Below are 56,232 nucleotides of genomic sequence, written 5' to 3'. Positions count from 1 at the left end.
CTTCTTCCTGAGTTAAGCATTATTTGAAAGGTCCATTGTGTAGGATTTAGTGGCTCTGGCCAATGCATCCGCAATCTGCAACCTCACTAAAGGTTAACTACCCGAACCAAACCACCACCCCTCACCTCGTCCCTCCCTGTCCAAGTGCACAGAGGAAACCACGGTGGCCACCACGAGGATTCATGCTCCGTTGCTTTTTGTTGTGTTAAATTGTAAGAATGATCTTCGATTTGTCACAAACACAAATGGCATTTTCTCTTCTCTCTTCTTCTTGCACTTCACGCACCACCAAATTCAATCTGCCACTTCCAACGTAAAAATGCTAAATGCGCTTGTCCGTTCTGGGCTAATGTAGAAACATGGTAATGCCGCATGGCAGAGAATTGTTCTGCTCTGTAATCAGATATAAAAGGCTCATTCTAAGCTAATGAAACAAAGATTCTCTATTTAAGGTGATTTTATACACTACTGAAAACTTAATGATGAATGTTATATTCCATTTTTGCCAGTAGATCCTCCTAAATCCAACGCACTGCACGTTTAAGTGTAGAGCAAGAATAATACCAGAAAAAGACCTAAATACGTGTCTGCATTCCTGCATTTCAGTGCTTTAATGTTCCACAAAAACAGTCCTCCTGCATCTTGAGAATATAAAGCTTTATATTATAGACTTAGTGAGCTTCCCTGCTACTCAAGGGCAAGATAAGAGCAGACATTCCCCAGTGCTGTTGTGCGTTTCTTTTTTCTTTTTTCCCTCCTTCTCCTCTGCAGCAGATGGTAAAGAGAAAATCACTTTCTGCTGGGGGCAGGAATGCATCAGGGTCAGGGTTTAAGCTTTAAGGTCCACTCTGAACCTGTCTGATTTGACGGAACTATTTTGCATACGCCGAGTCTAATCAAATATATGCGGAAGAAGAAGAAGAAGGCGGGATTTGCAAAGCAGCTTGATACAAAGATAGTGATTAGATTAGGGATTTTACAGAACAGCAGGCTGGAGCCACACAGTCCAGTCTGACAACAAACACACACGAGGATGTGCAGAAATAAACAGAGATTCACTGAAAGACTTTCAAGCCACACTGAGTGGAAAAACCTGGAGGAGATGAAGAAAGTGTTAATATTGAGATTCCAGAGGACTTCATTCTGTTTAAACTACAGACATTATTACCGCATAATGAGAGGCAATCAGCAGAAAAAGGGGAATTATATTGTCATACAATTAAAGGGACTAAGTCTGCACAGAAGCTTGACTATCTCTTCATCTTGTTTACCTGTTCATGCTCTGATTGAATTGATCTCAGAGGAATATGACAAATGATTGCACTCGAAAACGACAAATCCTTTACAGAATGAATGTCAATACTGGAAATAATGAGGGACTGAAATGTTCAAGCTATGTCAGCGGCAGCAAAACAAGAGCTGCTTTAGAAGAAGAATATGTTCCCCGCACAATCATACTGCAGCTAAAAACAAATGCAGCCACTAACACCACGCTGGCACTAAGATACACCTGATTTAAATACCTCATATGGTCTTATTCTTCTGAACGCACCAAACGATGAATCATTACCAGCTTATGCAGATGAACATGCTGGTTTCTAGGTCTTATGTGATCCATTTACATTTAGGGACTTTAGGGAAAAGACACCACAAACATGATTGGAGCAGCCCATTCAACACACAGCAGTGTTGCGTAACGTTTTAAAAACAATCAGTGAAACATGAATATTTAAAAGCTGTTCAGATAAAGATTTCCTTTACAGCTGGACAAAGTTCAGTTTTCAGGAAAAAGAAAGAAATTACTTTAAGGCCATTTGAGCCACGATATGAGCTACCCACACCTACAAGGAGGGCTTGTTTGGAATCCTTTTCTAAAATACCTCAAATGTACATGTGTGGGCGTATATATTTCTTACATGTTCCAGCCAAGCTGATGACTAGCCTTGGGACAAGATTGTGTGCAATGCCACAATGCCAAAGATGGTGATAGCTTGTTCGTTTCAACACAAATACATCCAACGTCTTACCCTTAATCCTATTCTTGAACACTGAGGAGGAATATTCTAAACTGATCACAGACTGGAGCATAACACGGTACATTCCCCTTCATTTCCCTGCATCCATCTTCCCGTGGACACCGCATCTGTTCCCATCAGCCCACCTTTTGAGAAGTGAACCCCATCCAGCGAGCCTGAATCCACAGGGAATCGGCTATGTGCCTCTGCAGAGTGAGTGAGCGAGCGAGTGGGAGTCAGTCAAAGCCCCTAGCACTTACAGGGAGAGGGTGGAGGGTTGAGGGTAGCAGTGAGGAGGTGGCTGCTGGGAGGCAAAGCTAATTCACTGTGACAGAAATCAGAGCTGTCAGGACCACCATGACCAAGCAGCATGGACAGTGTATATCCAGTCAAACCCACGGCCAAGGGGAAGGAGGGATGTTGGGGGCTCAGAGAGAAAGGAGAGGATGTACTGATTAAGGCACTTATAGAGAATGTCAGTGTGAGTGTGTGTGTGTGTGTGTGTGTGTGTGTGTGTGTGTGTGTGCGCAGGGCAGGGGGCAGGCAACATCTACCCACTCCAACCACTAAAATAGAACCGACATTGTAAGGAGGCTACGCAGGTAAGAAGAAACCTTCACAGTCAGACAGACTTTCAACACGGACGCTGACAAAATACATGGAGGGATGAAGAGGGATGGACAGGATTTGCAAAATTTACAAACTTACAAAAACAGGTGTATTTACAAAGATAAGCAAACTGACGCCCAGGCAGAGTTACACTTCTACATGAAAAAAAGAAAAAAGTACAGTAGGCATAGCTACATTTCAGTCCTCTGGGATTATTGGTGAAAGGTTACTGGATAACACATGTAAGATTCATGAGGAGAGCTCCTAGGTTCTACTAATCCGTCAGTAAGAGACACTAAAAGTTTACTGGAATAGAATATTAATAGATTATTGTGAGAAAACTGATATTGTTGAGAGGGGGAGAAGGAAAGAAAGAAAGAGAGCGGGAAGGGCAGCCACCAGCATCATTACTTAATGATGAGAGAGGGAGACACAAGGCTGGTCTCTAAATGACACAGAGAAGGAGGAGGGGATTGTGGGAGATTAAGTGAGCTCTGTGCTGTTTGCTACACTGCAAAGCACTGCAGGATGTTTGCTGAGCGGCACTCTCATATGGGACGAGGAGAATACCAGTAGGGGGACTTTAAAACTTGGCGGAGGAGAGAGGTGAAAACATTGTTCCTTGATCCTCGGGAGGAGGATCTGAGAAGGAGATAAGGATTAGACGGCAATGTTGCGGGTATTCATTGATGGGATACAACTTCGAGAACAAAAAGCACAGAAAAGTTGGCATCTTGCGTTGCCACTAAGCAGTTTACTTTGGATTTTTGTTTTGGATCTTTTTATTTCATTTTATTTTGCGGAGGGGAGAATGGGATTAACTCAGTGAGCCAAATAGCTCACTTGTCTTGAAGTGGTATGAATTTTTCCACTTTCTGCCTTTCAGGTTCACACAGACTTCCAAGTCAGTAGTGGAGAATCTGTTTAATAATGTTCAACTTCACATCACCTGATAACTAACTGAGAGGGAACATCTTTGTAAGGTGAAGTATCTCTCTCTATGTGTATGACTTTAAAACACTAAGCTCTCGTAATATGTTTATAGGCTTCCTATGTTTGTGGACTGTGATTTGGAGCCTTAGTGATTACTCAATTAATCATTTGAGGGAAATTAATGAACAACTATTTGGCAACACTTTTCGATCAGTTCTTAACCATTTTTCATTATTTGCAAGAAAGAAAAAGTCCAGATTTCTCATAAGTGAATAATTCCTGGCATCTTTCAGACAAAATGATGTGTTCAGGAAAATAATTGAAAAAAATAAATGAGAATTGGTATTAGATGCCCTGACGGATAAGCGGTATAGATAATGGATGTTATTAGATGCAACCCTACAATAATTTCTCCTCTAAAGAAATGTGCATTATGTGTGTATACATAGAAACATCTGTAAACAGTCTGAGGTGCATTTCAGCGTTAAAACCTGAAAACACTTGGGCAGGAGGGATTTGTGGCTACTCCCTTTTTCATCCTGTGCCATAGATACTGACAGTTTGTGTGTAGCATTAACCTTGTAGTCATATTATGTGTCTGTTGAGTGGTTCAAGGCAGCAGGTGGGCTGAAAAAGAATTGCTTTTTAATATATAATTTGATTCTTATCTGACCAGGGGAGAGCCGGTGGGATAAAAACCCTGAAGGACCCGACTTCCACAAACATGACCTCAGGACTGTATACGGGCCCTCTCCTGGTGCTGCTCTGTCTCCTCCATGCTTCTGAGGAGGCCTGCCCGTCCATTTGCCTCTGTGTATCTGACACGGTGAGCTGTAGCTCCAGTGGGCTGACTAAGCTCCCCGTGTCCCTGCCCTCCTTCTCTGTGACCCTCGACCTCAGCCACAACCATCTGTCCTGGCTGGGTGCGGCCAGCTTCAACAGGATGCCCAGACTGGAAAACCTCCGCCTGGCTCACAACCAGCTCAGCTCCCTGGGCTATGGGGTGTTTACCAACGCCTCAGGCCTCAGGAACCTTGACCTGTCCTCCAACAAGCTGCATATGGTGGAGCAACACTATTTCCAAGGGCTGTGGAGGCTGGAGGAGCTTCTTCTCTACAATAATAAGATCGCGCAGGTGGAGGCTGGCACACTGAGTGGCCTGAGCAGCTTAAAAAAGGCCTATTTCAGCCTCAACCAGATCACGCACTTCCCATTCTTCTCCATCCGAGACCACAGTCACCCTTTCCTGACCATGCTGGACCTCTCGTCCAACCGTATGACTCGTCTGCCATGGGAGGACGTGAAAGCTTTGCCCGGGTTGGTGCAACGGGGACTGTACCTCCACAACAACTCTCTCCTCTGTGACTGCTCCATGTACAGTGTGTTCTGGCACTGGGATCTGAGGGGTTACGACTCCCTGAAGGATTTCACGGATGAGCACATTTGCACCATCTATGGGGACCCACGAGCGCCCATCAGGTTCCTGCGACACAACCGCTTCTTCCATAACTGCACCGTGGAAAAAGCAGTCTCACAGCCTGTGACCGTGTTCCTCTCCAACGTTTTGGTCTCAGAGGGACAAAGAGTGCGCCTAGACTGCCAAACGTCCCTGAGTAGCACAGACCTCTCATTTACATGGCTCTCCCCAAGCAAGGGGTACATCAACCAGGCCAGCATAAATGACACACTAATTAGCCTGTTTCCTAATGGTACCTTGGAGATCCAAGCAGCCAAGGTCAATGACTCAGGTCTGTACGTGTGCACAGCCGTGGATATTAAACAGGCACTGAATGCCACCCGGGAGGTGAATGTGACAGTGGTGCTGCCTGCAGCAGAGACATTCAACACTGGCTACACAACGTTGCTGGGCTGTGTGGTAACAATGGTCTTCATCCTCATGTACCTCTACTTAACTCCATGTCGCTGCAGCTGCTGTAAACAGCCCAAACATCCAGTAATCCCCATTGCAACCTATGACCCCAGCACCCTAACCTCCGTTTTCTCCCAATCTTCGAGAGACCAGCCCAAAATTCAAGCTAACAAGCATGTAGCTTTCATGGAGCCAATGATGAGAGACGCTGGAACAGAATGGACACCAGAAAGTTGACACTGAACAGGGTTTTGTTTTGTTTTTTTCCCTTTTCCTTTCATTGAGATGGAAACAAAAGCCTCTGGACAAAACCAAACTCTTCACTCAGGAATTAGCGTGAAATGCAATCAGAAGTGAGTGTTAACGTTATAGAGGAAAAAAGAACACTGTGTCTCTTCCAGGTGCAGTTAAAAGGCCCCCTGAACTAAAAAACCAATATCTCCTGTTCCAGTTCTGCTCTTCTCTGTCATCCTGCCCAGTAGTCGAAATGAAAGTTTCAACTTTGGTTTATTATCCTCACTGTACTGACACTGCTAAATCACAGTAGAGCCATTATCAGCCCTAAAAATCAGCTAATAACTTCTCTGTGTACTCAGGTACAGCACTAGGGGGGAATATTTCTCACGGGATCAGAGAACGAATCTGCTCGTTTTTCACAGAAAGTGTTTAACAAGGATTAAAAGCCCCGGAAAAAATGCTGCAAGTTTATGGCTGCGAGGAACTGCAGGAAGTAAGTCCAGCCTGTGTATCTCAGTTGTGTTGAAGAGCTCCATATTTAGTGTGGCAGAGATAGGCGCTGGCACTGCAACAGCCAAATATAACTTTAAATATACAGCCCATATCTCCAATAATATGTAGCTTAAAATGAAGCTCCTAAAACTCTACCCGACTCCTGAAAACATCTGTTCCCTGTGTTAATAAAGGATTCGGCCCCTTTAGATCTGTTGCCTGCTCTGCTGATGTGGTTTTGGTTTTGAGGGCAATTTTTGAAAATCCATTACTATCACATAAAAAAAGAAAAAATGAGATACAAGAAAAGTGCAGAAGCCATAGCAAACATTTAAAAAAAAAAATAAAATACCTTATCTAGCAGAAAACAGAGGTGCATCCTGCAGTGATCTATCACACGTATACATATCTAATATAAACCTGTTGCATTAATCTGGCAGCGAAAAACAATTACTCTATCTGCGCTCTGCTTATCTGGCAAATAGTGAAGTACAGAAATCGGGAGTGTCAACAAACCAAAAACAAACAGCAATTGGACTGCTCTTCAAAGACAGCATCTCTTTGATCAAACACAGCACAGCACTTTGAACACCGCGGAATAAACACAACCACAAAATTTGAACTGAAGTGACAAATACTTCAACCAGCTCTGACGCAAAAACAAAAACCCCAGGGGGAGCATTGCTTTGTATAGCTTTGGTTTTTTTTTTTAATTCAGTGTAACATGCTTTGAATGACAGAATTACACGCCGCAGCACCGGAGAAGAAAGAAGATGTTGAAGAGGGACTTACATGCAGTTCCATGAAAGAACACGAGTCAGTGACATGAGAGACTAAAGGGAGCATATGGGTGGTGGGGGATGAAGGGATATTTAAAACCTGATGAGACAAACAGTAGCCTCGGAAGAAAGAAATCAATTTCTATAAGTCCGTGCATCCATAATGTTTTGAGATTGTAGTTTAATCTTAATGCAAACACAGGGAGGGACTAGGGATTGCATCAAGATTGAATAGGATTAGATGTAATCCGTCATATAATGTCAAAGACAAGTTGCCAGTAACGTCTCTCAAAGGAGCGCATGTTGTTAGAGGAGGCTGCTTTGATTGTTTCTAAATCCTTAATTAAAATTTGACTCCTTTCGAGGCCCGAGGAGACCGATATTGTTGTGCAACCTGAATGAAAAAGGCGCAGGCGAAAAAAGGGGGAAATCTAGAATCAAATGGGCAGCTGTGCACGAAACTGGGACAGACTCGCTCTTTAACAGCACCGAGTTTCATCGCTATTAAACTCTCAGGGATTAGGTAAAAATCTGCTAGACTGAACGAGGACTGCATTGCCACGCACCACTCCGTTTAATCGCACTACAACCGACTTGCCATATTCAGCAAAGTTGAAAATGTTGACTCGCAACATTCAAATTACTGAACAAAGATTGTGCAGCATGCCGCTGTGCGCCCTGGTGATGTAACATCTTGTATCAGACTCTGTCATGACCCGCTGTTCTTCAGAGGCACTGTACTGTGACGTTACATGGGGTCAGGTTTTAGGGGATTAACAGGAGGATAAAAACTAGGTGCTTTGTCAATTTTAGTGTTTTTAAATCCCTCTAATCTGGCTCCGCTCTCTGACATGGCATACACAGCTGGGTTAGGGATTTATTGTTTCTGATATGATTAGCAGACGAGTTAAAACATAGAGGACGCGATGTGAGCATTTCACTAAGGGCTTTCCGTTACACAGAGGGCCCGCAGGTGACCCTGGTTACGCAAGCGTGCTGCTGATTTAGGGAATCGACTTCAATGTAGGCAGCACGCCAGTGTTGGAACGAGTGAAGTTCGTATCCAGACGCCATTTGGTATCCAGCATTGTGTTTTAACCTCGTGACAGCAAGTACTTTACTGATAATGAGAGGCATTTGAAAAACACAGGGATATTAAAAGCACACCATGAATTAGATTTTTGCTCTATCAAATTGTCACATGTAATCCTGCCCATCTGACACGAAGGGGGATATGCTGAAATCAGGAGCATTACAATATTCCTCATTTCATTCGCTCTAACATTGATAACTTAATTGATAGTTCTAATAATTACACTTTAAAAGGACACCAGAATTGCCGGGCTGCACGGAAAGGTGCGAGTCTGATTGGCTCGGCCTGTCTGCAAATTATCCCGAACCACGGAAAGACCCCTTGATGCTTTAAAAGATGCCCTTCTCAAAAGCAAAACACTCCATCAGGCTTCAATTAAAGCACGCACTTCCCTTTCCAGATTAATTGTTTTCCCCAGTTCGGCTGGGCTCCGAGGGATTTGAAATCATCTTATTCAAGAATCTAATTACTGCGAATGGGGAGTTTTACTGTGAATAGCTCAAGTTGAATTGCTTTCACTAGCGGAGGGCTGCCTTGACTGTCAACAGGGGCTATTACTGAACTGTCAAAACAGTCATCAGGCAGGAGTGGAGGCATCCAGCTGTGGCAGATACGTACACATCTTTTTGACACGGCGACACCCACGTACACAAGCTCAGTGGAGGCCCAATGTCGCCATACCAGCTAAAACCCTTATTTCATACTAATTGGACACTTTGCTTGAAACATGTGCTTGAGAAACAAACACAGCACTCGTTCCAGAACAGTCCACCGACCGGCGATACTATATCGCAGATCTTTTTTAGGAGGTAGGCTGGTTGCTTCCTAAAAAAGACTAAAACAAATGTGGACTGCTTCGCACCAGACAACCGGCTGTTTATCATACCTCTGTTCTGGATACGAACGCAGGCCATGTTCTATGTTTTCAATGCGGCGCGAGGCAGCTGGATGTCCGGCTTGTCAAACAGGTTCCTGGTCTCATTCAGATCACTGTGGGGCACATTGCACATGAACGCCTCATTAATCAAATGCATCACTCTATCACATTGCATTACAAACAAACAAACAAAACAAAGAGCATATGCAGTCATACACCCTGATCTGAGCCATTCAGCATGCTGGAAGCAGTTCCTTGGCTTACTGTGTCTCTGGGGCCATTATGTGCTTCAGTGAGAAAGATTTAGCTGGATATTATTAGATTTGACAAGCACAATGACTCAAAGTATTTTAAGTTTCATATTGTTGCTCATGACCACTTTTCTGCAACATCCCTGTGTGTTTTTATTCATCCTCTGTGTTCAGCTTGTGTCATTTCTCCTACCAGCTTTATTGTATCATGTGGTAATGGTGCTTTCCTTGTTATTATCTGTCACACTTGTCCACTAAAAGGCAACAATGAACTCTGATGAAATATGGCTTTATTATTTCTATTTAAAAAAAGACCTTTGTTGTCAGAGACATTATAGTTACCCTATTTACAATGTCGTACAGTGCCAGTGACACTCAATAATGTGCTTTATGGTACTATTTTTTTTCCCGCCATGGAGCAGCATGGCTCCAGGGAGGCTGTGTTTGTTGGTCCACCTCTTTGATCCAGACTGAAATATTTCAACAACTAGACAGTGGATCACCATGACATTTTGAACAGACAATCGCAGTCCCCGGAGGGTGAAACAAACTGACTCTGGTGATCCTCTGACTTTTCCTTCAGCGCCACCAGCTGGTTGACATTTATGGCTTTTAGTAAAATATCCTGACAATTATTGGATGGAGTGGCACAAAATTTAAATTAATCTAGGCTAATCTTACCCCAGCACTACCATGGATTTGAGTGAATGTCTCTGTGAACTGTTGGAAGGAATGCCACGAAGTTTGGCGCAAACATTCGCGTTCCCCTTAAGATGAATTGTAATAACTTTGGCGATTCCTTCATTTCCTCTATTGCACCACCCACCGTCTTCAAGTCAAAATTGCAGTGTCCAACACTATATTTTTATAACCAAATACCTGCTAAACTAAAGGATATCATTTAAAATTTTACTTGAGTAAAAGCAGCTAAGTATCACCTGAATAATGTGGCTCAAGTATGAACACGAAAAGCACTGGATCTACAGATAAATGGCCCCTGTCAGTGTGACTGATGTATCATCTATGACCGATTATTTAATTCTGAGGCTTTACTGCTGCAGTTGGTCGATGTGTGTCTGGTTTTAACTACTTCAGATACCGTACAGTGTGGGTGTTTAGTCCAGCCACGGGATGATTAATGGGGTGGTGCAAAAAAAAAAAAAAAAAAAAAAAAAAAAACCAAAGAAAGTGACTTTCTGCTACATAACTCTACATTAATCAATGGGACTTTTCTGTATGTGTTTTTGTGAAATATTGGATAATTTGACCTCTTTGTTCCTTGAATAGTTATCTAAATGACACCACGTGAGAAATCTGAAACATGCTGAGGGTCAGATGCTGCTTTGAAAGGGGTCACGAACCAAAAACAAGCCAATGTAGTAGATTTTATAAGCTCATCGGGTTGTTTAATGTAAAAAAAAAAAAAAAATCTTTATCCAACAGTAACTGGTGGGCTGGCTGCGTCCTGTCAAATAAATGTAGTAGAGTGACGCTGACAATATAATGTGCCTCTGAAATGTACCATAGGTAGAATATAGCATAGGATGGAAATACTACTGTCAAAAGTGGCCTTAAATGCAGCACTTGAGTAAATGTAGTTAGTTAATAACTATTTTCCACCTCTGCTCTTTGCGATAAGCCTGACAATCAACACCCACCTCTGTGAAGCAGTATGGAGGCTTAACGTTACAAACTCTTTAAGCTCATTGTTATGGTTTCAAAGCCACAACTTGGATGTTTTTTCTCACTGTTCATCTTCAGCCTTGAGCGCGGGCGGCTGTTTGCTGATAAACCGACACAGCACCTGACTCACAAAGCACAGCTAGCAGCTAGCTAAAGGAGACTCAGCTAGTGGGGAGTTTAGCATTAGCAGCTACAGATATTTCCCTCTGGAGTCAGCGGAGAACAAAACACAGAGCTAAACAGACAGTTGGGCGCTGGACTTACATTAATCACACAGCAGCAGATGATTGTTTTGTCCTTGTCTGCAGGATATGCAGACAGCAAACTGAAAGCTAACAGGTTAGCTTCCTCAGCTACGCAGGTAATATGTCAACACAGCTTGTTTCTGCTGCCCCCAAGGGGCCAAAAGGTTCACACAGGTTTATTTTCAAGACCTTATTCTCAGTAGACGTTTTAACTTGTCAAAGCAGGAGAAGCAAAAGTGTAAATAATAACATTAAAATGTCCCTATTTGTTTATCCCTCATTCTACCGCTTGGGGTGAACTTTTTTGTCATATCTCTCAGGTGCTTTATTCTATCAGTCCAAACGTTTCATGACTTTGTCAATCATTTTGTTCCCAATGGCCTCTTTCTGTTTTAATGTGCTTTTTAACAACAGCAATTTATAGGTTCTCAGTCGAGAGCACCAAACTACCCCTATGCTGATTTAATAGATGGAACTTTATTGAGTTCATGTTTGCAATGGGTCCTAATTTAAAGTATCACACACTACCAGCAGGGTTAGGGGCACTCCACTGAAGTAAAAATAATAATGAAATGTTTACGTGTGCTTTCAGATGACATTTGCTACATAACTAATTATGTTTTCAGGACATATAGATTAACATTTTGCCATGATGGTTGTTTAATACCGTGATTTATTCTTGGGGTCCCCACAGAGCCCAGCTGGTAGTCCTTCTATGTTAAATATGTTGGTAGGATTAATGTCCCAGTAAGACGTAATACCAGAGCCCAGGAGCCGGCTCACCTAAATGGACCTCAGCCATCATCGATGTGATGTTTTCCTGCTCTAACAAGTCAAAATGTCCGCTGTGAAAAGGGTCTATTGTATAGATCCCTGCTATTTCTTAGACAGAGAGGAAATGATACTCCTCTCCTCTATATAATAAAGGATACACACAACACACACGAAAATGACTTCATTATAGGCTTTACAGCTCCTTTTGCCATCTGAATGTCAGTATATTATATATTCAGTTTCTTATTTTTTGTGATATTTTTCATATATTTATATTTATTTCCCACAGAGTTCAATCAGATATCTACAGTAATTGAATATGTGTCAACACCTCATAGGATCCTTTATGAACACAGCTCCCATGGGTGTATTTGTAGTGTAAATGTAACTGTATGGAGCAGGTGCTGGAAAAAAAAAAAACACTGCCTGTGTGATGGGTCTGTGCCGCAATTGATTTAAGGGGAGAAAAATGCTGTCACAGTTTGTAAACTTACCATGGTATTTCTCCTGCACCACTGGAATTGGGTTGTGGAGATATGGTGTGAGCCTGTTTTCCACTGACGGGAAGCAGCGCCCTCTGGTGTTTGTCTTCACCAAATACTGATGCTGAGTTAATGAAACAACACAACACACACACACACACACACACACTGAAGACATCAGCTCTCCTAATGATCCTTTCAGTGGTGGCAGAGTTGAGGGGCCAGTGGCACTCAGCATGGAGTCTCAAAAGGACTTTAAGTGCTGCATTTCCTCCAAACTGCTCTCCACACACAGCTTACCCTGCTGGAGAAAATAGGTCTAATTGATTTCTGCTGCAGTGCCTTGTGTCAGAACACAAGTCTGTGGCATGCAAAGCCTTCTTTTTATTATAGCAGTTAATGTAGTTTTCAAGAGAACAAACGCCATTCATTTCACAGGTAAGTCTGACCACATATGAGAATATTTTATCATTTTATCTGTGGTGTGTTTTTCATATTACGCACTTTATTTTAGTTTACAGCTATTTGAGGTTAAATTATCCATCTTCATGCCACAAATACAAATTGTGGGTAGCTGAATAAAACATGGAGTTTGAGTGAAAGACCAGTAAAACAGCAGAGATTTATATTTTTAATAGTTTGCTTGACACCGTCATCAAACTGGCCACACAAACAAGATTTGAAATGTTTTATTTTAATAGAATTTAGGACAACCAAATGTGTAAAATAAAAAAAGAAAACCAACAGCAAAAGTGAAATTTCATTCACTATTTTTTTTTTCTCCTTAAAAAAATATCAGCCTTTCCCCCTTGTTCACAAACCGTTTCAAAACTGGGACAAACAGAAATAACATGAGAAATTCCGAGAAGCTGGAAGGCCATTAACATTTGTTGGCAAATATAAATATAGTGGTTTGAACAGGGTCTCAAATAGTTCACATGGAAAGAGTGTACATACAGTTTACATGACAGTAGGACACTCGGCACTGCCTGTATCAATTTTTATTAATGTAGAAAACCAGGATCCTTATTTACTGATTTAAATCAATGTGTTTGACAAGGAAATATATACATTCAGCCAGCTCTAATAGTCTCTGGAATATGGCGTTTGTGTTGCCCCTTCCATGTTGATTGTCTATTCAGGGGCATAATTGTGAGCGTATGTGTAGTCCGAGTAGTAATCCTGCGCCCCGCCCCTGCCTGCTGGGTAACCCCAAGAGCAGGGTCCACCTACAATCCCGCCCCCCCGATCATGTCCTCGTCCTGGCCGAGGCCAAAGTCCTACTGGTGGGACTCCTCTCCCTCGATAGTTCCCTAAAGAGCCAGGACCCATGCCACCCCGCATAGGCCCATGGTCCATCTGTCCAGGGATGCCACCTATACTACCATAGCCCACACCACACATTGGATGTGGAGGCTGCTTCGGTCTGACTGCAGAGCCCCCCCTGGTGGCCACTGTGGAAATGCCCACAGATGGCCCAAGGTTGTCAATGCAATCCACCTGAGTCCTGCACCCCTTTCCCCCAGGGGTGTTTCCTCCTAGTGTTTCCCCACTTTTAGGGAGCCCGCTTGGGTCCAATGGGCCAGATGTGACCACACCCTGGCTGCTAGCAGTCTCACAGGTGCTGGTCCCTGCTGACCCCCACATACCTTCCCCAGGTCCACTGAGTGTCCTATCGTGTTGTGTGGGGGTCCCGCAAGTGTTTTTAGGAATGCCAGCCATGTAACCTGGCTGGGCTGAGTCACTGTGGTCTGTGTAGGGGAGGGAGGTGGTGTGCGGAGAGTTCCCAGCAGCCCCAGCTCCTCCAGTGTCCGAGCCATATGTGTGGCCCAGCATCATGAGGTGGGGGGGAGGGGGAGGTTTGACCTCCAAGGGGAGGGATGCCAGGTTGGCGAGAGGTCCTGCTGTGGGCATGACAGGTGGGGTTGGGACTGGGGCAGAGGCTGTGGCTGGGGGGCGGTATTCCTGTTCCTGGGTGCTGCTGCAGGGTGAGGCGGGATAAGCCGGGGAGGTCGCATAGCTAGATGAGCCAGTGTAGGATGACCACGAGGCTGAAGGGCACAGGAAGCTCTGGTGGGGATTTACAGGAAAACCTCCCGGCGACAAGCTGCCAATGTCTGAAGAGCCCATGCCCATCTGGTTGGTGGCTTTGAACTGAGAGATGGCCGTTTTAAGAGCGCTGTAGTCAGACAGCGTTGGAGTTCTCTCGGGGGTGGCCTGCTGGTCTGGCAGCGGAGGACGAAACTCATCCATGTCTGGTGGCGGCGGCTGTGGAGGCTTTCCCTTCTCAATTTCCTGGTTCTGCTCTGAGGGATCCGATATGGTGGATGGCTCACCATCATCAGAGTCTAAAGACATGTCCTCCTCCTCCACACACTCATCATTCACTACTGGGAGATTGGGAGAGAGCAGAAAGAAAATATTATCAAACACATGCGGCACAGATGCAGTAACGGCATCAAACCCTGCTGGGTAGTACAGATGACCGTTACCGCCAAGATAACTGCATAGAACAAAAGGCAATTTAGCAAAGCAATTGCATTACAGCAAAATGACATGAAATCCTCCGTTTTTATGTTTAGTCTTGCTGCTGATGCTACCCACCAGTGGAGGGCGGTGTGGGAAGCTCATTCTGATTAATGGAGCCAATCAGACTGTGGAAACTGGTCATAATGTCATCAATGCTCCCAATTACTATTCCATTTCTGGAGTACTGGAGGAACATCTCAAACGGCCTCTCTGTAAAAACACACAGCATGCAAAATTCAGTGAACATTTTAAATGTGGCCAAATCAATAGTAAATACCTTTCTATCATTATAATAGTTTATAAAATTCATTCAACTAGAGCGCATAAAGGAAAATGTAACTCACACTGACACAAAGTTATAGCCTTTTTGCTTGTGCTTGAAAACTGGCGAAATGACAGGTAAGGTAAGGTAACTGTGATAAAGTACCTGTGAGGAAGATAAGGTGCCGCTGCTGTGTGTGCTGAGCTTGGAGCTTGATCAGGCATTCCAGATCTGGGGCCTGGCGCGACTGGGTGTCACACTCGTGATAAGGGAGGAACTCCACGAGATGCTTCTTCTGATAGGCTGTAAGAAGGTTCAGCAGCCCCATGGCATTGGTGTTCAACCTTTAAGAGAAAAGCAAACTGCAGCAGTTATTCACAGGTCAAGTCTGGCTAAAAATGATAAAGATCATTTTGAATTGATCGGTATTTTGGGTAAGCTCCTACACTGAGATACAGACCTCCCCAGTTCTTTAAGCTTCTTCTGGGACTTGCAGTGCACCTTCCACTGCCAGGGGTGTTCGGGGGTGCTCTGTTCCTCCAAGAACTTCAGCAGCCCCTGCAAACGATCTGGACAAAACAAGCAAGACGAGCTCTGAAGTATCGTCTGACAGACATTTCCGTGAACTTGCACGGCTCCCACACGGAGAGGTTGAACTCACCCTGTGTGATGAGGTCAGGGTTGAGGACAAATTCATCAGACACCATGAAGCCTCCCGACACAAACAGCTCATTGTAAGTGTGGTTCTTCACGTCGTCAAGACTGTCGACTCCAGCAAAGCTCACTGAGGGCAACTTCTTCAAAGACACCAGAGCTGGGATCTGCACCGTGGGGTCAAGTGGAGTTTGTTCTTTTAATCACTTTTTCTCTTACAATACTGATCATATAAACAACTACATGTCACGTTTTCTTATATTATGTGCATCTAAATATGCAAATAAGCCTGTCAGTTAAGTAATAAGATAAAAAAAACAACAACCCTGCAGCACATGTGTACATTAAATTGGAATGCCATTATTTCCGTTTGGTCTGGATCAGCTGGTGCAGAGCCATCTGAACTGCTGATTGGAGGCGAGACTGTGACGGAGGTGAAGAGGATTACAGGTGGTGATCGTACCTTGTGCACATGTGCAGCGATGTCCTCATTCTGAATGATGATGAGGAGCTTATCTAAACTGCCGCTGTTTTCTAGAAACGTCTGTGGGCTGCACTCCCTGTTGCCAAGACTTTTCAAGTACTCCTTTTGTAACAGACAGGAGAGACGTAATTGTTAAGACAGACAGATGAATGTGTCCTCCTCTCTTACACATACAAGTACTGACTGCCTGACAGATACAGAGAGCGATGAGCACTGAGACGTGGAAAACATAGTGACAAAGAGGAGCTAGAGCAGCCTTTCACGTTCCCACATCAGATCTCCATTTTTCACTTGTGTGTGCCTGTGCAATTTTGTGCAGCAGAAAGCCGTGGAGGCTCTCTGACACCAATGGATGATTTAAATTAAGTGCAAAGATGACGAATACGAGAGAGAAAGCATGTAATATCACAATAATATACACAATATATATGGATGGATGGATAGATTTACAATGCATACAATAATAACAATGGGAAGACACAATTCAATGAAATAATTCACACAACATTTTTTTTAGGCAGTGATGTTAACAATAGAGTTACAGTTTAGGTAGTTTATCAGCTGAAATCATCATTCCAGCTTCTCAAATGTGGGGATTTTCTATTTAGATGTTCACTGATTATCCTGGGTGTTAATCTATTGATAGATAAAACAAGTTCAAGATGTCACATAAGGTTCTGGAAACTTGTGAGGGGCATTTTGCATTTCACCGACTAAGTGATTAATTATTAAAAAAAAAAAAAAAGAAAAAAAACAGATTGACTGACAACGTGAATCGCCATTGCTGCTCTAGTTTTAAGACGGCACTGGAACCTTATATTGTACCTTGATCTCCTTGCAGACAGTGCTCTCCTCCCCTTCTTCCCCAGAGTAGATGTAGAATTTCACTGTGTTCTTTGTTACATCCTTAAATATCTCCACAAGGCTACTGAAAACCTCAGGCTTCAGCTGACCGATGAGGCTGCCAGCCAGCAGGCCGGACCCACTCCCAGAAGCAGCGCCTGGGTTTTGGGAGTTGGACTCTGGAGATTCTGATGAGACTTGAGAGGGAGAATAAACGTCTCCCGCCAACTCTGTTGATGGGCCTTCTGTTTTAGTCTTAGTGGATGCCGTCTCTTTGACAGAGACCGTTTTACCACTCTGAGAGGAGGTGGTGCCCTTCGACAGGGAGGGCTCTGCTTTAGTTTTGGAAGTCTGCACGGGGGTGGGGGGCGGTGTTGTAAGATTAGATGTTGTCACTGGGGGAGGTGGAGATGTGACCTTGGAGGGAGCAGGTGGGGCTGGGATCAACTTGTCCATCTTCTCACACAGTGCTTTGACATGTCCCTGAATGGGGACAGGGGAGACGTAGGGTACAACAAAGTCTGAGAAGCAGCTGTTGGGCAGCCAGCAGTGGCGCGGAGGCAATCGCGGGGGTAGCTGCGACGTGTAGCAGATGTGGTGAGTCTGCATGATGTTTTTAATGTCAGAGGTAAGACAGTGAATTTCCTGGTTGAGTATGGTGTCCAGGCTGATGGAGGGCCTGAAGGTAACTTCTTCAACGATCGGTAACGAGGGCGGTGCAGCCGCCTTCTTTACTTCCACGGCGGCGGGCGTCTTCGACTCTGGGTAGCCGTCTGCCGCCGTCACCGCCTCCTCCTCCGGCTCAGGTTCGGGCTTTGGCTCGGGAAAAGGCTGCGCTTTGTCTGGGGGAAAGCAGAAAGGAAACTTAACACAGTGATGCCTTGTGAACCAGATCTATAGGCGCCTACAAGTTTTGTACAAGTTTGTACTGGCAGCTTTGAGGTACCTTCATTGGCGGGGTTCACCCAGGTGGAGTTGTCTGAGGTGTGAGCTTGCTCTGGCAGGGAGCCTGCACTTAGTGGACTACCAGGACTACAGTCCATGTCCTCCTTAACAGGAAAAAAGCAGTAGTTATTTTTAGGTCTTCAAACACATTCAAAGGATTATTAAGCATTCCTAAATAAGAACCCTGGAATCAGCTGTTTACAACTCACCTCTGTGTAGTTTGTTTGTGGTGCTGGCTCAGTTTGTTTCCTTAGATCCAGGTCAGGAACAGCAGGTTCCACCTTTGCTGAACCTGTCGATGGTTCACCGTGGTTCGACTGCACAGCCAGCGAACCCTGAGCCACGGCTTTGTTGAGAGTGGCCAGGAGGATCTTGAGAAGGCGCTGGGTCTCGCTGACTGCTGAGGTGTTAGTGTTGCCACGGGCCCTCAGGTCAGTGTTATAGATGCCCATGCTTTCCATTACTGCTGTCAGATTGTCGCTCTGCCCAACCTCATCTCCGATCTCATCGGCTTGGGCTCCTAGCAGCATACACACGATTAAATCAGAGGTATTTCCTAAATTTTAGATTTGAGCATTAGAATATCCTGAGGTCTTAAATAACTGAAGCCTTCATGCATATTGTACAGGGAATATAAAGGAGGACAAGTATTATTGCAAATGTGTCAACTTTTACAAGTTAAAATATTTGAGAATGACAAGACCTCAATTGCATGATTCAGGTTCTAGTGCTCTCAACTCTCAACAATTGTGACTGCAATTGCTGCACTGCAATACACACATTTGAACAACTATGGAGTAGGAACAAAAAGCCAATGCAATGCCGACCTAAGCCAACAATCTAGCTGCCTGTAATATAGCAACGATTTTATTTTCAATGCAATTGCTGCAAACTAATCAGAATGTGTTGTGAAATTAAATTACACCATTTACGTGGAGTCTCATGAACAGCTGCGGTCCTCCTCACCTCTACTGGGTTCCCCATTGGTTAGCGGATCCGTGCGTTGGTGCTTGTTCATGCCCGTCCTCTCATCCCCCTCAAACTTCCTCTTCAGACTGTTGGCATCCCAAGCCCCGTCCTCTCCCCTCTCCTTCCCAGGATCCTTCACTAGTGCTTTTTTATGAAGTTGAATCAGTTTAAGCAGCTGTTTCATCTTGTCTTTATCATACTCGTTCTGTGACAGCCGCAACCTCTGAGGAGGCTGAGGCTGGGTCTCAGCATGGGACTTGTGCTGGATCTGGGCCCCGTTAGAGTGAGTCACCCCCGGTCTCCGTCTGCTGCTGTCTGGGGGAGGCTTCTCCTGTGCTGGTCTCTCTGGAGGTGGCCTTTCCTGGGGCAGTCTTTCTGGGGGTCTCTCTGCCCTGTCTGAGCCCCTGTCCGAGCCGCCCCAGTCGGAAACGGGGCTGTATTCAACTGGGGCCGGAGCAGGTGCGGGTATAGGTGTGGGGTGCCGTATTCGCTCAATGATGTCCTTTGCCTTGTTTACAGGTAAAATGTAGTTGGCAGGGTTGTGGATGTAAGTGCGCAGCACGGCCTCCATGTTAAATTTGGGCCTGGGCGCTGGGAGCGGGTTGGTCCTTTCGTCAACGTTATATTTGTAGTCGGGTAGAATGAATGGCCGCACCGTGCCTGAATCCATACGGGTAAGGTACTCGGTAGCCTGCCGCTCCACCCCAGAACTCGGGTCCTTGCCTGGGTTGGGGCGCAACTTGAACAGGGCGTAGTGCAGAGCAGGGATGAAGGGCTCCATGGAGGACAGGATAGCAGGCTGGGGCTCCGACGTCAGCGGCTCTGGCTCGAACAGTCGGGATGCTACGATGACACAAACTCTATGTCAGTGCCATATAAAAGCTGTCTAATCTGCACTTGAAGTCTTTAGAGTCAGGAGTGTAATAATATACTAATATTATTTGATGTTTTATTTTAACAAGGAGTATTTAGTAGGTAGAGGTGAGACAGAGCTTTGTCATCCAAACACTCTGTTTTGCTGATAAAACATTCTAGGTGGGAGCTTTGTGAAGATGATGCCACCGGGGCACAGAGAGAAAAAAAGAGGTGGATTTATAGTCAATAATACTTACAATACTTGACAACCATCCTTGACTCCTGAAAGATGAATAATGCTTGCAGGCTCCTCTCAACCCGCCCCCGCCGCTCTAGAAAACAAACAGCAACTTTTTTTTTAAAAAGCTGAACCTTCACCGAAGCGAACAAGTAGGTGTTCATCTGACACAACAGAGAATTATGAGAGGAGAGTAAAAGCTTTTTGCCACCTTTGGATTCAACCATCTGAGCTGAGGACAGCAGGAAGAGAAAGCCCCTGTCAAACAAGGACTTCACCAGCACCTGAGTGGAGAGAGAGTAGACGCTGCAGTCAGAAACACCAGGGTGGTATCGCTATCAGATGACGCGAGCAAGCATAACACGAGTGTTGTTAGTACACTTGTACTATAATAATTGGTTTATTGTATTTCATAGTAACTGATTGAAAAAAACCAAGAACTGTATGACAGTCTGACAAATGTTTTCCCTTCACCATTTTCTTGTTAAAGAGGAAAAGGAATGTTTTATGGAACTAAATCTAGCATTCATTACCAACATTTATTCTTGTACTTTTCTGTATGTTTTCTCAGATTTTGAAACGAGGAGGACACACAGGAAAAGCTTGTCGTATGAGCTGAACATCCCGAGTCTCTTAATTCAGTTCAGCAATAACTGTGTTTTGTTGACAAACTGATTCAGTGAACTGACTATGCATCTTTATGGGATTTTCAGGCATGAGAGCCCGGTAGGTAACAGTTTCGAGGGTGACTCACCATCCTGTCCCTCTCCAGTTTGTTGACCAGCGCTGCCAAGCTGCCGCTGCTTGGTTTGCCTTTTCCATCCACCACCTCAAAAAGGCTGCAGGACATCCCACACTTCAGCACTATGGACATAGAAAATCAAGTTACAAAGCAGAATACATAGCAGACCCATAAACTCATCTATGTGGTAGTTTTTTTTCTATATGCTCTGTTTATAGTTATAAACACCGTTTATGGCCTCAATGGCTTTGGTAAGATAAGCTTTTCTGTAATACACATTTAAAAATCATTTTATTGGAAACTGGATTTCCAGTCATACATTACATCCTACTCCTCCGGGGCATTTTCTATCATTTAATTATGAGATAAATATATTTGTGGTCCAGACTGACCTTCCCGTGATATGCTGTAGGTGTCCCAAGAAAAGAGCACAGAGGGAATCTTTCGCTTCACCTGCTCTAGCTGCATGCCCCGACTCACCTCCAGCTTCTCAGGCCTGCGGGGGGAGCACAAGGACATTTATCAAAGATTCAATCGTAACAAATTCCAGAGAAAAACTATTGTCTGCATATTGCACAAGTAAATTCTCACTTCCTCTTCTCACCTACAAGATATGTGCAGTGTTAAAGTTCAGCACATAAAAACCATTTGTGGCAAAAGGTGTCTTTAATTATTAACAGAGAAGTTTCTAGTAGATCCGGTGATGTTTGTGGAGATGCACAGAATTACACGAGAGGCTGAAGATTCACTCACAGTTTGAAAGGAAGGTAGGGACGCGAGGAGGATCGTAAACAGATTGGGAATAACTCCTGCCCCTTGTTCACCAGTGGACCACTCCACACAGTGTAGCAGCTTTTCCCTGCAACGGCATCAACTGCACAGGTCAAAGGTCAGACATGATACAAAATAAAAAGCAGGGCTCATAACTTTTCACAACTGCTAGTTTGTCGCTGAAAAGGCACACTTTTTGACACACAGTCTTCTTTACACATTTTTGCAGTGGGTTTTTGAATCTTAGTTGAATCACTTTTGAGGTGCTGCACTTTTCTTCAACTGGCTAGCAGTGAGCACACCAATCAAAGCTTTAAAGTTCAATCTTAGGTAGTTAGTTAAAGAAGTAACAATGCTATTGCCGATTCTGTTGCAGGCTGACACAGTGTGAGTGTTTTTCACTACATGCTTAGACAGACATGACACTAATTCAGGACAATACAGAGACATATTTGTTTCATTACATGCTAAGTATATAAAATATAAAAAATGTTTTACCTCTACTTCCTTCAGGGGAAATCGTGTTAAACCTGCCAAAGAGACATATAAAAAGCTTGTTTACGAGCGCAGAACACTATGTTGGTCGTACAAAACCTCCGCCAAACGCCTGAAAATACGTGCCAAATTTAACCATTTCCTGCATGCATGCGTACCTGTGTGCAGTCATTGGAGTTGGTACAGCCTCCTTGCCTTTGTACTGGAAGGAAACCACAGCGTAGGGGCACACATGTCTGGGCCGTGCCTTGATCTCATCAAATGCAAACTCGAAAAAATATTGCTAAAAGACAACAAGGAAGGCACATTAAAACTTAATCACTGTGTCCAAGAAATATAGTGACTTAAACCACTGCTTTGAGAACACGACACATGTAATAAGTGAATGAAAAATGCGTGTTTACCTGTGTGAGCTCAAAAGCCCTGTAGGACAGCAAAGACGTAACCCTATTGGCACTTTTGGACAAGTGACAGTTAAACTTGGGTGAAGGCTCCATAGCATTCTTAGGCATGTTCTCATGGATGTGCTTTACTCGACCCTGAGAAACAAAACATACTGCTGAGCGATACGTCCCACGAGATGAAGAAATCTGTCTACATCACAGCATGAAAACAGGCCGTTAGTCATACCCTCATAACTTTAAAAATGATCATGTCTCCGATCGAGCCCACTTCAAAGGGATTGATTTGTAACAGATCAGAATATTTGGAGAGGTAAACACCTGCAATGACAAAAGAACTGAATTAGAGGAAAAGCATCATAATACGCCACCGAAATGCGTTTAAGTAACATATTTACACTCTAAAAGTTGAACCATGGGAATTGTGTCAATTACTTGTTAATATTTTAAGAAAAAGTCCAGACAAAACTTTCATTCCTTGAGTGAACCAACATGTAAGTGATATATTGTCGCATATATCAGAGTCATTCCAACAGTTGCTGAGGCATGTGTAAGCCGTCTACATCCAGCCATCTTTACCAGGTCAAAATGCTACTCTAAACATCCTCAGATGCTTATCAATAACAAGTTCAAAATGAAATCCATCAAAAAAAGGCAGACTAATTAAGATGGCATCATGAGAGCAGTGATCCAAAGTCCTTTTAAGTTGGCAGCAACTTGCTAAACACCAACTTACCGACTGATGGGTTTCCCAGTGTAGTGATCCTGGAGTGTCCTACCGACACACCCTTCTCACAGATCCACTGGAGCTAGACAAACAAGAGAGAATAAAAAGCTCAGAATCATTGAAAAAAAAACAACAACATGAAAAACATCACACTTGCTTGTCCATCATCAATACCTTGGATTTGTCTGGATAAAGGAAACAGTACGACTCGGTCAGTTCTTGATCAGTCCGCCCCTCCTGCTTCATCTCTCTCCGCTTCTCGATGAACTGGCGCACCAAAGGAAGAGCACCGCAAATGAGAAACAGAAGTCTGACCCTCACAAACTCTGGTGTACGAGGCGACACTGCTCCTCAAACGTTCATGGCTCATACATGCCCCTGGTAGAATGTGTAACTTAGAAGATCACATGCTGAAAACATTTTATTACAGCTTTCCCTCGGCATGTGCTCTTTCATGACTCTTGAGCAACAAGGGCCTCTTCGGAATCATTCCACTGCTGAGTCTGATTTTGTTATGTGTTTCAGCCTACAAAAAGGCTCCATTAATAAAAAAGAACAAAAAAAAGAGGGGGGCACCTGAAATGCTCGTGTTGACATTGTGGGGTACAGGAAGATAATGACCAACCTCCTTCTCCAGCAGCTCATTGTGGATGAGCCTGGCCTTGCAGTAGGAGAAGGTCCCTCTTGATGACGAGTCTAGGTAAAACGAGGAGATGATCTTCATAAGGTCCTCAAACTCCCGGCTGTCAGGGGGCAGAGACTGGTACAAGCCTGCGCACACAGAGGAGAACCACTGGATTAGCAGATAGCATCGACAGCATAGACGTGTGTGTGTGCATGTGCAGAGAAAACACACCAAAACTTGGAAGTGAAACTGCAGAACACAGCAACATCATCAAACCGACTATCATCATCCTCTCCGCTCAATTTATGGTGTGATGGGGAATGGAATTCTCTCTAACACTAGAAGAGGATGCACGTGTCCTTTGCTGACTTACGTACAGGTTAAAGTGGTGTGAACTGACTGCTTGCAGGCAACAATTCCCAGTGTATGTTTGGTGCAGCTCAGTGGGATTGAAATGAACCAACAGCAGCCTATGCTGAATTTATCTCTCAGGCGCAAAGACCGGCTGGGTCACAACAGGATACTGAAATGTGCTTTGGAGTTATTAGGATCCGACAAACACTAATCGACAACAGTAGCCAGGAATCCTTTAAGTCAACAAGCCGCCGCACAGGTCTCCAAGTCCTGCATCCGTCTGTATTTCCATAAGGTTTATCATGTCAATCAAAACACATGCAAAGAAGTGAAGCCACCACTAGCTGACTACAGGCGAACTGCGTGGTGCATCATCAGTCTCAGGATGTGGGGTACGAAGTAGGAAACATCCCCTCGTGTGAGGCAGAAGGATAAGGACTGGAGACAGGCCAGCAGAGTGCACATGCAGCCAAGTCTGTCTCGCAGTTGTTAAGTTACCAACTTGGGCAATAAGGAACGTTATGCATTACACATGCAGCCTGCTGTTAAGGGGGGGGAGAGATAACCAAATACTGCATACACAGCTGCTTATCACTGGCTCATAATGTTCAGTCCTGTCCATTTTCATATATCCAAATGACTGATGTATCACAGCAAGGCTTTTAACCACTATTTGCCACTCTGCAAAGGGTGCTGCCTCCTCTCTGGGGTATGATGGGGCCCTACTGTGCTCTGAAGAGTCTGGAGGTGAGGGGGGGGGAGGAAGAGGGATGCTCTCAGGCGCCAGTGACATTAGGCTGGGACAAGTGGTGCGCAGCCCCACTGAGACCTCATCACAAGTGTCAGGGTGCAGTGAAAACATTGCAAACAGACGGGGGGGGGCAGATCCATGCCCTTCACTGAGGTCAACGAGACATCCACATGTTGTCAGGTGGTGGCTGCTACACACTCACAACACCTGCGGTGTTTTGCAATCATGCTACAGTCCCACGTAAAGGTGAAGAGGACCAAACAAGGTGGGCTTCCAAATGGCCAGTCCTCAACGTGCAGCTTTCAGGCGCCTTCACAGGACCACAGCTAGCTCCTCACTGGTGAGTTCACTTGGATACCTGAGCCGGACTACCGAGGCTACGTCTGCCAAAACAACTCCCGCCGCATCAGCTCAGACTATCCGTGCGCCCGAACCGCAGGGCGCTGCTTTTAAATTAAACCCAAAATGTCGTTTAACATGTTTGTTAAACTCGTTAAAACTGGCGACAACTGCCAGCCAGCTAGCTAGCGAGCAGGCTAGCAACATGCACCAGCAGAATTATGAAAGACAGGACAGGCTCTGTTCAAAATTGCAGCGATATGGCACCACCTTTCCGCTCCCTTATCTTCCTCGGGATTTGGAAATTTCTCCGTGGCAGCTCCTCGCTCGGTCTCTGGCCCGGCAAAGGAGACCCGCTGAAGCTCCGGGCGTCCGCCTGCACGCTCCTCCGCCGCTCAGGGGCTTCTTGTTCGGGCATTACACCGTCTCCACATCCAGGCTGATCGCCATTTTGGTTGGCTGTGGCCGAGGTGGCGGCTGAATTCTTCGGGGCTTCGCCGCCCTCCGGCTGGAGATCGTCCGCCTCGGTACATTCTGAGTCCCTTTTCCCCACCGCGTTGGGGTTCAGGGCCATTTTCGGGCACCGTGCACGTACTACGGGCAATGTAGCTCTAACGATTACGGCGCCGCTTCACACACACACTCTCTCTGCTCCTCACCCAGCCTCCGCCATTGTGAAAATGACGTACACGTTCTTCTCCACTACTGCAAAGCGCTGCCGTCACTATGTTTACATACGAGGGAATCTGCGCCACCCAGCGGCCGGCAGAGGCACTGCAACAACCGATGAGGTGATGGGCTGTGCATCAGCGTGGTGCTGCAAGTGGTGCTCACATGTAACAATGCACAATGAGAATAGGATGTAGGATGCACACACATGTGAACAATCCTGCCAAGGAGCAATAGATGCCCTGACTGGACACAGTTGCTCTACGCTTTAGGATCTTGTTTTTGCATCGTTTTCATAACACGCTTTTGCACACATTTACTCCAAACACTGAAGTGGTGGCAGATGACCACTAATATCCACACTTAGTGTAAAATCTTGTAGGTTGATGCAGCCTGCAGATCAACACCACTCTTGTAATATTTCCTTTTACCACCAGATGGTGACAGTGAGGTGAGGATGCTTCCATCCCAGGACAAACTAAAGAGTTGTGCAATTTTAGATGTTTTTGATTATGTTGTAAAAGTTTAAATTAGGTTCCGATTTCATGCTTTCATCTGTCTGTCTGTGATTTTATTGCAATTTTCTGTTTTCACATTATAAACTGAGTAATCTAATTACAGTAAGACTCCGAGTGTGTAATGAAACTACAAAATGTTTCTTTAGGATTCATTTGCTACAACAAAGTGCAAAAATCTTTACACAAGCCATAAACATGCCACTGTAGCTATTAGAAGAGAGAACTCAAAAGCACATACAGTTATGTACAAGTAACACTGCAAGGCTTAAAGTACATTAAATGTCCTTGAAAAACTGTAATAGCCAAAACAGCCCAAGTCAACAGAAAATGGGTACTGTCTGTCTTTGCCCCTCTACCACAGTGACATCTGTGACAGCTGCACATGTGTTTTCACTACGGGTTAACCATGCTGCCCCTGCTGTAGACGTCAAACTCCTTGTAGCGTAGGTAGTCTCTCAGAATGGGAGGAAGAGGAAGGAAGTTGATGAAAACTGGAGCTCTCAAGCGCAGGCGACTGAGATGCTCTCTTATCCGCAACCGGCACAGGTGCTTCAGGCTCCGCACGTTTCCTGAGTGTAAAATAAAGCCAGATGAGTCAATGAGAGCACATAAGGTCGTCAACACACTTTTGCTAACGGGTAAAAAGGAAATGTAGCAGGATCGTGGCAGTTCTTACTTTGAATGTGACAGATTTCCAGCCACTGTTTCTCCTCCTTCAAGGTGTCCGTAAGTTTGGTGCAGAAGGAGACGTGGTCAGTGTAGTCGAGCATGATGCGCACCACCTGCGCGGATAAATGCTTAAGCCAGGACACTGTTATCACCTCACAGAACTAGACAGAGACAAAGACACATGTGGCAGTCAAAGCAAAACCTTGAAAGAGAGTGTTGCCCTACTGCCTGCCTTGTGGAATTCATTCATATCTTTTCAGGTCTTTGCACTATTTTGTCTCAGTCAAGCTTTGTCTCACCACCATGTCTTTGATGATTGAGGTCGTCCAAGGAGCGTAGTCATGGGCACTGTCACCATAGGGACAGTCAAAGCAACGCTTAACATCATATCCATGGTTAAGAATCATTCGCAGCATGACCTCGTCTTTCAGTGCGTACTGCAGAGCTGAGGGGAAGTGAGTGGTGTTGACGCGGGAGTAGTAGTTTACATTTGCCCCGGACTTCAGCAGTGTATTGATGAGCTCGTAGTTGCCCTGTCTGAGAGCCACCTGCAAACAGTTGATAGGATCCTGGTTCACCATTGCTCCGGCCTCTAGCAGCAAGCGGGTGCACTGAAGATCATTGTTGGACACGGCAAAAAAAAGGGCAGACTTGCGCTCATCATCGTAGTTGCGGCGCACCCTCGGGTGCAGCATGAAGTTTGGATCATGGCCCGCTTTGAGCAGCATCTCCACACAGTGGGCATGCCCCCCAGCAGCCGCAGAGTGGAGAGGACTCATCCCACTTTCTTTTACAGCATCCAGCTTAGTCACTGGAATGAGACGCTCCAGTGCCCTGTCAAAGAGGAGAGTCCTCATTTAAGAACAAGACAGACTGTATTTGGAAAGTGTGAAAGCTAGATGTTGTAAAAACAGAGATATTCCTCACAGTATGTGTCCATGATAGGCCACACGGTGAATTGGCAGGTGCCCACTGTAAAGTGGTACATTGGGATCTGCTCCATAATCCAGCAGCAAGGAAATTATGTCAGGGTTTCCTGATGCTGCAGCCTCAAACAATATAGTGCCTGACTCCGATTCACACCACACATGGGCTCCTTCAAACAGATGTTGTAAGAATATACACTTAATAGGTGATTTCCAAACCTGGGAAAAACAGTAATCTGTTATAAACCAAGTCAGTTTCTGAAAAGCCAAAATGCGAACAGATTTTTTTAATCCTCTATCACTGCACCATAACTTGTCAGATCAACTCGATAAGTGAAGTAATGGATCCATTGCTTCACTCTTTGAATTCAAAGTGGAGGTTAAATCACCTTATCTCATATACCTTTCTGTAGCAGGACATCCACCACATTCAGATGTGCATTCTGTGCAGCCAGAGCCAGGGGAGTTTTCATTTTGATGTCACTTGCATTCGGGTTGGCACCAGACTCCAGCAGCAGATGGACAAAGTTCTCCAGGCCTAAAAAAGCGGACTCGTGTAGAGCTGTTCTGTTTAATGGTCCCGTCTGGTCTACTTTGGCATTGTAGCGAAGCAGTAGTGTGGCCAGGTCATACTGGTCATTCAGAATAGCTGAGAAATAAGGAGTAGATGAATGAAGTTTAAAAAAAAAAAAAAAAAGTAGGCATCTTTAAAATCTGTAACATGAGGTGCGTGTTTGATTTGGACGTCAGATACCTGCCACTAAAGGAGAATCCTGCTCATCATTCTGGAGATCCGGGCTACAGCCGTTCTGCAACAGGAATGTGGCGCTCTCTCTGAGTCCGTGAACCGCAGCCAGAAACAGTGGAGTCTCACCCTTTAGAGTCCGACACTGGGCTGCACCCGGAGGTGATGCTGGAACCCGAACACAAAACAGCTCAACATGCCAGAACTTAAATAAAGTCGACCATCGCAGTCACACCTTTTAATAACCTCACAACCTGAGAAGATCATCTCCAGTATCCTTTTATTCTGTTGCACTGCTGCCTCATGCAGCGGGATCCACCCTCGTTCATCGACTCTGGACAGAGTCTCTGGTTGCAGTGCCAGTCTGTTCAGTGCATCTTCATCGCCTACATATGAAGACATGCATATCAGAACATCTGGCAAGATTAATGATAACCTGTGCTTAACAGGTTAAAGAAATACATGAGCTTACCCTCCTTGATTGCTTTGAAAATCTCATCAGGGTCTCCGCTGGTTTTAAGATCACTATGGAAAGAAATTGCACATAAAAGGGATTCAAATGATCAACAAGCGATATTTAATGTACAGAAAAAGATGCTTAACACTGGGTGGGTGGAGATGAACCTTGGAGTCAACCCTTTGAGCTTTCTATATTCAATCAGACTTTGTTCAATTATGTATTGCGTTGCCTCGTCTTCATCCACGTCATCCTCCGATTGGTAAGATTCATCTTCGGTCTCTGTGCTCATCTGTTAGTCCAGAAAAGGTCAATGCGAAAGGGGTTGTTGTGGGGAGACGTACAGATGTAGGGTAAACAAGAGCATTAAACCTGGTACCTGAGAGCTCAAATGCCAACAGGGAACGCTGAACTACAGCACAGTGCAGTTAAACTTAAGTTATGGATGCTGAAATAAGTTTAGTGACACTAAAATGCATTGAAGACATTGAATCTAATGAGTCCTATGAGCGATCCCATTGATTTAATCTGACAGTAGCAGAAGAAATATCATGAAGAAAAACTTCCCCACAACATGATATTTTTACAATATTACAAGTATTGAATTACCTGGAAATTCAACAACATAACAGCTACAAGTTCAACAAGTTGTCTATACTGTAAAGTTCATAATAATCCATCATTCTATCAATCATTATTCATTTTGTGTCTGGTGTTTACCTTCAGTGAAATGGCTGCACGCCTTCGGTGGTTTTTACGACAGTAGAGCCAGTGGGCTCCTCAGTACCCACACATACTGTAGCTATTTATATCCCTCGCACTATAAATATCAGATCACGGGGTCCTCTCAGCCAGCACCTAGTTTTGACACACTGAGCACTGCAACAAGTGCCCCCATTCAGCTCATACACATGTTCACCTATAACTCAGAGGCCATTATTTAAAAAAAAACACCACAGCACAGTGACTTTAGCGTTAACACGTATTGCACAGAATAGGCAGAATACTGCTTTTTGGATTTCATTTCAAATTACTGAAAACTTTATCAGTCAAGTAATTTGTACAGTTCACTGTAGACATGCCACACATAGTATTATTATTTCATATTGTGTGAATTATTTTGACATAAAATGGCCATAGCTGGTATAACCAACATGTACGTTTGTTTGACTGACCTTAAATGGAATATGTAACAACTAATATAATCATTTAATCATCTCATATGATGCTGCAAATCTGCCTAACTTCACAAGGAATTGTAACAGATAATATACACCCAGAGGGCATAATGGTGTAACTTGAGGTTGCCAAACATATCACTAATGGGAAGTCTGTTGAGCCCTTAAGGCTGTGTGAGTGAACTGTTGTAGGCTTGTACCACACCTAAACAGAACGGGGGGATACCCGAGTTACTGTGCGAGCTGACACAAGTCCAAACGTGCGGTTGAAATTACGGAAAGGAGGCTAATGTTCGGGACAATAAGACATTAAATAACGCAATCCTAAGCACCATAATAAAGGGAGTGGGAGCCTCAACAAATTAAGGAGTTATCATGCATTGTTTAACTGAAATGATTTCTTGATGCAGACTAGGGTGGAGGGAGAGGTCCTTCAGTTGTGCCCAGGTCGACTGGGTTTGTTGTTTTCCATGTTGATGCAATAAATCTGTAGTGAACTGAAGATACCAATCTGCTCCCATTTCTACTGAGTTCACATGTAGTGACAGTTTTAAGTGAGCGATGTAATATTGGGAACGACCCCCCCCCCCCAGTGTTTTAGCACTTATTTATATATGCATGACTTAATGTAAGTATTAATTTCTATATGGAGTGTGTCAACTTCAGTTTTTATTTTGCAGTTTTTCATTCAGTGATCATTCACCAGTGCATTTATTTCACTAATACAGTTGCTGTACTGTTTTGTATGCCTGAGAACACGACAAAGTCTGTATGATAAAGCAGCAGATGATGGCGTCCACATTGTGAGGTATTCACAAGTCTGCAGTCAGTATCAGGTCACAGCGAGCAACCAAGAGACACGCAGGAGCCACACAGAGGCAAGTGGGAACAGCGGCCCTAACAGGCTGCTAATGTAGATACTGCGCAGACTATTTGCACTGAGTAGCAGTCTACAAGCAAGATCATCAAGCTTTTACAGCAGTGCTACTTTAACATCAAGGTTCTGCGTTACTAATGTTCCTGGTTCTCATTACGAGCCAGCTGTATTTAATTTTAGAAAGCTTTGGCTTGTGGCCACATTGCTGGTATAGTACATGGCTGCAAATGTGCTTTTAAAGCAATGTTACAGCTACCCAGCTTGATGCCAGGAAAGGATTCTTGTGAACTGGTGTAAAAATTCAAAAGGCACAAGTGGAGTGCTTAAATTAGTAACTGAATAGGAGTTGCTGTTGCCTATATGGGGACTAAACATGCAAGTTGTGTGCATTGACGAAATCAGAGGATGCATGTGAAATGTTTCCAAGGTTTGTTAAATGCGATAAAGTTGATTCTTTTCTTCTTGTTTTAGTTTTGGAATAATTTTCTGTTGAAAACTCACATTGTGTCTGATGCACATTTTGTTACCTGCATGTGAGTTTAAGTGTCTTTCCTTTTTTTCTGGAGAAAATAAAGTCAGATGGCCGTCTAGCTTTGGATTTTGTTGTAGCAAATGGAGTACGATAAAAACCGAAAAGACTATCACGCACCATTCCATGTGCCTCGCCATAGTTTTCCACAAATATGCTTGATCCATAGATTTGAAACATACTCCCTAATTAATCACAAACATGCTACGTTTAGTTTTGCATTACGAAGGAACAGAAAATCAAAAAAAATCATGTTTAATGCTTCACAGTAATGTGCTTAAACAATTTTTTTTGTCTGATTTCAGTCATCAAGCTGGCAGAGCATGGCCACACCGCGCTTGATCCAGTGTTGAGGGCGCTTGCTAGTTGGCAACGTCATGGAAATGACAAAATTGGTGGAGTGGCCTGTGGTAGAGAGGGTGCCTTTCCTCTCACTGGTCTTGTAAAGAGGGCAGACGAACAGCTTCTCAGGCTGGCTGATGTTCTTTTGAGCTGCATGGAAGAGGTGGATGCAACGAAATTAAGAGAATAGGAAGGAAGCAGAGAGTCAGGGGAATGAAGCGTTAATAAAAGGATTGAAATAGACAATAAAAACATGGATGGCATGCATTTCATTTGTCATACATTTGGTAGTGTAGAAAGCATTGGGACACTCACTGGGTTTTATCCAGATGATGGGCATCAAGTCAAATAAGACTTTGGGATACTGCTCGGCCAGAACTCCACTGGTGATAGGGAGACAAGCAATGGTTTAGGTTTATCAAGTCTCCTTGCACTTCACTATTATAATGATAAATAATTGAATGAACATAGTATGAACATCCACCTTCCTATGTCCCATCGAGCTCCATCCAGAAACAATCCGTTAACGTAAACGCCATCCTCAGGCGATGTGTCTGACTCGTCAATAGGAAGAACCTGTGAGATAAAATCAGGAAAACAAAAGCACAGATCAGAACACCCTTCTTTGAGGTAGAGACGCAGGGATTGCAAAGTGTGCATCGTTTGACCTCAAAATCAAAGCCCAGCAGGTCAATGGGGACGTGGTATTTCCTGGCATAATTCTGCATGGCCCCAGTTAGGAAAGCCTGGGTGAAGAAGAAGCCGGACAGCCAAAACACGTTGGGTTTACTGGTGTCGTACCAATCCTACAGACACACAAAGTAAAAGCAAAGTTGCAAGCGGACCAACAAACTCAACAAAGGTCGCATACATTCATAGTCCTCTCTCCTGTTCATCTGAATGATCTGTATTAAGAAGTGTCACCTGTAAAAACTTGAGCCTTGAGAGAAAGTCTGTAATGTAGCTGCCCAAAGGCTTGAGGCTGGGGTAAGAGCGCTTGGCCCATTTATCTGGAACCTTGCCCACTATCAAACTGCCTGCTACTGCCTCCAACTCTGCATCCATCACCACCAAACCCTTGATGGCCTTTATCAGGTTCTGTAGACTCACACGGATTGTACTGCACAGCCTGTGAGAGAGCAAAGACATCAGTTGAATCGTATGAAATAAGCGGCGATGTGTCGTTGAACTTCTGCGCTGGGCTGTTCATACGTGTTGTAGCGCTCCATCTCCTGGACGAGCACAGTGTTCATACTCTCCTCATAGAGCACGGGGAACTTCAAGAGCGCTGCTTCCGTGTCAAAATCTGGTGGAAGCTGCAGGAAATAAGCAAGACCGAAAAGATACAAATACAATGCAGTGGATTCAGATTATAATCAAGGCGAAAGCAAACACCAACAGAGATATTTAACATGAAATATTTCAGTCTTGACCAAATTGCTAAATGAAGATGTTTCATTAGTTAATACCTTAGTAAGGATGTCATTCGCTATGTCGTACAATGTGTTGTCACTTCCAGAGCTAGCACCTCCCTTAGCTCCTCCACCCTGGGTGAGTAGCAGTGAATCAAAGAGAAGCTTTGTCTGCTGGAGGTCTTTAGAAATGTCTACATTTTCATGCATCCCAAACACCTCTGGTTGCTGGCTGACTGGAAGCGCCTAGAACACGACAAAGGTATTGCTACTTAGTTGGAGCTCACTGTATAGGAAATAACAAATATATATTTAAGCTCTTTATGTGTGTTTTCTCAAGTGGCTTTACCTTGATAAATACAATGTAGCTGTCATATGTACGTCCAGATGGGACATAGTAGTGGCCACTAGATGAGAGACGGTAGTGATGGTTCACAATGACGTCCCTGCAGTAGAAGTCAGCCAGGATGGTCATCAGGAGCCGCCTATCCCAGTCGTCTGTCACACGGCCGCCATAGTTACATTCCCCGGTCAGGTAAGTTATGGCCTCGAATGGCACCTCATCATATTCATTTACAAACAGCTACAGAGAAGAACAAATTAAATGTATTATAGATTCTTGTGTTGCAGAAACTTGGCCACTGAACCTCTGAACGGATACCTGGAGCTGTCTCATGCTTATGCGTAGGTCAGACTCATTGAAGCCGTAGGGAATATTCCAGCCCAGTGGACCAAACTTCTTCCTCTCCTGAACAAGAGCATGGAAGAAGCAAAGTCCAAACAGGAGCTTCTCCCAAATCTAATGGAGAAGTCCAAGAGTCAGAGAATGTCCTTCATATAATAATAAAAATCAAATTAAAAAATGCTAATTCTTGTTGCATAAAAAATATGTAAACTCACCAACTCCTTGTTGGGGCAGTTACTGAAAAAGCTTGAGTCAGAAACAGGATCTGACAAATAAGACTGTAGCAGGTTGAGTCTGAGTCCTGTAGGAGGCTCGTTTGTCATTTTCACTCCATTCTGCAGGATGGTCACTGGAAACTGAGATCAGAAAGAATGTTTTTCTCTTTTGGACTATGCTCAGAATAAAGCTCTCTCTTGCTACTTTAAGTTGGTAATGTATACATATGGGCCAAATTAAATGCACTTAGGTTTACCTTGGAGGAAGGATAGCTTGTGAGCCACAGGCGGAAGTCTGGGTGACATGTTGCTGGACTGAAGTCCTCACAGATCTTCTCTAGAGTGGACATCCAGGAAACAGCCAAGTGACAGTTCTGCAAACACACCCATGTCCCATCCTGCATGGCTGTGGAAATCATTTTGGCAGCGATGGGTCCCTGGCCCTGCCCCAGGGAGATGGACTGGAACTTGTCACCACCCATGTTCTTGTCACTGGCAAACTTCAGTAAACCTGCGGACAAATATTATTCTTATTTGTAATGAGCAGCATTACATAGAGCTTTGGCAGTCGATCATTGGTACTGTAAGACTTACTAGCCATGGGATCAGCTCCTGGAGACAGCACAAACACGAGTGGGATGGTGGAGTTGGAGTCCAGGTAGCTCTTACTCAGGTCAAAGGGAGGGGGCTGAACAAATTTCTTCCCCAGTTTGCCAGTCACGTATTTAGTCACGGCTGGCGCGATCTTGTCTGGCCTGAGACAGCGAACAATGATCATCTGCTGCAGATCATTGAGTCGGTCACACCATGGAGTAGGTAGAGGAGTGTTGCATGGCTCTTTGCTGTCATAAATAGGCTTAAAGTCTCCTGGGCTTTTGATGAAAGCCTCTCTGTGGAATAAATAACAGTTTCACTCAATTAGTCAAGAGGAATTTATAATCACAGAACAGAACAGCGGATAGGGAGTAATAAAAATGCATTTTTAGTTGAATGAGAGATGCTTTTTACTTTATTCCTTGCATGCCAGACAGTTCATTCGCTCTACAGATCTCATCCCAGCTTTTGTCCTGTAGCCAGCTAGGGTCGGGGTTAGGAGTGGTGTTCTGCAGGCCCACTCCTCCGGTCAGCAAGAACATGAAGTCAGAATAGTCAATCTCCTCTTTTGCTCTGAATGGAAATAGAAGAAGAAAGTCCAACATGAAATTCACATAGTATATATATCTTCATACGAGCATATGGTTAAAAGCTGAAATCAAATTCTAATAATTTTTTCATTCAGTGAATATCCACTGGTAGATTTCACACTTACAGGAGAAGACAGGAGCAGAGGAGAAAGGAAAAGAGGAGTTTGTCCCTCTCAAACAGCGAGCGGCAGACATTACAGTACAGGTTATAAGTGAAGTGTTCAATCAGGTATCGAAGCCTCCGCTCCAGTATCTTCGCTTTGACACTGATGAATAAAAGACAAAACATATGAAGCCTCAGATGAGCACAGCTCATCTCCTTGAGGCACTGTCACAGTGTGGAGACGAAACATATTCATGATGCCTACAGCTTCTTTCCTGCGTGTACAGGACACATCTGTGGCTCCACAAGAAAAACTAAATTAACATTTAATACCTCCCACGTGCAGCTGCTGTGTAGGAATATTCTGTTTTCGCTCTGTGTTTAATTGTAAATAATGTTATTGGTTAAAGTTAAAAGACATTAGGGGTGGCTTGGAGAAAATTGCACCAGTTTAGGCATGTGTGCCATGAAATCCAAGATGGCGCCCTGAGAGTTACGGCAGCGCTATTGCTTATTTTTCTACTGCTGCTTATTTCATTTATTTTCTCTCGATTACTGCTTATCTTGCCCTGCCTCTGTTGCTGCTGTAATATGTACATTTTCCCCTAATCTAATCTAATGATCAGTGACACAAATCTCTTCTAAATCTGACACACAAGACAAGAAGTGAGCCTGACATACAAATAGAAACCAAGCGAGTTGATGTGATAAAATAGTATTATTTTAGTAAGTATTAAAGTATTAAAGCTTGTGTTTATATAAAACAGATGGAGAACAATGTTTTCTAAATTGTGGGTACAGTCATAAAGTCCCAACAGATTTGTCTCCATGCATTAAATCTTTTGGGACACAACAGAATATACTTCACGTGCATCACTCACCTGTCTTTAATAGAATTAATGTAGAGATTGACAAACCAGCTGAGAGAGTACTGGTACATAGGGTCTATGTTAGTCAGATCAGCAATGCTGAAGAACAGGATGGAGGAGTGTCTTGCAGTAGCTCTGTAACCCTCTCTAGACTCTGCTATCTTTATCTCCGTCTTCTCTGCAATCTGGGAAATATGTAAACAGTAGGAAGTTAAATTACCAAATATCAGACAATTCAGGGCTAATTTTCACCTGAAAACTTTTAAGAGTTATTGTTGCATTGCCCACACCTGCTGTTTCTTGGTAATCTCATTGGACATAATCTTTGCGGAGTCAAGAATCTGAATGGCACTCTCGTCCTCCAGGATGTTTCCCTCAGAGGACTGCAAAGTCTCCAGAATCTTGTCCTCAATTTCCTTCAGCTGCCTCTTATTAGCAGCTGACTGCAGGATTAGTGCATTTCTCTCCTCTTCCAGCTCTGGTCTGTGGGGCAGACAAATCAGAAACAATGCTGTAAAACAAGTGATACAAGTAATGAATATTTCAGTGGTATGCCAAGATGACCATGTTATGAGCATTACCTCTCCTTGGCAACCACAATCCCCAGCAGCTGGTCCTCCAAGCCCTCTGGGGTGATCATGAAATTGAGCAGGGACACCTTGGTGGCCAGTTCTGGTAGATAGTGTGGGTTCCTCAGCTTAGTGGTGATGTAGAAACGGAAATCGCAGGAGTACTCAATCACACTCTCGCCCAGCTTGATGCAATCCACACCACCTAGGTGAAACAAGAAATAACTGAACTAGAATTTAAGGTTTTCATTCAAATCTCAGTTGCCGTTTTGGCAGATATGTCACTTTGGTAGCACCTTGTTTGAAGGTTTGTTTGAGAAGCAGTGGTTCCAGTGAGGGTTCCAGGTCCTCTCCTACATTTTCCAGCAGCAAAGGTGTTCCAAATTGAATACAGTTTTCCAAAGTTCTCATGTAGTCCCCGTCTGTAAGCTTGATCACACTCAGGTTGCTGTCTTTCTCTGAGTTCTTAACCCACTTGTTGGCCTGACCCTGAGGGTCAATCATCAAGGGCCTACAAGAACACAAGCATTATGAGTGAGATTAATCTTAAATTTTAAAGTCTGCACATTTCCTCTCTTTTTTTTTTGAGAAATGTTGGAGAAGAATTAGAAAAGAATTAACTTCAAAAAATTCAGTAATACAGACTTACCATCTACGTGAATTACTGACAATGACACCATTGTCGATAGAGAAAGAGTCACTGGGAAGGCCTGCGATGTTCCAAGACCTGATCTTAATGGGATCTCCCAGGGTCTTACTGAGAGAGAAGTCATCTGACGATGGAATGCTCTTAGACTACAGATATTAACGTAGATGAAAAGAAAGATAATAAGTAAATGTATAAATTCAAAGGAAGCATTTGAATAAAGAAGCAGGGGAATGTTACTTGGCAGAGTTTGGTCCATGACTTGGTGCAGTCCTGTCTGAAACCAGTAGTGAAGGCCCCCAGGTAGGCGATGACCCCAGCGGAGATGAGTACGTCTCCAGTCAGGTTGTCATACGTGTTCTGCAGGTCATCTGCTGCCTTAGACCATCTAAAGACAGACATTAATCCAGTCAGTGATGAACTATCTTATCAGCAGAAAAAAAGTTTTATGTGCATCATTCGAACCTGGTCTTCTCTCCGCCCAGACCACCAATGAGTTTCTCTGCTCTCTTCAACTTCCTGGCACACAAATCCACCTGGAACTCCAGCTGGGCCTTCTCCTCCGTCTTCTCCTCGAAAGTTTTCTGTAGGGCAGCCAAACGGTCCTCGACCTCCTTTAGCTCAGCTCTCTTCTGGTCCAGCAGGGCCATGGTGGCAGCCAGGGACCCCTGTGCCTCTGCGAGACTTGCCTTCTTAGGAGCCACGACCTAACACCAAAGAGAGTGGTTTAGACCAATAAAGTAAGTGGCAGCATGTATGCTTGTATTATCAAGAGAAGTTAGGAGAAAAAAGTAAAAACCAGAAACACTGCACCTTTGCAACCCTGTCATACACCTCCATTGCTTTGATCCACTTGCACAGGCCTTCTGCTGCAGAGGAGGCCTTTGCCACTATACTGGGGTCAAAGTCAGGATTAGTCATATACTCGCTACGGATTTTTTGCATCACGGGAACCTGCAATGATGAAAAAAAGGAGTTAGTCAGAGCTAAATACAAGTATAAGTGTTAAATAAGTTGTAATGTAGTTTTGTGGACACTCACAGGAATATTGTCCTTGTCATATTCTTTAAGATCTCGTAAAAAGTTCATATCACCCAGTAGCTTCTTGCTTGGGCCCCAGTAGTCTAAAACCTATACAACAAAGAAAAAAAAAGTTAATTATTAAGGTTTAGCTAACAAATATGGTTTAGATACAGCAGGCAACTGTGATTTTTCATAAAATATTTAAGACAGTCTGACCTTTTTTCCAGTCCCAGCTGGGTCAGCTATCTTAACCGGCTTTATCTCCTTCATCACACACACAGCTGACATCACCAGCTTCACCCCTGAAGGAGGGTTTTTCATTGACTTCACAATTGTGACATCAGAGGGCTGAAACGAAAGCAGACAGCTCAACTTACTCAGCTGTTTTAACTGCGAGTGCCTATGATAAACATGATAAAGCAGTGCAGTAGAAGAATGCTCACCTTTAAAGTGTCCAAGGCTGAGAGAGCTGCCTCCAGAGCAGGGATGGCCTCAGCCAGGTCACTTTCACACTCATTCTTCAGAGCCTGAGCCTCATTGGCTTTTATAGTTGCTGCCTCCTCATCAACACGCACAACTTTACTTTTGGCTTCCACCTCTACAGACTCCACTTCAATCACCTGAAAGTCACCAACAATTTAACAGTTCTGTACATTTATACAAACTTGAATATATATACAGAAGTTGTGAACTTTATTCACCTTCATCATTTTGGTGTTGTCTATCTTTGCCTGTTCAAGTTTGGGCTGCAGGTCTACAAGTTCCTTTTTCATCTCACCGACCTGCACAAAAACAGATCAAAGGTATTTTGAGCGTTTTGTAATAAACAAAAAATAAACCCAAAACAGTTCTAATAAAAAATGTCCTACATATACCTGAGATTCAGCGAAAGCTAGTTTATCCAGACCGTTAGTATACCTCCGCTTTGCTTTCATAACAGTATCTCTTTTCTGAGTGAGCAGCAGGCGGAAAGCTGCAATCAGCTCCAGGTAGGATGTAGGTGTCACATAATTATGGCGACCTAGCTCTGAGAGGAATCTGAAATAAAAATACCAACATAATTAAGGGATTAAATATACTTTACCATTGAGTTATAAATAACCACATGTCATACCTCTGTGAGAGCTGCTTGGCAGATGTATGGAATGTTTTACAGATGGGTATGACCTCCTGTCTCTCGTTTTCACTCATGTCCAGTGACTCTAGGAAAGAGTTGGCTACTCGCTCAAGAGCCTCCTCTGGCCATGGCTGTCAAAACAAAGAGAAGATAAGAGCATGCATGACAGACTGCTGACACCTATGTCTATGTCTTCTTTCTTTTGATATTATCTTCAGCCCAGGGAGCACATACGACTGTCTGACTGACTGACACACAGGTACACACATAGACAGCTTTTAGAGTTTTCTGTGATAGTGTTTTCTGTCATATGCAGTATATCTTACTAAAGATAAAGTAAAAACCACAAGTGATCACGCTTCTCCAAATGCCCATACAGTACCTGGAACCAGTCAATGGTACAGCAGTTGATAAGAGATGGAAATTGACGCAGGCGATTTCGAAAGGCATCTCCAATAGGACTGAAGGCCACAACAATGTGCAGGTTCTCTCTACAGCGAGTCACAAAGAAGGCAAACAGAGTCAAAGGACTCAACTCCAAATTCTTATTACCAGCCTGGGCAATGGGACGTATTGTCTGGAGAAAAATAGATGAAGTAATAGTAACATTAAACATAAATAACAGTAATAATAATAATGTGGCCTTTGTACAAGGTAGATATTGCTATATAAGGGTATGCATATGGTCTGTGGCAGCCCACCTCCATGATCTCTTGCTTCTCATCTATGGCAAACAGATTGGGCACCTCCCCTGTGTTCAGGACACTGTCCACATCCTCTAGAAAAGCCTCATCTTTGATCTGAGCGTCAGTTAGCAGGAACACCGTCTTTTGACCTTTCACTCCGGCATTTTTCAGAAGCATCTAAAGGATAAAGAAAAGAAGGCGGGCAGAGTTGTTAAAATCTTCCTCTACCAAACAATGCATAGGAATTACAGGCAGAGATCAAAATGGTATGAGAAGAAAATACATGTAATGCATCAGAAAAACAGGACAAAGAAGAAAATCCTAATCCACGAGGCTGACCTTGAGGTCATCTCTCCACTCAGTCATGCCATAGCTCTTAGAGATCTCAGGCTGGAACAAGGTCATGTGGGCCATGGATGTGGCCAGACGGGTGATGGACTGACGTCCGCTGCCTCCTACTCCCACGAGCAGGGCATTTCCTCCTGGCTGCTTCAGCACGCGGCTGATTCGGGACAGGTGCTCCAGGACATAGCTACATCATGAAGACATTTTCCTTCTCAGTAAATCAAGTTTCCATGCCAGAGTTATAAAACACAATTTCATTCATTTTCTGCACAAAAGGTCTGGGTGTATGTTCTGCCTAAAAATCTTGGCCTTTATTTCCTTACTGTGAGATTTTAATCATTTCATTTAATAATAAAACGCTTAGGACCAATATTTTTGCAGTGCATGTAGCTGCATTGACTCAGTAACAACAAAGCTGTTTACCGGAAGATTACAAGGTTCATGCGATTCTTGTGCATCTGGTTGTATTCATCAAGACACAACGTCACAACTTGAGCAAAGCTTTCCATTGAGGGCACCTCAGCGTACAACCGCTCATCATCCTCCAAGTCAGGGGTCATGTAGTCACCAAACAGAAGATTATGCATGTCTTCTTCAACCAGCTGAGAAGGGAAGAAAATGTATGGCACAAATTAAAACACAAAGGTTTTCGTTTTTGTTTCATATGCATGTATTTAGTTTTAGTTTATCACAAATATGGTTATGGATGTTACATATTATGTTGGTTAAAAATATATCAAACAAACATTGTATGTAGATCCTGTGCAGCAAGGAGTGACAAGAGGCTAAAGCATACTAACATACTGTGGCATATAAAAATAATAATTCTAAACTTACTCTACTGCCTTGTTTCAGGTGATCAAACACCTGGTCAAAGGACTCTTTGAAGTGATCTTTGAGAATGCTGTTCATCAGCTGGTAGATCCATGCTCGATCTCCGTCATCCACCAGGCGGTCATAGTAGACACGGAAAACCTCATGGACAAACAAGCGGATCATAGTGCGTTTGTTCTCCAGAGACTTCTTCTTCAGCAGCAGGCAGCCTTGGATAACACGTGAGAAATCCCGCAGGTTGAAGGTGTAGTGAGACTTGGCTGGAGTTGGAAGCAAGTTCTCCATGGCTTTTTTATACACCTTAGGGATATAAAAGCATACAAGCAAAGAATTAAGCCATTGGAGAAGACAAGATATGATTGATAAGATCCTTTTACACATGAACAACATATACATGCACCTTATTTGAACAGTTTACGCGATATCACTGTGTGTTTTGATGGGACTCACTTCCATTGTAGCTGTCACTATTTGGTTGCCAACAGTGTAAAATTCAGGTGGAAATTCGTTGTTTTTGAGATAGAAGGCCACCACACTGGAGAAGATGCGAACCATGGTGTCATCACTGAAGGCATTAATGCTAAAAATGTTGAAGTGCCGCAGGAATCGGGATGTCACAGCATTCCTCCCGCCACCAGGGGGACCCATAGCTGAGATGAGCTGGATGTCAACAAGAGTGATCCTGGAGGTATCTTTCAGGTCATACCTGCCACAGCATAACAGATAAGATCCATCTGTTTACTGAACAAGATTATGCTTCTCTAAAGCAGAAAATGTCACCCTCTTCCTTCGCTATCATTCTCTTGTTTGGATATAAAATTGGTATCAAATAGTGAATGGTTCATACCAGTTTCCATGGTCTATGAACTGTCGAAGAAGCTCCACAGGAGGCTGTGCTCCAAACTGTTCTAGTGCAGGCATGTTCATGTCATCAACAAAGATAACACACTTCTTTCCGACAGGGGGGCCAAACACTCCTTTCCTTCTCTTGTCTAACCTGGACATGATGATATTCTGGAAGATGCAATGAATAAAGAATAAATTATTTGAAATGAAAAGAATTATCCTTACTTGTTTAGATTATCACATCAGCATTTTCCAAACAATCAAAAACTTTCTGCTAGAATATTCTTTTGTCCATGCTTCCAACATGCTGACCTGAGTTTGATTGGCACTAGTGCGAGCTGAAAAATTGATAAAGAAGGGTAGGTAGCGGTCTTTGTCCAGATTGTTCATCAGCTTCTCCTTCACATACACTGACTTCCCAGTGCCAGTAGGACCAACAAACAGAAGAGGCCTAAGCAGAGAAACAGAGGAAAGGTTTTGACAAAAATCTATTTTGTTAGAAGAAACGTAACTAAATACAGCTTTAAATAAAATAGGATATAGAAACCAGTATATATGGGACAGGTAGAAGTTATAAATTAATTATTATTATAATATTATTGCACATTTAGCATTTGTGTGTGTCAGTGCCACTGTGCCAAGAATACTAACACTCCGTAGCTGATGCAGAGGTCCATGAGGTACGTGTAGCGAACTGTGTCTATGGTGGGAACTATGATCTCTTGCACTTTGGTGTTTTTGTCTCCCAGGTTGACATTCCTGATGGAATCATTCCAGTGAACCCAGCGGCCTTTTCCTTTAAACTGTTTAAGAGATAACAGTATGATTTACTCATATAAACAAAAATAAATCAATGAACTGGTGGAATTACACACAAACAATACCTCATAGAAATAGTCATACACCAGGCCTTTCTCATCCATTGGACATTCCCATTTCCCCACAGAGGCAGGGATAGGATGTTCTTCTGTATTTCCTGACACAGTCACCCTGAAGAATTCACTAAACTTCTCTCTGCTGTCTGCATCACAGCTGCCACCAATAGACCACACCAGGGAGAAGGCAAAAGCTGCCTGCAATTATAAAGGCAGAGAAGGGGATCATACAAAAATAGTGAAATATTTGCATGGAAGTGAAAGTGTTTGCAAGGTGCAGTTCCAAAGCAAGAGTTCTGAATAAATATGGTTCAAATATTATTCAGAACTGTAGGTGATTCATCCTTTTACCATGATCCAGGTGCGAATATTTTTATCCCCAGGATCTGTATTTACAGGTTCAGTGAGCAGCATCTCAAACAGTCGACACAAGGACATCACAGTGTTACTGTTGCTAGTGGAAACAGCCTCCTGTAAACAAAACCATAATCCAGCATGTTCAGTAAACTTCAAAATGTTCAACAGATATTTGTGTCTGGATTGTTCTGGGGCCTGGGGTCACTTACTCTGCAATGTTTGCGCAGCATCCTGTGGGTAGGTGGCAGGAGCCAGTGGAAGAGCTCCAGCAGCAGGAAGCGGTTGTCTGGACTCTGCAGTGCATCAGGAAGCAAATTCATCCAGGAGATCACGATGGGCTCCCAGCCCAGCTGACACGGTTCCATGTAGATCATTCCACATCGACTGACTGTGGCAGGCTGCAGTAGAGGAAAATGACCACAACTACTAACCAATTTAATCCTGTTAATCAAACTTGGTTTACTATTTATTTCCATGGGCTAATTGAAAGCTGTTTAACATCTTATCAAACTTGTTGGTGAATTACCAAAGTTTTATTGTCCAAAATGGCAACCATTCCGTAAATGAACCAACAACTAACTATACATTTAAAATAAAAAAAAGATAATCAAATAAAAAATCTATTTAACTCCAAACATTTAACTCACTGAGGCCTGTGACAGATCCATTGCTTCAAAAATCAGACTCATCTGATTGGACATCTGGATGATCTCACCACTCATCAGGCACAACTGTGGAAGAAGAGTAAAGCAAAAAGTACTTGGTTAGAGTATGTGGAAAAAAAAAATTAACATGAATATAAAAACATTTTTACTGTGTATTACGTACCTTTTTGTTGTCGTCCAGCACAGTGTTCATGCTCTCAATCCACAGTGTGTCTATGGGACCATCAAACACAACCCATTTACGGTCTGGTGTGTCAGCCGATGCAAACTCACGAAACGTGTTGGCCACAATCCCATCTGTCCACTAATCATGAGGAATAAAAAAAAGTCAAAAGATCAAGAGCAAGATAAGGTCCACTGTTGTTACAGATTTTATGTATTTATCCATCATATGGAATAAAAACAAGAGGATCCATGGCACAGGCCTACCTCATGGGAAACTAGGTCAAACTGTCCAAAGAGCTGTCCCATGGTGATGGACTTTGGATTCAGTGTCCTGAAGATGACCCTCTCCTCCTCACCGTTCCCTCTCTCATTCATGAGAGTCAGTGTGTCAGCTAGAACATGTAGCACTTTGGTCTTCCCAGCAAAAGGCTCTCCCACCAGCATGAACCTGATACAAAAAAAGAAAATCAACTATTCTCTTCAGACCCAGCTGTGTGAAATACTGTATAACTAGAAACATGCTAAAAAGGATATCATGCTATGGTAACAATGACATTGAAATACAGAACATACCCATGCCTGACTATCATCATCTCATATGTCTGGATTATCTTCTTTAAGAAGACCTGTGTTGGCTGTACATTGTGATTTTTACAGCATTCCTCAGCAGCCTCCAGAAACAGCTAGCAAGGATATGAAAAGAACGCTAATTATAAAATACATCACAATATCAGTAAATACAAAAGCATCGTTAGTTTAAGAACAAAAGAATAAGAAATGGAACCAACATATCTGACCTGATAGTCAGCCTCAGGTAGGGAGATGCCTGGGAACAAATCGCTGGTGATTCCATTGAACAGAGGAATATCATGGGAGAGAAACTTGGGCTCATTAACATCCATTATGGACCTCAGGAGCTGGCCGTTGCAACATATGGAAAAAGTGAAAGGGTCAAAAACTACACACAAATTGACAAACTATGGAAGTTCACAATTAGTACGCACAGTATCGAGAAATGTTTAACAAATGCTTTCTTTTTTAGCACAAATACCAGGATGTCCTCATTCTCATCAGGATACTTGAGCTTCAGGTTTCCTGCAGCCACAAGTACAGCTTTGACAGCCCTCATGCCGTAATCGTAATGGAATTGAGAGGACAGCTGCTCTGAACAGAGCCTGTAGGTCATCACAATCTTTACTGACAGCGGTTTGGCATTGAGGAAGCCATATGAATACAGAGAGATCTCTGCTATCAGCGCGTAGTTGGGGACCATCATGGCCACTGTTCGGAACAACACCTGCACAGAGAAATGAAAGGACACATGTTACTGACAATGTCGGTCACAGCCTTTCTATTATGTTACATTATACTAAAGGGGCGTAAAAGCACCATGAATGAATCACAGAGTATAATTTAATGTTGGTGAGTGAGCTGGAATAATTTGAAAAGTTGGAATCAAATAACAGATTAATATTATCAATAATGCAGAAAAGCAGTAGTAACCACCAGTATTTACATAACTAATAGTGTGACAGCCAACCAACAATGCCTGATAAAAATGTGTGTTCACTGTTGAAAGACCTTAAGGTTGTCTGGGAGTTCTGAGCGTCCTGCATAGCCAGGGTTCATTGTTATGGACACAAAGCAGTTAGGATTGAGTTTGAGCATGGTCCCTTCGAAGTCAAAGTACTCCAAATTCAGCTCAATGGCCCTCTGGATGCAGAGAACCTGCTGGGCCACTACAGACAGCACCTCCAGCTCAATACGGTTGAACTCATCAAAGCATGCCCAAGCACCAGATGAAGCCAGACCTTTAAAAAACTACGAGAGATTGAATCAAAATACGTTACAAATGTTTTAACTAAATTGTAACTTTGGCATTCAAACATAATATTCTCTGAAGGTGTTACCTTGCCCATAGCGAGGTAATCCAGTCCATCAGAACAGTTGAAGACAACACACTGTACAGCTAGAGCTTTGGCTAGATCTTTGGTGGTTTCGGTCTTTCCTGTTCCAGCAGGACCCTCTGGTGCACCACCTAAATTCAGGTAGAAAGCCCCAATCTAAAGCGGAGGGAGCATTTTGGGAGTTAATGTTAAAATATACGATCACTCAGCCTTATTCCAATATAGTATTCATCTCAGATATTTTACTAGGGTTCTGTAGCATCTGTCAGTCAGTGGAGTGATGACCAGACGTGGTGAGTTTCCCAGGTATTCATAGGCGTATTTAACATCACAGTTGATTATGCGAACACGAACGTTGTCATTGCTCCAGTAGTAACGAAGCTGGGCAAGCCAATGGAAGTCTGTTTCATTTGATACACCTGTTGAAAATGGACACTTAATATTTTATCTTTTTAAGCACATTTAGTTCAGTTGACGTTGTATCATGCACCTTTCTCAATAAGCTCCATGACCACATCCCTGGCATGGACATCAATTGTGACCAGCGCTCCCAAAGTGATCCGTGTTTGTTTGGGTAGTTTCCCTCTCACCAGCTCCACAATGTCATTCAGCTGGTTCTGGAGTTGCTGATAGTAGCTCGTTAAACCCTAAAGAGAAAAAAAACTAAATTACTATTTTAGTTTTTTCCCAAGGTGAACACTGTTATGCCGTCGTGGTCATCAAAAAAAATGAGTTGGTCAGTGTGTGAGACACATCACTGCTTTGTACCTCTACACCAGTGGTTCTCAAACTTTTTCTGTTAGGCCCCCCTTTGAAGTAAGAAACATTTCCAGCTCCCCCCACCCCTACAAGATTGTAACAAAATGGGTCAAGTTTAACTTTTAATGAAAAAAAACCCATGAGAAAGATCATGACCTTTCTCTACAAGTAATTTGTTGTGCATTTCAACACTATTTTTTGTGACATTTTGTCACTAGATAGCTCCATCAGACCGCTTTTTCAAAAATAAAGAAAGTCAAATAGAAATTGCAATCACTTTGCTAGAACAATAACATTAAATTAAACTAGATTGCTCCATCAGACTGTCATTTTTCAAAAATAGATAAAAATAAAATAATTTGCAATCACCTTTTTTTTCAGTACAGCCACAGGCTGTATGCAGTAAACTGCAAGCTAATGTTGGCTAACTGTCTAACCTCTATGGGAGATTCCACTAGTAAGCTAATAGGCTAGCGGTCAAGAAAGCAGCCCGACGAAAGTCAGAACAAGCACTTAAATTCAGCCGTGTAAATCTAATATGAGTGAATGTTCAGCAGCTGGATAGCATTATTTCTCGTCTGAAATTCCCTCACTAACAGCTTTTGGTGGACTGCTCAGGAGAAATAAGTCAAAATTTACACCGCTTTCTGAAACGTCTCTGTTCATACAAGCACCTTGCATCGTGGGACACAGTAGGTGAAGTAGACTGGTCCCATGTATGCTGCAGATTTTGCTTTTGTTTGCAAACTGTATAAGACATACCACATTTTGGCCTATTCAATACAAACTGCCAGTATAGTATGTTAATGGAATTGTAGTATAGTATAAAACAACAAATACAGACTTTTGGCAACAACCTATTAACAACAATTAACCCGTTTTCCACTGCACATCTTTTCAAAACAACAATAAAGTGCAACCTTTCTAAAAGAACAAAAACAAGTGCAGGTATTTGCCAAGAAATATTTAGTGTGTTCATTTGTGAGGGCTCAAGTCACTGAATCACAATGTTATTGGATGCAATGAACCTGTTGTCCACTGCATATCTTTTCAAAACAAGGTAAATGTGTGCTAAAAACACACAAAAACAAGTTGTGAGGGCTCAGGTCACTGTATCACTGTACTCAAAACAATAACAAAGAAAGTTCAATATGTGCAACTGCCCTGTCATGCCCCCAGGCTCCCCCTGGGGGGGCGCGGCCCACAGTTTGAGAACCACTGCTCGACACAATGAAAATGTACTGTATGTGTAAAACCTACATCAGCCCCTGCTTTGATGGCTTCATTAACCTCCATGGTCCAGAAAATCTGGGAGGTGCACAGCACCACCTGCCCAGGCCATTCTTTGACCCACTGGCTCCGTGCAGTCTCACCATAGTCCTGTCAGTACAAGCACACTCACTGACTCACATTTATGTTTCCCTTCGCTTGTCCAGATGCAGAATATAATCCACACACAACATGACAAAGTAGAGCGTATTATTTAAGGTATGGGGAAGTGATCTCACCACCCTGGACCGGGCCACTACGTCTCTGACACTGCGTAGCATTACATCCTCCACTTGTACCAGCCACTTCTCCACTGCTCCTTTGGCTGCAGATGTGGAGATGTGCTGGATTAGCTGAACACGCTCCCCCTCACTACTATACATTGCCTGGGAAAAAACAGTATGCAATTTAATAAAAGTTCATCAACAATCATTGTGTAACACTAACAATGTGTGACTACTTCACCTGGATATCCAGATTGGGTAGGAAGTCCAGTTTGGAAATACCCTCAAAGCACTTCTTCAGATGGGGCTGCACTCGCAGTGGGTCCTTGGTCTCAGACAGAATCTCCAGCATTTCATCATTGGACAAGAAGAAGAACCTGGAAGCAGCATATGTAGTAAGCCTCAAAGTCTGTTATATTAATAAAGACCTGGGCTGCAAAATCTTTTTAGGTACCGTGGAAAGAAAAGACGCTTCTTCTCCAAATAAGCATTCAGTCCTTTCATGATGTTCTCTAGGAGGATGTTAGAGTCTTGCAGTTTCTCTAGCAAACCAGGCAACGAGGTTGCTGGCAGAATCTACAATTACAAATCAGCAGCTAAAAAAGCAGTTCATCTTTCAGATTTTCTTTTTTTCAGAATAACGTATTCACCATAAACTTTTTTTCCGCCAACTACCTTAGGGTCCTTAACGCAGTGTCTCATGATCTCTCTCCAGTTTTTGTCGACAGTTTGGAAAAGTCGTCCCTCCTCTGGAATCTGCTGCATGATGTCCTGAGAGGAGAAGATGGGCTCCAGGTAAAGCCACTGGGCCTGCACCTTGAGCCATTCATCTATGGTTTCCTGGATACGAAGCAGACGCTCCTCCCACAGCTGAGGTCACACAACAAACAGTTAAATCTCTACAGTACAGTCAAAGCGCTGCCATCTGGTAAAATTCCTTTGAAATTCTGCATTTAGTAATTCTCATCATAACCTTGATCTCATTTTCAAAGGGTTTAATGAATGGTGAGCCCCTCATAGTCTGAGTCTTCACAATCTGGTCATCTAGCATTGTCTGAATTTCATCCAAGGCGGTCAGGATGGACACTCCAGTCTCCCTGTAAGGTTGATGATGGAAAGAAATACCATCCCAAACATTCACCATGGTTTGCATGGCCTTCTCCAAGGAAAACTCCTGGAAAGGCACATAGTAGTGGTTTATAACATTCAGAACATCAATTCAGTATTAAGGTTAATGAAACGCTATATAAGCAATCACAAAATGTCAGGAGTTCTCACTTTACTCGCAGCTGCGCTGATAGACTCAAACTCTTCCAGGTAAGGGGCCAGGTTTTGTTTGAGAACTTTGCGTAGTGTAGTACCAGAGTCAGGAGTCAGGTCATACCCCACTATCTCTGACATTTGGTTCCAGTGGCGATGTCTGATGCCTGGATTACACAAGATGGACACTACTGGAATATGGTCCTGTTGGCACAAACACATTTCAAAGAACAGCTGAGTACCAACAAGCAAGACGTCCTCTTACTACAAGACCCCATTCACGAGCCTCTTTCAAATGACAGCTCATACAATACCTTGAACTCCTTGATCTGCTCCATTATAGTGGAGCACAAAAGCATTGTCGGGCTCTCCTGCTTCATTGGATCATCCTTACTAGAGCGTCGCCTAGTCTTCCCAGCAATCTTCTCCATCTCTTGCTCAGTCTTATTCTGTTTCTGTTGGAAAAGCTTCTGCATCTTGAAGATCTCCCTAAAGAACTCATCCACTTGTACTTCCATGCTCTCACCATCTAGGTCCTGGAAGGAACCGTCCATCCACCTATTTATAAAGAAAATGAAAGGTCATCAGGGGAAATGTTTGAATCAAAACACAACAGGGATAGAACTGAAATCAGACCTGTTCTCTGTGCGCTGCCATTTCAGTACAAATCCAAACAGCTTCTGGTAGGGTTCAATACTGTCTTTGATGACCTCAACCTCTGGGTAACATGTTTGTTCCCATTTGTAAAAGGCCTCTTCTTTGTTTATTAAGACGATCACCTCCTCAGCCTCCTGAAGAAGTTTCTGGACTGTTCTGGCATCTGTTACATACTGCCCAAAAATGACAACAAGACAATTATTTTCCATTCAATTCAATAGAATTGAAAACACATACTAAAATCAAGCTTCATGGCTTTTTTTTTTGTTTAATTCTGATCACTACTTACATTGTACAGACACTGACCAAAAATCTAAAGGCATATTTTAATATGACTATAAAGTTGTTTCAGGTTCGGGTTTATTTAAAGGAATAGTTTGAAATTCACTTTCTTGCACAGAGTTAAAACAGGGGATTTATACCGCTCTCAGATATGTCTGATTAATATGAAGCTGGAGCCAGTCAGTGCTTAGCTTGGTGTAGGATGAAGACTGAAACAAGGAAATAGCTAGCTTTGCTCCATCTTAAGTTTCACCAAACCCCCCTACTAGTACCTATAAAGTGCACTCGCATGTTTTTCTCATTTGTTCATGAAAACAAAAAATGAAAAGTAAAAACTACACTTTGTGGTGTTATGGTGGGTTATGTGTGGGATTATTTTTTGGCCAGGCACTGGGATTTTGGTGGATTTTGCTGCATTCATAAGAGTCCATCTAGCTGTTGCACTTGGTCCTGTCTTTATATTGTATGGACAAATATCAGGGTGGCACTGATCTTCTTATCTTACTTTCAGTAAAACAGCAAATATATGTAATTGCAAAACTCTCAGAACTATGTCCTCAAGGTTATCTGAAAGTGCTACAACACTGCACCTGTTGCATCATATCCAGCTCAGAGCAATGTGGGAACTCTTCTGTCCTGCGTCCCAACTTTTCCAGTTGTACCATTAATCTTTCTCGTTTAGCAAGCAGCTCCTGCTCTCCTTTCTTCTTGGCCTCCTGCATCATCTAGAAAATGACATAGCTGTCCAGTATCAGGTCATCCTTGAACTATGATATACTATTACCAGTAGACACCAGAGCATTACCTCTTCACTGAGCTCAAAGACATGGAGAATTTTCTGTGGCCACTGAAAAATAGTCGAATTTAGCTTCAGATCCTTGGGGTCAATGATGTGGACATCCAAGAGGTAGATCAGTCTACAGTAGGCTTCCTGTCAGAACACAAAGTGGTAATAACTTAAGGAAAAATAGGCAAAAGATAACATAAATTAATATGCTTTGGTGTAAGATACAACAGGTACAACAAGTCATCAGATTATTCACCTTTATTTTTTCCCGAAGTTCTGCAATACCCTTTGTCTTAGTGAAATTAATATAATCAATAATCTGACTCATGTCCTCTGTATTCTCTGGTACTTTCAGAACGTTTTCTCTGATGGTTTCAAATTCAGAGCAGATCCTTTGAACAGACAAAAAGAATTGTCAGAAAAATCAAACCATGTTAAACACAGAGGGACAGTTTTGTTAAAGAATGTTACATGAAGTGACTCACTGTAGATTTTGCTCACGGTGGCTGGTGATCAGCTTCTTCAGAAGTAAATCAGCATATTTCGTGGCCGTGTTGGCCAGCCCATGTTTCAGCTCTTCACAATCCAGATGGACCATTGTGAAGTGGGCTTTAGCTGGGAGGTTCATAATCTCCTTTGACAGAACATGGAACTCCTCCACTTGCTTCAAAAAGAAGTGAGATTACACATTGACAGGCATCGGACAAACTGAGAACAGGACAAAAATAGGTCATAACATAACATAACATAACATAACATAATAAATAATTTCATGATTTGCTACCTTTGTGTACTCATCAAAGGAGTGCTCCTCTTCCATGAATTTATCCACTTGAGCCTGTGCAGTTCCATTGACTAGCCAGTCATAATCGTCAGCTGCAAAATAAAAGAGAAAAGTCAGCAATCAATCTAATTAAAATCGGTGTAAATGCTAAGAAATTATCGGATTGTGGAGCCTCACCATAGTTCTGGAAATGTTTACCAGGTTCCTCTAGATTCTTGTGCATTGCAGTCTTTAAAGTCACCTGAGCCCAAGCTTGGACATGATCGGCCACCTTTGCATCCACAAATGAAGATGTGGATTGTGTCAGCCATGAGTGGACCGTCTGTACTTTCTGTAGATCAGTGGCACAGATATCAATGCAAGCTCAAAATACATTCTGACATGAAAAATGTGTCATACAAAGCCTTTAAATGGCTTCTACACATAACCTCACCTGCAGTGAATTTGTGATGGCTTTAAGAATCTCAAAAACAGTAGCTTCCAGATCTTGTAAGGTGGGATAAATTTCCATCTTTTCATCGTCAAATGTCAAGGCCATGCGAAAGATGGGCAAGCGGTGGTGATCACTTGGATCGAACAGATAGACAAAATTTTCTACATTTGCCTGAAGCAGTGATTTCAACTGTAAATTAACAAAAGAGACATGTCTGTAAGTCTAAATTGGCGAAATCAAGGAACATACAAAGAATGCCACAGTATTCACAAGGCCAAAGTACTAAATGAGTTATCAGCATTGGCTCGTGCTGACACTTTGCTTTTGAATCTTCTCAAGTCAAAATCAAGTCGGTATTATCTCACCTGATTAGAGATGAGGGTGGATGCACAGTCATAGAAGGAGTCCAGTTTCTCCTCTTTAACTACCTTCAGTGTTTCGTAACTTGTCAATAAGTAGATGACTTTAGGAAACCAGGTATTCATGATACGATCTTCTGTCCTCTTACATTCCACGGCTACTTTGTTCTGTAGGCTCTTACAGTCCACGGGTCCTGAAGCCCTAAACCAACAGGAGCCAAAACTGAACCAAAACAAAACTTGGTCTTCCTATGAAGTATCGTAGTTATGGTATTGTTTTAGCAGTGCCATCTTGCATTCCTTGTGTCACTACTTACCTGCATCCTGAAAGATCAACCATGACCAGTGGAGAGAATGTCATGTAGCCGATATGCAAGACAGTTTGCATTACCGGATGCAGGATGTGTAAATTTGTTTTTATGATCTTGCGGCTTCTGACAAAACTATCGTGCCACGGTCTGGAGAAATCAAGAATTCTGCAAAAGATTGGAAATGTATTTTAGCAAAAAGGAAAAGGAGCATAGAGCAACTACTATTTGGTATTTGTGCATATATCACTTGTGTGCATTAGACACTCACTTGGATTGGGTAGCTGTCTGTTTTTCTGAGATAGTTCCTTCTCTCTGGGGATCCTTAAGTACTGTGCCCACTGCAGGGAGTGAATATGGCATAATGAGGCTCAGTGTGGTTCACCTCTAGTCAACATGTACTCTACAAGCCTGAGCATACACACAAACACAACATAAATACACATAAACAAATAACTGACCGTACCTGTGTGCTTGACAATCACATTGTGGAAGTCGTCGCTGACTTCCTTGCAGAGCTCCTGTAGTAGTTTATTTGTCTCAGGGCCCTCTTTAAGTTTAGGCGGGACGCGGGCAACAATGGCATCCAACCATTGCTGCTGGATTGGCGCAAATGGGCGGTTCTCTACACACTGCTTCACAAACATGTAGTTCATCTGCAAATTGGATCAAAATTAAATACCAGAGATGTGACACGCATATAGCTGAAATGACAAGGATCTACTCTTCTCACAGGTCAGATTTCATTCTAAAAAGAAAACCTACCTTCCGCTTCCGCTCCTCACTAAGCATCTGTAAAGGAAACATTGAAATATACATTACATTGTGCAATATTTGTACATGAGTTTATATTTAAAATGTGTGCAGAGGAAGATGGGCAATTGTCATACAGAGGGCGGAAGCTGTGGCTCTGGTGACTGGCTGCGCGCTGTCCCCTTCTCCTTTCTCCGTCTGTAAGCCTCCATGGCTCTGTACACCCTGTAATAATTCAGTCACATAGCTGTAAAATCAGTAGCCTATATAATGATTTCCTGCCTACGTTAAATAGTGATAGGACCATTTTCCTGTAGTAATGACTGTGAATCAGGGCCTGACAAAAGAGCTGTCACAGCTGAGCTGAAAACATACATTAAATGGAGGTGCTCTTGTTGTACATTACTCCTTCTGTGCCTCAGCAGTCTCCTCTGAGCCGCTATCCTCTCCGCTATCTCCTCCTTAGCCGCAGCGGTGTGTTCAACCTCATTCCGCTGCTGCCTGCCTTCAATTGGGGGCAGGACTGGAAACTTTGACGTGCCCTTCGCCGCTGTGGCTTTGAAAACTCCGGGAGAGGTGGCCATCTCTGGCAACAAGCTCCTGAAAGAACCCAGAGGCAAAGATAACTTGAGGCTAAGTTACAGGTGATATGGGTTAACGCTAGGCTAGCTTACGTGCCTACGTTAGCTAACTCTAGTTATCTTGCTAACTCAAAAGTTCTCAAAAGTTACATGCAGTGAATAACTGCAGGCTAGCTGTTACCTGTTTGCTCATTCAGTATCCTCTCGCTTTAGTTAAATGGTAAAAAGGTAATGTCAATTACCTCAGTAAAACCTTAGGAGGGACCTCTGAGTTTACAGCGTCGTCACCATGGAAACAGTAACCAGCGTAGCCATAGGAAACGGTGTGTGTGTGTGGTGTGTGACTCTGCATTAGGAAATCCGACTTTCAGCTTTCTAGTTTTTATCAGATTTATAATAAAACTGGGTAAAAAGACGGAGGCACCATCGTCATCAGTCTCCTCAGCAGATAATCGTTTGTTTTTTTTTTCAGATTAACCTCGTTGTGCAAATGTTTTCTTTTTGTTTTTCTCTTACAATAGAAACAATGCTCTTATGGGAAAGAGTCCAGACTCAATGGTGAGTGCATAAATGATGTTAAAGCAGTGATCATACACTTGTGAAAGAGATATCTTTCTGCTATTTTGACTCGATTTGGGCTATTTATAAAATCTATAAAATCACATTTTTATGTGAATTCCTTTGGTTGTAGGTTGTAGGTGTACTATATGCTTGCCACAGATCAAATTATATGAAGTGTAAACACGTTTCAAGCATGCGTAGAACTTGCACTTTCTCAGTTACAATGATTAATGTTATTTTTGCTTAGACCATCTGATTGTTTGTACCAGGGCCACCAAAAAATCCAGAAAAGTCGCACATTTAAACTGAGCAACATAGATGTGTTAGATGTTAGAATAAAAGTAAAATAGGTAGTAAGGCCTAAGGTAAAATAAGGTCTATACTTAGGTGCTTATGTGTGGCTTGTATTATTCCTGTTTATAATAATGTGAAACATAATAATACTGCTATTTCATGTTTTGTCTCTATCACCCTTTGA

General features: G+C 43.2%; 4 protein-coding genes across 5 annotated transcripts; 1 reads left to right on the top strand and 3 right to left on the bottom strand.

Moving 5' to 3' along the window:
* The first annotated feature begins 4,281 nt into the window (after positions 1 to 4,281).
* LOC139210348 (amphoterin-induced protein 3) lies at positions 4,282 to 5,664 on the top strand. The gene has a single exon (XM_070840379.1). It carries the CDS (start codon positions 4,282 to 4,284, stop codon positions 5,662 to 5,664), a length of 1,383 nt encoding a protein of 460 aa, XP_070696480.1.
* Positions 5,665 to 12,986: 7,322 nt separating this feature from the next.
* Positions 12,987 to 25,985, bottom strand: tasorb (transcription activation suppressor b). 2 transcript variants are annotated; one of them, XM_070839238.1, is made up of 23 exons: positions 25,595 to 25,985; positions 23,881 to 24,026; positions 23,430 to 23,522; positions 23,265 to 23,337; positions 22,758 to 22,849; positions 22,532 to 22,666; positions 22,286 to 22,410; positions 22,131 to 22,162; positions 21,615 to 21,720; positions 21,254 to 21,357; positions 20,874 to 20,983; positions 20,331 to 20,403; positions 20,139 to 20,213; positions 19,024 to 19,869; positions 18,267 to 18,577; positions 18,059 to 18,161; positions 17,095 to 17,954; positions 16,249 to 16,371; positions 15,793 to 15,952; positions 15,592 to 15,700; positions 15,297 to 15,475; positions 14,945 to 15,079; positions 12,987 to 14,730 (listed from the first exon to the last, which is right to left on the bottom strand). In XM_070839238.1, the coding sequence occupies exons 1-23, from the start codon at positions 25,896 to 25,898 to the stop codon at positions 13,475 to 13,477; spliced, it is 5,550 nt and encodes a 1,849-aa protein (XP_070695339.1). In that variant the 5' UTR covers positions 25,899 to 25,985; the 3' UTR covers positions 12,987 to 13,474. The 2 variants fall into 2 exon arrangements, with proteins under 2 accessions (XP_070695339.1, XP_070695340.1); XM_070839239.1 differs by having other exon boundaries at positions 12,987 to 14,727.
* Positions 25,986 to 26,548: 563 nt separating this feature from the next.
* Positions 26,549 to 30,043, bottom strand: asb14b (ankyrin repeat and SOCS box containing 14b). Its single transcript, XM_070839819.1, has 10 exons — positions 30,029 to 30,043; positions 29,476 to 29,600; positions 29,324 to 29,376; positions 29,106 to 29,237; positions 28,861 to 29,019; positions 28,510 to 28,755; positions 28,108 to 28,276; positions 27,480 to 28,014; positions 27,188 to 27,341; positions 26,549 to 27,080 (listed from the first exon to the last, which is right to left on the bottom strand). Exons 2-10 carry the CDS (start codon positions 29,598 to 29,600, stop codon positions 26,905 to 26,907), a joined length of 1,749 nt encoding a protein of 582 aa, XP_070695920.1. The 5' UTR covers positions 30,029 to 30,043; the 3' UTR covers positions 26,549 to 26,904.
* A 2,149-nt stretch (positions 30,044 to 32,192) lies between these two features.
* Positions 32,193 to 55,196, bottom strand: dnah12 (dynein, axonemal, heavy chain 12). The gene is made up of 73 exons (XM_070839166.1): positions 54,988 to 55,196; positions 54,750 to 54,837; positions 54,625 to 54,651; positions 54,326 to 54,515; positions 54,131 to 54,200; positions 53,869 to 54,027; positions 53,558 to 53,753; positions 53,193 to 53,381; positions 52,937 to 53,090; positions 52,760 to 52,851; positions 52,461 to 52,639; positions 52,232 to 52,367; positions 51,994 to 52,119; positions 51,779 to 51,913; positions 50,886 to 51,079; positions 50,564 to 50,807; positions 50,268 to 50,453; positions 49,963 to 50,163; positions 49,665 to 49,859; positions 49,444 to 49,565; positions 49,231 to 49,366; positions 49,005 to 49,151; positions 48,757 to 48,876; positions 47,228 to 47,384; positions 46,984 to 47,156; positions 46,741 to 46,893; positions 46,412 to 46,651; positions 45,882 to 46,127; positions 45,628 to 45,747; positions 45,404 to 45,513; positions 45,095 to 45,278; positions 44,829 to 44,969; positions 44,648 to 44,731; positions 44,210 to 44,398; positions 43,995 to 44,114; positions 43,653 to 43,841; positions 43,420 to 43,571; positions 43,081 to 43,219; positions 42,770 to 42,936; positions 42,373 to 42,628; positions 41,926 to 42,222; positions 41,512 to 41,690; positions 41,083 to 41,275; positions 40,759 to 40,920; positions 40,440 to 40,634; positions 40,055 to 40,188; positions 39,816 to 39,978; positions 39,642 to 39,722; positions 39,384 to 39,560; positions 39,157 to 39,288; positions 38,959 to 39,048; positions 38,731 to 38,871; positions 38,383 to 38,624; positions 38,158 to 38,305; positions 37,921 to 38,066; positions 37,568 to 37,782; positions 37,284 to 37,476; positions 36,993 to 37,185; positions 36,715 to 36,887; positions 35,856 to 35,996; positions 35,555 to 35,713; positions 35,141 to 35,436; positions 34,804 to 35,057; positions 34,547 to 34,687; positions 34,308 to 34,445; positions 33,996 to 34,229; positions 33,704 to 33,892; positions 33,447 to 33,550; positions 33,159 to 33,363; positions 32,903 to 33,040; positions 32,719 to 32,810; positions 32,544 to 32,617; positions 32,193 to 32,384 (listed from the first exon to the last, which is right to left on the bottom strand). The coding sequence occupies exons 1-73, from the start codon at positions 55,194 to 55,196 to the stop codon at positions 32,194 to 32,196; spliced, it is 11,925 nt and encodes a 3,974-aa protein (XP_070695267.1). The 3' UTR covers position 32,193.
* Positions 55,197 to 56,232: the final 1,036 nt, after the last annotated feature.

Source organism: Pempheris klunzingeri, chromosome 11 (assembly GCF_042242105.1).
Source record: "Pempheris klunzingeri isolate RE-2024b chromosome 11, fPemKlu1.hap1, whole genome shotgun sequence".
NCBI classification, from domain to species: Eukaryota; Metazoa; Chordata; class Actinopteri; order Acropomatiformes; family Pempheridae; genus Pempheris; species Pempheris klunzingeri.
Note: the sequence above shows the minus strand (reverse complement) of the source record. Positions and strands in the feature narration are given on the sequence as shown.

Coding starts and splice junctions, on each gene's coding strand:
- LOC139210348 (XM_070840379.1), top strand. CDS start 4,282: ATGACCTCAGGACTGTATACGGGCCCTCTCCTGGTGCTGCTCTGTCTC.
- tasorb (XM_070839238.1), bottom strand. CDS start 25,898: ATGGCCCTGAACCCCAACGCGGTGGGGAAAAGGGACTCAGAATGTACC. Junction 22,667..22,757: donor TCATTTTTAAAGTTATGAGG/GTATGACTAACG, acceptor TTTGTTTCTCAG/GGTCGAGTAAAGCACATCCA. Junction 22,163..22,285: donor ACTCCAATGACTGCACACAG/GTACGCATGCAT, acceptor TCTCTTTGGCAG/GTTTAACACGATTTCCCCTG.
- dnah12 (XM_070839166.1), bottom strand. CDS start 55,196: ATGGCCACCTCTCCCGGAGTTTTCAAAGCCACAGCGGCGAAGGGCACG. Junction 44,732..44,828: donor TGCTGGACGACAACAAAAAG/GTACGTAATACA, acceptor CTTCTTCCACAG/TTGTGCCTGATGAGTGGTGA. Junction 35,058..35,140: donor AGGAGCTGATCCCATGGCTA/GTAAGTCTTACA, acceptor ATTTGTCCGCAG/GTTTACTGAAGTTTGCCAGT.
- asb14b (XM_070839819.1), bottom strand. CDS start 29,600: ATGAGCACAGAGACCGAAGATGAATCTTACCAATCGGAGGATGACGTG. Junction 28,015..28,107: donor GCCTATCATGGACACATACT/GTGAGGAATATC, acceptor CCTCTTTGACAG/GGCACTGGAGCGTCTCATTC. Junction 27,081..27,187: donor GGAAATCTGTCACATTCAAA/GTAAGAACTGCC, acceptor TTTTACACTCAG/GAAACGTGCGGAGCCTGAAG.